This window comes from Puccinia triticina, chromosome 3A, assembly GCF_026914185.1.
Source record: "Puccinia triticina chromosome 3A, complete sequence".
Taxonomy (NCBI): Eukaryota; Fungi; Basidiomycota; class Pucciniomycetes; order Pucciniales; family Pucciniaceae; genus Puccinia; species Puccinia triticina.
The window spans coordinates 6,736,160-6,807,884 of record NC_070560.1 but is presented as its reverse complement, the minus strand read 5'-3'; the positions used below and the strand labels follow the sequence as shown (position 1 = coordinate 6,807,884).

General features: G+C 46.5%; 6 protein-coding genes across 6 annotated transcripts; 3 read left to right on the top strand and 3 right to left on the bottom strand.

Moving 5' to 3' along the window:
• Positions 1-39,134: 39,134 nt before the first annotated feature.
• On the top strand, positions 39,135-39,704 carry PtA15_3A730 (uncharacterized protein; the record flags this gene model as incomplete). The annotated part of the gene is made up of 3 exons (XM_053167727.1): positions 39,135-39,187; positions 39,261-39,416; positions 39,557-39,704. The coding sequence occupies 3 exons, from the start codon at positions 39,135-39,137 to the stop codon at positions 39,702-39,704; spliced, it is 357 nt and encodes a 118-aa protein (XP_053018915.1).
• A 1,278-nt stretch (positions 39,705-40,982) lies between these two features.
• On the bottom strand, positions 40,983-42,258 carry PtA15_3A729 (uncharacterized protein; the record flags this gene model as incomplete). Its single annotated transcript, XM_053167725.1, has 2 exons — positions 40,983-42,091; positions 42,159-42,258. The coding sequence occupies 2 exons, from the start codon at positions 42,256-42,258 to the stop codon at positions 40,983-40,985; spliced, it is 1,209 nt and encodes a 402-aa protein (XP_053018914.1).
• Positions 42,259-43,171: 913 nt separating this feature from the next.
• PtA15_3A728 (uncharacterized protein) lies at positions 43,172-45,535 on the top strand (the record flags this gene model as incomplete). The annotated part of the gene is made up of 3 exons (XM_053167724.1): positions 43,172-43,362; positions 43,459-43,694; positions 43,779-45,535. The coding sequence occupies 3 exons, from the start codon at positions 43,172-43,174 to the stop codon at positions 45,533-45,535; spliced, it is 2,184 nt and encodes a 727-aa protein (XP_053018913.1).
• Positions 45,536-49,475: 3,940 nt separating this feature from the next.
• Positions 49,476-51,066, bottom strand: PtA15_3A727 (uncharacterized protein; the record flags this gene model as incomplete). The annotated part of the gene is made up of 8 exons (XM_053167723.1): positions 49,476-49,506; positions 49,593-49,644; positions 49,817-49,867; positions 49,944-49,988; positions 50,054-50,141; positions 50,225-50,376; positions 50,466-50,968; positions 51,047-51,066. The coding sequence occupies 8 exons, from the start codon at positions 51,064-51,066 to the stop codon at positions 49,476-49,478; spliced, it is 942 nt and encodes a 313-aa protein (XP_053018912.1).
• A 1,368-nt stretch (positions 51,067-52,434) lies between these two features.
• PtA15_3A726 (uncharacterized protein) lies at positions 52,435-54,650 on the bottom strand (the record flags this gene model as incomplete). Its single annotated transcript, XM_053167722.1, has 5 exons — positions 52,435-53,012; positions 53,145-53,298; positions 53,428-53,971; positions 54,039-54,322; positions 54,408-54,650. 5 exons carry the CDS (start codon positions 54,648-54,650, stop codon positions 52,435-52,437), a joined length of 1,803 nt encoding a protein of 600 aa, XP_053018911.1.
• A 12,785-nt stretch (positions 54,651-67,435) lies between these two features.
• PtA15_3A725 (uncharacterized protein) lies at positions 67,436-68,784 on the top strand (the record flags this gene model as incomplete). Its single annotated transcript, XM_053167721.1, has 3 exons — positions 67,436-67,699; positions 67,782-68,524; positions 68,637-68,784. 3 exons carry the CDS (start codon positions 67,436-67,438, stop codon positions 68,782-68,784), a joined length of 1,155 nt encoding a protein of 384 aa, XP_053018910.1.
• Between the last annotated feature and the right edge of the window lie 2,941 nt (positions 68,785-71,725).

Here is a 71,725-nt window from a genome sequence, read left to right as displayed (position 1 = left end):
GCTTTTGACCCCTCTTGTTTTCTTTTCTTTTTTTTCTTTGTTATTTTTTGCTGTTGTTTCTCTTCAGCGCGCGTTGGATGGGAGTGTAGGAGATGGGTTGGTTTTGGTTTTAGCCTTTTGTTTGTTTTTTGAGCCTGTTTCCCTTGTTTTTTTTTTTTTTTTGTTGTGTGGTAGTGTTTCCTTCTGTTGTTGCGGTCCCCGTTTTTTGTTTCTTAGGTTGTAGCGCGCGCGCGGCGGGCACGAGGGCCTGTCTCGCAGCCTGTCGCATGATCTGTCACCAACCCCGAGTCTAAGTTCAGCCGAACTTAGAGGAGGGGTCGGCGTGGTACCTCTTTTGGATCCAAGAAAAGTATTGTCACGATTTGAGAGCTTATTTTCTGTCTGAGTTTTTGAGTACCAAATACTTCTGAGTCTATTGATCCTGTCTGAGTTTCTTTTTCCCCGACGCACCTCGCGCATAGTTCCAAGACCCCTTCCCGTATCTTTTCCACAGAGATCCTTCCGCCCCTTTCTTTTCCTCCCAAACCCCCAACACCGCCAAGGGGTATTCCATCCCCTCATCCTCTCAAAATCCCTACCCACCCGCTATCTGTCAGATTCTACGACTCACTTCCGGATCAACTCACAAGGGCAGCTTTTCTGCACCATCCCCTCAGCCCGCTGTCTACCGCGCACAGGTAGAAGCGCCATATTTGCTCCCCCGAGCCGGGATCAAACCAGCGACCTCAAGATTTACAGTCTCGCCTCAGGATTTTGAGACTACTGGTTCTTGGGCTCTCTCCTTTAGCTTCGTTTCAGGATCTTCGTTTCAGGAACAAGAACTCGAATTTTCTTTGTTTTTTCCCTGTTTTATTGTGTTACCAGCGGGGCACAGGAGTATTCAAGTAAGTCCCCTCCATAGTAGCACCTCCGGGCTTTTCTACACTCGTTGTTAGCATTACCCGCCACGCTGTGAGCCGCAAATCCGTCGTCTGCCTTTCTTTTATCTCAGGACGTTACACAATGGTCAAGATCAAGGCTCCAAACAAAAGGCTCTGTTTCGACGGTACCAAAGTCGAGAGGTTCATTGAGACCTACGAAATGGTAGCCAGTCTGGATGAAGCGACTGAGCTCGATATGGCGAAGCAAATCCTTCTCTTTCTAGCAAACAATGATCTTCTGGACGTTCTAGAGACTTTGGACGGCTTCAATCCTCCGGACTGGCCTAAGCTGAAGGCGGCAATGGTCGCCTACTGGGGAAAAGTGGATACCGCGAGGTTCACGACGCGTGATTTAAGATTTCTCGTCCAGAATTGGACGGCGAAAGGCGGAGTTGCCTCGGCGGCAGACTATCAGGTCTTCCGGCAGAGCTGGGAACCCATTCAGTCCTATCTTTTGTCTAAAGCGCATATTGATTCAGTCGAGGAGATCCGTAACTCGTATTATCAATCATTTGCCACTTCGGTTCAAGATGAGATTCAAAGAAAGTTGATCAGGGACGGGACAATGGTTACCACTCTTGATAATTGGTTTAAGTTACCCACTTTCAAAATTCTCAAGGAGGCAGCGGATGCTGTGATGAAGGAACAGACCGCGCTCACCTTCGAGGAGTCTAAGACCAGTCAACCGGTCATTTCGTCTCTGTTTCAAGAAGGGAACTCCGTGATGAAAAAGATGGGAGAAGCTCAGCGTCCCCAGGAAGTTGTTTCTGCAAACAAGCCCGCCCCAAGCATGGACGAGTTGTCCAGGTTGTTTGAGGCCTTCGAGAAAAAGATAGATCAGAAGCTCGCCGCGGTTCCGGGAAAAACGTCACAGAATCCGGGAGGACGCCCACCGATGGTCTGTTTCTACTGTCACCGTGAAGGACACGGCACCGCCAGATGTTTCGAGCTTCAAAAAGATAAGGACGACCATCTAGTCGAGCAGAAAGGTACAAATTTCTTTCTCCCAAATGGGGCGCTTATTCCCTGGGATTCTAGTCGACCAATTCGCCATGTAGTGGCGTCTTTTCAACCCGCTCGGACCCAACAGGCGACAGTGGAACCTGCAGCTGATTTTAAAGTCGGGTGTGGATCCCTTCATCCGTGGTATCCGCCCGCCGTCTCGTCTCAGTTCTTTTCAGGAGCTTATCAAGCAGATCCAGCGGGAAGAAAAAGGCACGAGGACCCTAAGCTCTATAAGGCCCCTTCGGTTCCCAGTAGCGCCGCAAAAAGGCCTATTCGTCGTTCCCCGTCCCCTAAGCCGCAAGAGGCACAGTCCATGGAGGAGGAACCGGAGCTCTTTGAACGAGGTGTTGGTGCGGAGGGCACTGCCGAACCGTCGGTGGTGTAGGAATACAGCAGAGGACCCGCAGCAACCAGCAAAAAAAGCTAGCCCGGCTAAGCCAAGACCCAGACCCAGTTGCAAAGAAAGGTAAGCCCTTTTGCAACCCAGACCAAGACCTAACCCAGGCACAGACAGCTAAAAGTATATCGCTCCGTCGATTACGCAAGCAGCACCAGCAAGAACCTTAACGGTCAAAGCCCAGCAAACAGAACAAACAAGACTCCAAACCTTGTACGTACCCGAGCTCAGGCGAAAGCAGATCTCATCCTGAGACTGACTGAACCTTCTTTCGTTAAAAGATCACTCGCGGAACGTCTTGGATCCAAGCCCAACCCAGACCTGCTCGACAGGATCACGGAAGCGACAGCTACGTGTAAGCCCAGTGGTTACTTCCACCAAACAGACAGCAAGCTGACTTAGACAAACCATGTCCGCTAAGCAGCTTTAGATCCAGCAAACTCATTTCGCCAAGACAAACTCAAGCTACTCAGATAGCCGGGACATACCCGTGAGTAGAAACAGATAGATAGATTAAAACAGAAAGAGGAAACGGCAGCTGAATCAGTGAGGACTGGTGCTGGTCATGCAGGCTCATCTCACGCCCTCCAACCACCGTGCAAACCATCCTCCCAAAGCCCGTCTCCCTTGTCCATCCAAGAACAACCCCACTCAGCCCCACAGCCCAGGCAGAACTTAATCTGCTTTCAGGTAAAATTAGTTCTGCGCTATTAATGTTTAGCTCTTAAGCATTTGTAGTTTCATTTCTAATAAGCAATAAATATTTCAGTTGTTCAAATTCTTTTAGGTGGGACACCCAGAAGTTTCGCCTCAAGCGGCCAATAAGCCGCCTTGTCCTAAGGTGCGCTTTGAACGCGATGTGGCGCGTGATTACCCGAATGCGGTCGATGGCGCTCTCAAGAAGATCTTTGACTTACCTGTACCTCACATGACGGTAGCCAAATTGCTTGCTCTCGCTCCTACTGTCGCTGAAGGCGTCAAGAAATGGGTGTCGCGCCGGCGCGTGGAGGTCGGGTCTGACATATTGGCGGAAGGAGACGAGAGGCGAGAGTTGGCAGGGGACCCTAACCTGTACTCCTGTCCTTTGGGGTACTTGTCTTGTCTCGTGGGCGAAGACAAAACGCCTGCGACTCCTCTCATAGATTCGGGATCTCAGCTTCATTTGATTTTGGACTCAATGGCGAACAAGTTCAACCTGAGCCAACGAGTTAATTTTCTATCAGCAGTCTACGGCATCAACAATCAAGCGTGTGAACTGATAGGTGTGGCGGAGGATGTCCCAATCCGCGTGGGGAAGACTGTCAATAAGACTTGTCATTTTTGGATTACTCGCAATGACGGACCGCTGATTCTGGGGCGCCCTTTCTTGATGGACGTCGCCGCTACTCTCTCCTTCAACCCGCAATCCGGCGAGAAGATCATCATTCCCGATGCAAACGGTCGGGATATTGAGCTGTCCCTATGTTCCACTGGATCTGGACGATGGGAGCGAGAATTCCCAGGTCAGGGGCCCAAGGCCGTGCTGACGCATGTGGCGCAACTCCCTGGCGAATCTGACGACAACCGTCTTTTTTTATGATCTCAGTTGGTTCGGTTTACGGCGGTGTTAATCTAGATCCTCGTGCTCGCGTCGTCGAATCAACTCAAAACCCAGAGGATTACTGGCCCGTTTTTCCTATTCCATTTTTTCCTATCAATCAGCAAAACAGAAAACCCAAAAAACATCTCAAGATAATCAAAAGCCTCAAAAATAAGATTTTGGCTCAGTTTCATTTCAGTTTTAAATGTCAAGTGTACAACAGAAGAGGCGCAGTGGAGGAGGAAACTGGAGTTCCGTGGAGGCAGCTAGAACTGAAAGTAAGTCCTCCCAGTTTATGCACCTCCAGGGTATCTACTACCGTTGTAAAAGCCCTACCTCGCGCCACTCTTGTGAGCCTCCATCCTTTGCCGGTCTTTATCGACAGATACCGGCAACTCTCAGCAACGAATCTTTGTCTCCGTAACGAGAATAAACTTCCCGAGCTCCACAATGTGGGTAAACTTGTGTTACTCCGCAAAGAGCCTAAACTAGTGTCACTCCGCAATGAGTATAAACTTCCTGTACCCTGTAGGGAGTCTGAATTGAACGGCCTCCGCAAAGAGGTTAAACTAGCTATTACTGAAGACATGGCATTTGGCGCGGTGCCCCGCAACGAGCTTAAACTATGTTCTCACCAAGTACGTGGAGAAAGGGGAATGGTATTCTTTGGGCCATTGTGGAGGGCATTTGGGGTAAAAGTAAGTTCCCACCAATATGCACCTCCAAGGCGTGATGCTCCCATTTTGTCAAAAACCCTGCCGTGTGCCACATACGTGAGCAAAGGACCCCCTTTTGGATTTTCCCTGGAAGACAAGTCGGCGTTTGAGGATCACGCAGAGCATCAGACGAGCCTTTTGTTGGAAAGCGGACTCGGAACCAGGGCGCAGAATGCGCTGTTGGACGCGTGGCGGTCAGGCGACTTTCTTGTTTTTGCTGCCAAGTATAAGCCGGTTGCCAAGAAGATCAAGCCGGTAAACCAGCCGATGCCTCAAGGATTGAACCCCCCTCTTTGTAGGCCCCCGCTGTCCCGGGACCCGTACCAAGGACTTTCGCACAAATTAGCCAGGGTTTTTGTGCCTAAGGGGCGCGTCACTGCTGAGCGTTTGGAAGTGGTGAATTTCGGGCCACCCAACTGGTTACTTCCAGATGAGCTGGATCTGATTAAGAACGTGCTGTCCAAAAGGAATATGGCAATTGCTTTTGATGGGAGCGAGCATGGGCTTCTGAAGGATTTGTACGGTCTGCCGTACATCATTCCAGTCGTGGAGCACAAACCCTGGCAAAAGAAGAAAATTCTGATCCCCGCCGCTAAACTTGATGAGTATACGCGCCTGATTAGAGATTGTGTCCGAGACGGGCTCTATGAGCAATCTATGTCCTCCTATTCAAGCCCTGTTTTCTGCGTTCTTAAAGGGAATGGGAAGCTAAGAGTAGTCCACAATCTCCAGCCACTAAACAAGATCACTATCAGGGACGCGGGAGTTCCGCCAGCCACTGAGGAATTCGTTGAATCCTTTTCTGGGCGCGCGTGCTACGGACTTGGGGACATCATGGGCGGCTACAATGAGCGCGCTTTGGACCCCATTTCCCGGCCGCTTACTACCTTTGAGACGCCCCTGGGAAGATTTCAATTAACGAGACTTCCTCAAGGAGCCACAAACTCTGTCGCCGTGTACCAGGCGCAGATGATGTGGATCCTTCAGGATGAAATCCCGGATCACGCTGGCATATTCATCGACGACGGTGGAATTAAGGGCCCCAAATCCGATTACAACAACGAGAGGTTGCCCTGGCATTCTGGCATTCGCAGGTTTATTTGGGAGTACGCCAAAACCCTAGAGCGCATTCTTTTCCGGATCAAGGAGTCAGGCCTGACAGTTTCAGCCTCCAAGCTCGCGGCTTGCGTGCCCGCGCTTGAGATTGTCGGTCACGTAGTCTGCAAGGAGGGCCGGAAGATGGCTCCCAGCAAAGTCAACAAAATCGTATCCTGGCCAACTCCAATCAAAGCAACGGAGGTGCGAGGTTTCCTGGGCGTTGTGGTTTACGTCCGGATTTTCATTCTGGCTCTCTCTCAGATCTGTTTGCCCCTCCGTCGACTGACTAGAAAGGATTTGGACTGGGAATGGACTGGCGAGTGCGAGAGAGCGTTTCAGGAGCTTAAGCAGATTGTCGGGAAAGATATCGTCTTAGTTAAGATTGACTACGGACCTGACGCGGGAAAAATCAAGCTTGCAGTAGACTCCAGCTTTCACGCGGCCGGTGCCGTTCTTACTCAGGTAGATGGTAACGGATTTGATTGACCCACCCTTTATGAGTCTCTTTTGTTCTCCGATGTTGAATCCCGATACTCTCAATCGAAACTCGAGTTATGTGGGGTCGCACGAATTCTGAAAAAGCTTCAGACGGTGTTGTGGGGGCAACATTTCAAGCTGCAGGTGGATGCGCAGTCTTTGATTCAAATGATCAATGCGCCGAGTTTGCCTAACGCGCCCATGACGCGCTGGGTGGCGTTCATTCAGTTATTCTCTTTCAACATTGTGCAGCGGCCTGGCAAGTCTTTTACTATGCCCAACGGTTTGTCCCGGCGTCCTCAAGGTGACAATGAGTCAGACCCCCCTTCAGAGTTTGATGAAGAAACACCCCATATACGTCCCGTGCGAGTTTTTTCGGCGCGTTCAGAGGACTACTCGGGCTATCAGGAAGGTTACTGGCGCGAGATGGAGCAGTTCCTGGCGACTCTGGAGAGGCCGAAGGACATGAATGTGAAAGACTTCAACGCTTTGAAGCGCTGATCGGTCGAATTCTTTCTGCAAGAAGGAAGGCTTATGAAGCGCGGTAGCCCTTTGCCCCGCATTGTTGTCACCATTCCCAAAAAACAGAATTCGATTCTCCAGCAGCTACATGAAGACCTAGGCCACAGGGGCGTTGCGGAGACTTATAGACGCATTGCAGAGCAATTCTGGTGGCCTTCTTTGAAGCAGGCGGTCACACAATGGTGTCAAAGCTGCGACGCGTGTCAACGTCGCGACTTACGGAGACCTCAGGAGTTGCGATACCCTACGGGAGAATCGACAGTGTTTAGACGCGTCGCGATGGATGTGTTACACCTGAACGCTAGCGGAGCCAAGTATCTCATTGTCGCGAGGGACGACTTTTCTGGTTGGGTGGAAGCAAAAATTCTCAACAATCTCACGTTGGAAGCAGTGGCCGCGTTCTTGCAGGAGAATTGGACGATGCGGTATGGCCTGGCTCAAGCTTACTCCACGGACGGAGGATCCGAGTTTGGTGGCGCTCTAGCCAACATGCTGAGGAAACTTCCCGGACAGCATCGCGTCTCTACTCCCTACTACCCTGAAGGTCAAGGCATGGTTGAACGGGGGCACGGCCCATTGAAGGCGGCTTTAGTTAAGCTGGCAGGGGAGAGTGGCAAGAATTGCCGTAAATTTCTCCCTCTAGTTCTGTTCGCGGATCAGATCTTGACGAAGCGAACCACGGGCTACTCCCCCTATGAGTTAGTGTTTGGTCAACGCGCGGTTTTGCCTTTGGACCTGGAAATAGAGTCCTATTTAGGTGTCAACTGGGACTTGGTCAAGACAACGACGGATTTGATAGCGGCATGGTCTATTCAGCTGGCGCGCAGCAAGGAGTCTCGTGGGATTGTGTATCGTAAGATGGTGGAATCTCGCGGTGATTCAGTCCGCTACTGGGAAGAAGAGCGTGCAGCACGTCTACGCGACTCACTCAAGCCTGGAGATATGGTTTTGGCGTATAACCGGTCCCTTGAGACCCAGTGGGGCCAACTTTTTGCTCATAAATGGAACGGCCCCTACCGCGTGGTCAAGCAGGTAGAAGGCGGGTCCTACGTGTTGTCCAAGCTGGACGGGACCAAACTCAAGAGGCGTTTCGCGGCCAATCAGGTGAAGAGATATCATTCCTGCGGAGGCATAGGAGAACAGAAGTAAGTCCTCCCATGTGTATGCACCTCCGGGTACTTGCTGCCACATTTTTGAAAACATTATATTCGCCACGTATGTGAGCCACGCAGAGGACCTTCCTTTCTTTCTTTTGCTTTAAACACAGGATGGTGCGCGGAAATGCGCAGACTAGGGACAGTCTGCAAATGGTGGGCGGATGTGGTGATCAAACTGGTGGAGGCCGTGAAAAGGCGCAAAATCAAGAAATCACCCCCTCTCAGATTGGCCGGCGTTCTTGGTTTTCTTTCCCCTCTCCCCATCTCTGGTCCTTCTTTTGTTTCTCATAAGGTTTCTATTCTTCTCAGCTTTTGACCCCTCTTGTTTTCTTTTCTTTTTTTTCTTTGTTATTTTTTGCTGTTGTTTCTCTTCAGCGCGCGTTGGATGGGAGTGTAGGAGATGGGTTGGTTTTGGTTTTAGCCTTTTGTTTGTTTTTTGAGCCTGTTTCCCTTGTTTTTTTTTTTTTGTTGTGTGGTAGTGTTTCCTTCTGTTGTGGCGGTCCCCGTTTTTCGTTTCTTAGGTTGTAGCGCGCGCGCGGCGGGCACGAGGGCCTGTCTCGCAGCCTGTCGCATGATCTGTCACCGATGGAAGGCAAGGTGAGATTAAAGATTTACCTCATAAGGGGGATATATTATTTTTTATCTGTCCAGTAAACCTTCAGGTGCACCGACTATGTGACAACTTCAATTATTATATCAGCCTGAAATTGAGCCTTAACTTATATATCTCTCATATACAACTTAAGGATTTTGTTTTGACCTCTAGAATAATAGTGATGGGCGATTAGTGCACTAAGTATGAAAACTTCACCGTTACATAGTATAAACAATTACTGAACACTCCTACTTCAATTATCTGAGTTACAGAATCATATTCGTCTCATATGTCATTTCTGTCATTACGTTCATAGACTTTGTCTACATATTTGTGTCACACTGATAGCCTTAAGCATTAGGGTCATAAGGATCTGTTTTCATTCTAATTGAAAGCCTATTAAGCCCCCATACATATTTTATCTATTCTACATAAAATATAAGAATGTCGTCCGTTTACGGAATTAACCTAACATCTTTTAATACGGACTTCAAACGACTATGTAACACCTGTCTTAGATTCTATTACATTCTACTCCCATCCTGTACTCCATTCAACTACTGTTGACTCTTTCCTTCTGGTTGTCTCATCTATTTCCTCTATATTCAAGCTTAAGTAAGATTCATCGTGGGTTATTGAATTAAATAGCATGACCCAAAGTTTGATCTACTAGGCCGCCTAGCTCTTTGTCTTTCGTTCTTTCGAATTTACTGAACATGCGGACCATTTTCGCGTTAGCTTCCTATAAGCTTTATTTATTTACTTTACCATGATCATTGTTGACGGAGTTGACTACCGGGGTATCTAATCCAGTTTGCGACCTACTCTCTCATCCCTCAGTGTCATATTATTGTAGTAAGATGCTTTTGCAATAGCACTCTGTACAAGATCATTAGATTTTATCCCTACTTTGCTCATAGTTCTTACCCCCCCCCCCCCCCCCCCTATAATACCTAGATCCATACCCTTATCGTATACTCATCCCTTCCACTTACTTTTGGCTTCCTTCCACTACCGCTTCTTACTCCACCACCTATTAAGTCTCTCAGAAATCATAACACTTTAAGAATACTCTATCCCCCACCTACAGATCCTTTACGCACATTTCCTGACTGAACGTTTGCTGTAGTCGTTTAACCGCGTAGCTGGCACGAACTTTATACACAACTTATTATTCTCCCCTATCTTAAGTTTAAAGGAAATTACAAAATAATATTTTACATCATCCTGCTCTATTTCACATGATCACTCTCTCACCTTTCACCTTTCTATTTTATCCTGGTATACTCGCTCTCTTGACAAGCATTGTCAATTATTCCCCACTGCTGAATAACAAAGTTATTTTAGTCCGTCTCAAAACTAAGGTGATCTTTAGACTCTCATCTTTGACTACGCCTCTCTCTCCCCTCTTTATATATACCTCCTTGTATATCTGTCCCATCTACCATTTTAGATATCCTATCCCACATATACAAAAAAAGCTAAAGAGCCTTCTACTTATAAGCTCTTACCTTACCACCAGGAAAAAAAAATAGTCACTTGATGGCAAGTGACATGATGCAGCTTTGGTTTCTGCTCCAGAGCTACTCCAGCGCTGCTCCAAGTCTGCTCCACCAGCACTTGTAGATCTTTCAGGACTGCACCAGAGCACTCAATGTGGCACAGTCAGCTGATCCTAATTTTTTCCCAGGAACAGCTGAGCAGTAGGCATTAACTGAGCCTGGGCAAAAGCTGAGCATTGGCTGAGCCTGGGCCACAGCTGAGCATTGGATATTCCAAGCCTGATACAAATCCAAGTGTCAGCTGGACCAAGAATATTCCAAATCTGAGCATCAGCTTGGCCAACAATGGTCCAAAGCTGAGCATCATCTTGGAAAAGGCTTGTGCAGAGCTTAGGATCAGCTGGGACAATACTGTTCCAAAGATTAACACCAGCTGGGCCAAAACTTTTCAAAAGCTGAGCATCAGCTGAGCCAATGCTGGTACAAAGCTGAGCATTGGCTGAGCCAAGGCTGTTCTAAAGCTGAGTATCAGATGTTTTGAGACTATTCAAAAGATTAATATCACCTGAGCCAAGGCTGTTTCACAGCTGAGCATCAGCTGAGCCAAGGCTGTTCCACAGCTGAGCATCAGCTGAGCCAAGGCTGGTCCACAGCTGAGCATCAGCTGAGCCAAGGCTGGTTCACAGCTGAGCATCAGCTGAGCCAAGGCTGGTCCACAGCTGAGCATCAGCTGAGCCAAGGCTGGTCCACAGCTGAGCATCAGCTGAGCCAAGGCTGGTCCACAGCTGAGCATTGTCTTAGCCAAGGTTGGTCCACAGCTGAGCATCAGCTGAGCCAAGGCTGGTCCACAGATGAGCATAAGCTGTTACAGGAGTGGTCAGACTTAGAATCTGAGCATTGGCTGGGCCAAGATTTATACAAAGCTGAAAATCAGCTGATCCAATACTGGTCCAAAGCTGAGCATTGGCTGGGCCAATTATAGTCCTAGTATGAGTCTAAGATGAGCCATGAGTGGAATAAAGCTGAAACGCAGCTGGGCCAGGACTGGTTCTGATCTGGGCAACAAAGCTGAGCATGAGCTGGGCAACAAAGCTGAGCATAAGCTTGGAGCTAAAGCTGAGTATCAGCTGACCAGAAATGGGGATCAGTGGTGCCCAGTGAAAACTGAGGATCTCCTGTGGAAATTCTGAAAGTGGTTAGATGGTAGGTAGATGGTGGGTAGATGATGGGTAGATGGTGGGTAGATGGTGGGTAGCCCGCTGGAGCTGGCATGATGTCACTTGTCATCAAGTGACTATTTTTTTTTTCCTGGTATACCTCTCTGACAAATAGAACCCATCCTAAATCAACACACCTCACCTCCTCCCACACTATATGTGGCTTTATGCTGATTTCTTGCTGCTTAGGCTAGGTGTCCTACTTTACTCACCTGTACGCAACTTAATCCTCATTAAGTCACTTGCATGTGTTTATATGAATAGAAAACGTTACAGCCTGGCCAGAGCTAAACCAGTTGGCAAGATATTACTCCTTTACCCATTTCTTCCCTATATTCTTATAAATGGGTTAAGTATTTCCTATTACTCCACCTTATTGATACATTCTAACACCTCACATACCACATCACTCTCATAACATTCTTAGCTCTTATCGCCTATCTTGTTCTTTAGTTCTTGGCACTCGCCCCTGTACAGCTTGATGTTGACTTATCCTTGAAAGTACACCCCTTATTATTAACTGATGCATTCTCACACTACACTCTATACTCCCCCCCTTATCTCGTTCACATGTCAATCTTATCCTATTATTAGGTTGCATCATTTATAATATCTTACACCCATTTATACCTGACCTACAATTCTAATAATTGTTTACTAACTCTGTCTTAGTATCTTATTATACCTCCCCCCCCCCAACCCTCCACTACTCCTATACCTGTCCTTATTATACTTGTTATCACTCATACCCCCCCCCCCCTACTGTTACCTACAACCTCGGAAACGGTGGTCTTTCTACCCTTCTGTCATACCTGTCACTCTTACCGTAATTGAGTAACTACCTAGCTCATAATTACTATCTGATTTGATTCCTTCTTGGATCTCAAGGATAGTAGGATTTGAACCCACAACCATCAGTGTTGAAGACCGTCACTCTCCCATTGAGCTATATCCTTAAGTTCAGCCAAACTTAGAGGAGGGGTCGGCATGGTACCTCTTTTGGATCCAAGAAAAGTATTGTCACAATTTGAGAGCTTATTTTCTGTCTGAGTTTTGAGTTTCTTTTTCCCCGACGCACCTTGCGCATAGTTCCAAGACCCCTTCCCGTATCTTTTCCACAGAGATCCTTCCGCCCCTTTCTTTTCCTCCCAAACCCTCAACACCGCCGAGGGGTATTCCATCCCCTCGTCCTCTCAAAATCCCTACCCACCCGCTATCTGTCAGATTCTACGACTCACTTCCGGATCAACTCACGAGGGCAGCTTTTCTGCACCATCCCCTCAGCCCGCTGTCTACCGCGCACAGGTAGAAGCGCCATACCGTCTTGAGAGGTTCCCGCTGATGACCCGCGCGCTTCTCCTCCCAGTAACGAACTGACTCTCCCCTCGAATCCATCATCTTCTGGTACGCCTTGCCACACGTTTCCTCGCTGCGCTCCAATTGAAGGGAGTGCGCCGCCAACAGATCGGTCTTATTCTTCACAGACTTCCAATCAACGCCTAGGAAACATTCCATCTACAAATCCAATGGAAGAACAGCCCGCTGGCCAAAAACAAGCTCATATGGAGAATAGCCGGTGGTCCGCTTGGTTGAGATTCTATTGGCAAAGAGCACCAAAGGAAGAAATTTACGGCAATTCTTGCCGCTTTTGCCAGCCAGTTTCACCAGTGCGGCTTTGAGTGGCCCGTGACCGCGCTCAACCATGCCCTGGCCTTCAGGGTAGTAAGCAGTAGAGACACAATGGTTTCCGGGAAGTGCACACAACATGTCGGCCAGCGCGCCCCCAAATTCCGATCCACCATCAGTCGAGTATGATTGCGCCAGACCGTAGCGCATCGTCCAATGTTCTTGCAGGAATGTAGCCACAGCCTCTGAGGTCAAATTATTGAGAATTTTGGCTTTTACCCAGCCAGAGAAGTCGTCCCGCGCAACAATGAGGTATTTGGCGCCACTAGCTTTCAAGTGAACTGCGTCCATCGAGACGCGGCCAAAGACCGTGGGCTCTCCAGTCAGGTAGTGAACCTCTTGAGGCCGGCGCAGATCCCTCTTTTGACATGTGTCACAACTCCGACACCATTTGACTACGGCTTGTTTGAGAGAAGGCCACCAAAAACGCTCCGCCACGCGACAATAAGTTTCCGTAGTGCCTCGGTGGCCCAGACCTTCATGGAACTGATTGAGGATCTTGTCCTACTTTGCAAGAATGGTCACAACAATCTTTGGCAAGGGGCGCCCAGACTGTAAGAAGAATTCCAATAATCTGTGCTTTAAAGCGCGAAACTCCTTAGCATTTAATCCAGAGGGCTTCACAAGATTAGCTAAAAAACTCTCCATCACGCGCCAATAGCCTTCCTGAAACCCCGTGTATTTTTCTTGCAAACCGGCCGTATGAGAGTATCGCGGTCGGATGAGTGGGTCCTCCTCGTTAAAATCAGACTCAGGGATGGATTCATCGACCTCCATAGGGCGCCGCGACAGACCATTGGGCATAGTGAAGGATTTACCAGGTCTGTGAATAATATCAAAAGAAAAGAGTTGAATGAATGCCACCCAACGCTTCATAGGGGCATTGGGCAAACTCAGGGAATTAATCATCTGGATGAGTGAATGCGCATCAACTTGAAGCTTGAAATGCTGCCCCCAGAGGACAGTCTGCAATTTCTTGAGAATCCGTGCTACGCCACACAGCTCGAGTTTGGGCTGGGAGTACCGCAATTTGACTTCGGAAAAGAGAAGGGATTTGTAAAGAGCTGGCCGTTCCAGTCCTTTTTTGTCTGCTTGGGTCAGAACAGCACCCGCGGCGTGGAAACTAGAATCTACCCCCAATTTGATCTTCTTGGCCTACGGTCCATATTGAATTTTGACCAAGACAATATTGTGGCCCACTATGATCTTGAGCTTCTGGAATGCAGCTTCACACTCCGCCGACCACACCCAGTCAGCATCTTTCCGCGTCAAACGTTGTAGGGGTAAACAGATTTTGGACAGAGAGGGAATGAATATCCTGACGTAGACCAGCACCCCTAGTAACCCGCGGACTTCTGTCACATTAGCTGGAGTGGGCCAAGAAAGGATTTTGTTGACCTTTGTTTTCGCCATATTCGGACCTTCTTTGCACACGGCGTGCCCCACAATCTCGAGGGCAGGAATGCAAGCTGCAAGTTTTGACGCAGAAACAGTGAGACCGCTCTCTTCAATCCAGGAAAGAATCCGCTCCAGTGTAGCCGCGTATTCCCAAAAAAAACAACAAATCCCAGAGTGCCACAAAAGAGCCTCATTATTGTAGTCAGAGACGGGTCCCTTGATACCGCCGTCATCAATAAAAATACCCGCATGATTCGGAATCTCCTCCTGGAGAATCCACATCATCTGGGCTTGATAAACAGCCACAGAGTTTGTGGCACCCTGAGGAAGACGCGTTAGTTGAAAGCGCCCAAGCGGCGTATCAAAGGTGGTCAAAGGCCTGGAGATAGGATCTAATGCGCGCTCATCGTAGCCGCCCATGATATCACCCAACCCATAACAAGCATGCCCGGCGAAAGACTCCACAAAATCCTCTGCCGCTGGCGGCACCCCTGCGTCTTTGATGGTAACCTTATTCAAAGGTTGGAGATCATGAACCACGCGTAGCTTTCTGTTGTTCTTGAGTGCACAGAACACCGGGGACAAGTAACTAGAAGTGGATTGCTCATAGAGACCTGTCTTAACACGCTCACAGATTAATTGGATGAACTTGTACAACTTAGCCGCGGGAATGGGAATCCTTTTCTTCTACCACGGCTTGTGCTCCACCATGGGAATAATGTAGGGGACACTACCAAGATGGATGAATTTGCGATGTCGTATATTGATCAATTTTTTTTTTAATTATTCCTCTTGATACCTTTGTCTGTTTTCCATGTCTCCTTGATACTATTCTATAATCTCTCTCCTTCTGCCTGTGTTAGCTTCAAGCCACAGGAAGTTTTTTTTCTTTTGCCTGATAACATTCATAAATTTCTACATACATCACTCAATTCTTCCTGAAAAAAAGACGTTGCAAGTTTTAGGATTAATCCAGGGTAGCTGAGGGGTCTCAAATTTTTTTTCTTTTTTTTTTTACTTGAACAGTTGATGTTATCAAAAGTCTCCAAATCGACTTTTTTTCAAAAGAGGAAAAACATTGACCCCTGACCTCTCTCATGATACCATCCTGCACACATTTTTAATTTGGTTGGTTGAACTTGCTCAAGATATTGCATATCATACTTGAAGTGCTACATGCATAGAAGGCCTTTTTGAAATTAGTTTACCATGGTTTAGCATATTTTTGTCAGGTTCTTTTTTTTATCTACTTTTGTTATCAACCACAGATTAATGAGGAATATTTTCACATAAAATTTCATCGGACATTTTTTCTGCATATAAAACCCAGAAATATTTTAAAATATAATTTATTTGGGGTCGCATCCATTATGCAGCAGCAACAATGTGATCAGTTCCCAAATATCACTAATTTGGTAGTTTCTGGCCCTTTCTGCCACTATATCTCAACACAGCGTGGGAGTTCTTCCATGATATTGGTATAAAAATGATCAATAGCCCGCAAGGATTCATTTTGTACGTTAAATTACCACATAACCCAAATGTAGCAGCTACAGTCTGATCAGTTGCCAAATGTCACTAATTTGGTAGTTTCTTGGTGTTGCTGCCACTATATCTCAACACGGCCGGGGAATTCTTCCACCATATTGCGATCCAAATGATTAATAGCCCCCAAGGATTTATTGTGTACCTTAAATGACCACGAAACCCCCTAATGTAGCCCCTACGATCTGATCAGTTGCCAAATATCACTGATTTGGTAGTTTCTTGGTGTTTCTGCCACTATATCTCAACACAGCCTGGGAGTTCTTCCATGATATTGGTATCATAATGATAAATAGCCACCAAGGATTCATTGTGTACCTTAAATGACCACAAAACCTCCAAATGTAGCAGCTACAATCTGACCAGTTGCGAAATCTCACTAATTTGGTAGTTTCTTGGTGTTTCTGCCACTATATCTCAGCGCAGCATGGGAGTTCTTCCATGATATTGGTACCAAGATGATCAAATGCCCTCAAAGATTGATTGAGTACCTCCAATGAGCACAAAAACCCAAATTGTAGCAGGCACAATGTGATCAGTTGCCAAATATCACTAATTTGGTAGTTTCTTGGTGTTTCTGCCACTATATCTCAGCGCAGCATGGGATTTCTTCCATGATATTGGTACCAAAATGATCAAATTCCCCTGAAGATTCATTGGGTACCTTGAATGACTACAAAACCCCCAAATGTAGCAGCCACAATGTGATCAGTTGACAAATATCACTAATTTGGTAGTTTCTTGGTGTTTCCGCCACTATATCTCAGCGCAGCATGTGAGTTATTCCATTATATTGGTACCAAAATGATCAAACACCCTCAAAAATTCATTGAGTACCTTGGATGACCACAAAACCCCCAAATGTTGCAGCCACAATGTGATCAGTTGCAAAATATCACTAATTTGGTAGTTTCTTGGTGTTTCTGCCACTATATCTCAGCGCAGCATGTGAGTTATTCCATTATATTGGTACCAAAATGATCAAACACCCTCAAACATTCATTGAGTACCTTGGATGACCACAAAACCCCCAAATGTTGCAGCCACAATGTGATCAGTTGCCAAATATCACTAATTTGGTAGTTTCTTGGTGTTTCTGCCACTATATCTCAGCACAGCATGGGAGTTATTCCAAGATATTGGTAACAAGATGATCAAATGCCCTCAAAGACTGATTGAGTACCTTGAATGACCACAAAAACCACAAGTGCAGCAGCCAAGATGTGGTCCGTTGCCAAATATCACTAATTTGGTAGTTTCTTGGTGTTTCTGCCACTATATCTCAGCGCAGCATGGGAGTTCTTCCATGATATTGGAACAAAAATTATCAAATTCCCCTGAAGATTCATTGTGTACCTTGAATGACCAAAATACCCCCAAATGTAGCAGCCACACTGTGATCAGTTGCAAGATATCACTAATTTGGTAGTTTCTTGGTGTTTCTGCCACTATATCTAATCACAGCATGGGATTTCTTCCATGATATTGATACCAAAATGATCACATGCCATCAAGAATTCCTTGAGTACCTTGTGTGACCACAACGCCCCCAAATGTAGCAGCCACAATGTGATCAGTTGCCAAATATCACTAATTTGGTGTTTCTGCCACTATATCTCAGCGCAGCATGGGAGTTCTTCCATGATATTGGTAAAAAAATGATCACATGCCCCATGAAGGTTCATTGTGTACCTTGAATGACCACAATACCCCCAAATGTAGCAGCCACACTGTGATCAGTTGCAAAATATCACTAATTTGGTAGTTCCTTGGTGTTTCTGCCACTATATCTCAGTGCAGCATGGGAGTTCTCCCATGATATTGGTACCAAAATGATCACATGCCCTCGAATTCATTGTGTACCTTGAATGACCACAAAAACCCCAAATGTAGCAGCTACAAAGTGATCAGTTGCCAAATATCACTAATTTGGTAGTTTCTTGGTGTTTCTACCACTTTATCTCAGCGCAGCGTGGGAGTCCTTTCATTATATTGGTACCAAAATGATCAAAAGCTCTCAAAGATTCATTGTGTACCTTGAATGACCACAAAACCCCCAAATGTAGCAGCTACAATGTGATCGGTTGCCAAATATCACTAATTTGGTAGTTTCTTGGTGTTTCTGCCACTATATCTCAGGCCATCATGGGAGCTCTTCCATGATATTTGTACCAAAATGATCACATACCCTCAGGCATTCATTGGGTACCTTGGATGACCACAAAACCCCCAAATGTAGCAGCCACAATGTGATCAGTTGCCAAATATCACTAATTTGGTAGTTTCTTGGTGTTTCCGCCACTATATCTCAGCACAGCGTGGGATTTCTTCCATGATATTGGTACCAAGATGATCAATCACCCCTGAAGATTCATTGTGTACCTTGAATGACCACAAAACCCCCAAACGTAGCAGCGACACCGTGATCAGTTTCCAAATATCACTAATTTGGTAGTTTCTTGATGCTTCTGCCACTATATCTCAGCACAGCCTGGGAGTTCTTCCATGATATTGGTACCAAGATGATCAATCACCCCTGAAGATTCATTGTGTACCTTGAATGACCACCAAACCCCCAAATGTATCAGCGACACCGTGATCAGTTTCCAAATATCACTAATTTGGTAGTTTCTTGATGCTTCTGCCACTATATCTCAACACAGCCTGGGAGTTCTTCCATGATACTGGTACCAACATGATCAAATGCCCTCAAAGATTCATCGTGTACCTTGGATGACCACAAAACCCCCAAATGTAGCAGCCACAATGTTGTCAGTTGCCAAATATCACTAATTTGGTAGTTTCTTGATGCTTCTGCCACTATATCTCACCACAGCGTGGGATTTCTTCCATGATACTGGTACCAAAATGATCAAATGCCCTCAAAGATTCATTGAGTACCTTGGATGACCACAAAACCCCCAAATGTAGCAGCAACACTGTGATCAGTTGCAAAATATCACTAATTTGGTAGTTTCTTGGTGTTTCTGCCACTATATCTCAGGCCAGCATGGGAGCTCTTCCATGATATTTGTACCAAAATGATCACATGCCCTCAGGCATTCATTCGGTACCTTGGATGACCACAAAACCCCCAAATGTAGCAGCCACAATGTGATCAGTTGCCAAATATCACTAATTTGGTACTTTCTTGGTGTTTCTGCCACTATATCTCAGGCCAGCATGGGAGTTCTTCCATGATATTGGTACCAAAATGATCAAATGGCCCTGAAGATTCATTGTGTACCTTGGATGACCACAAAACCCTCAAATGTAGCAGCCACAATGTGATCAGTTGCCAAATATCACTAATTTGGTAGTTTCTTGGTGTTTCTGCCACTATATCTCAGCTCCGCGTGGGAGTTCTTCCATGATGTTGGTACCAAAATGATCAAATTTCCCTGAAGATTCATTGTGTACCTTGAATGACCACAATACCCCCAAATGTAGCAGCCACACTGTGATCAGTTGCCAAATTAGTGATATTTGGCAACCATTCACATTGTAGCTGCTACATTTGGGGTTTTTGTGGTCATTCAAGGTACACAATTCATCTTTGAGGGCATTTAATCATTTTGGTACCAATATCATTGAAGAATTCCCACGCTGCGCTGAGATATAGTGGCAAAAACACCAAGAAACTACCAAATTGGTTATATTTGGAAACTGATCACATTGTGGCTGCTACATATGGGGGTTTTGTGGTCATTCCAGGTACTCAATGAATCTTTGAGGGAATTTGATCATTTTGATACCAATATTATGGAAGAAATCCCACGCTGCGCTGAGATATAGTGGCAGAAACACCAGAAACTACCAAATTAGTGATATTTTGCAACTGATCACATCCTAGCTGCTACATTTGGGGGTATTGTGGTCATTCAAGGTACACAATTAATCTTCAGGGGAATTTGATCATTTTGGTACCAATATCATGGAAGAACTCCCACGCTGTGCTGAGATATAGTGGCAGAAACACCAAGAAACTACCAAATTAGTGATATTTGGCAACTGATCACATTGTGGCTGCTACATTTGGGGGTTTTGTGTTCATTCAAGGTACACAATGAATCATCAGGGGCATCTGATCATTTTGGTACCAATATCATGGAAGAACTCCCACGCTGCGCTGAGATATAGTGTCAGAAACACCAAGAAACTACCAAATTAGTGAAATTTGGTAACTGATCACATTGTGGCTGCTTCATTTGGGGGTTTTGTGGTCATCAAAGGTACTCAATGAATGTTTGAGGGCATGTGATTATTTTGGTTCCAATATCATGGAAGAACTCCCAGGCTGCTTTGAGATATAGTGGCAGAAACACCAAGAAACTACCAAATTAGTAATATTTGGCAACTGATCAGGTCGTAGGGCTACATTAGGGATTTTCATGGTAATTTAAGGTACAAAATGAATCCTTGGGGACTATTGATCATTTTGAAACCAATATCATGGAAAAACTCCCAGGTTGTGTTGAGATATAGTGGCAGAAACACCAAGAACCTACCAAATTAGTGAGATTTGGCAACTGATGAGATTGTAGCTGCCACATTTGAGGGTTTTGTGGTCATTTAAGGTGTACAATGGATCCTTGGGGGCTACTGAACATTTTGACACCAATATCATGGAAGAACCCCCAGGCTGTGTTGATATATAGTGGCAGAAACACCAAGAAACTACCAAATTAGTGATATTTGGCAGCTCATCAGGTCGTAGGGGCTACATTAGGGAGTTTCGTGGTCATTTAAGGTACACAATGAATCCTTGGGGACTATTAATCATTTTGAAACCAATATCATGGAAGAACTCCTGGGCTGTGTTGAGATATAGTGGCAGAAACACCAAGAAACTACCAAATTAGTGATATTTGGCCACTGATCAGATTGTAGCAGCTACATTTGGGGATTTTGTGGTCATTCAAGGTACACAATGAATCTATGGGGGCTTTCAAAAATTTTGGTACCAATTTCATGGAAAAATTCCCAGGCTGTGTTGAGATATAGTTGCAGAAATACCAAGAAACTAACAAAGTAGTGAGATTTGGCAACTGATCAGATTGCAGCTGCTGCATAATGGATGTGACCCCAAAAACATTATTTCTGGGTTTTCTATTCAGAAAAATTGTCCAACAAAATTTTATGTGGAAATATCCCTCATTAATCTGTTGTTGATAACAAAAGTAGATAAAAAAAAGAACCTGACAAAAATATGCTAAACCATGGTAAACTAATTTCAAAAAGGCCTCCTATGCATGTAGCACTTCAAGTATGATATGCAATATCTTGAGCAAGTTCAACCAACCAAATTAAAAATGTGTGCAGGATGGTATCATGAGAGAGGTCAGGGGTCAATGTTTTTCCTTTTGTGAAAAAAAAGTCAATTTGCAGACTTCTGATGACAGATCAATTGTTGAAGTAAAAAAAAAAAGAAAAAAAAATTGAGACCCCTCAGCCACCCTGGATTAATCCTAAAACTTGCAATGTCTTTTTTTCAGGAAGAATTGAATGGTGTATGTAGAAATTTATGAATGTTATCAGGCAAAAAAAAAGATTCCTGTGGCTTGAAGCTAACACAAGGGGAAGGAGAGAGATTATAGAATGGTATTAAGGAGACATGGAAAACAGACAAAGGTATCAAGAAGAATAATAAAAAAAAATTGATCAATATAAATTGATCAATATACGACATCGCAAATTCATCCATCTTGGTAGTGGGAGACTGTATGAATCTTTCAATAGGCCGCACTCAACCTCGGTGAACGCTATTGCTAGGTTATGTTTGGCTAAGACATTTTTAATCAAATTCAACTTGTTGGGCCATAGCCAGCCTTCCGGACCAAAATTGACGACATCAAGCCTCTCCGCGCTGACGCGGCCACGCTGTTCAAAGGGTCCCGCCAGACTGCGGGGAAGAGGTCAATAAGGATCGCGGGATAGTGGTGGCCGACGAAGGGGAGGATTGAGACCCTGCGGCATGGCCTGATTGACAGGCTTGACCTTCTTCAAAACCGGCTTGTACTTTGCCGCAAACGTGAGAAACTTGCCGCATGTCCACGCATCCAACAGCGCGACCTGCTCTCAAAACTTCAAGCCGCGCTCCATCAACGTCCATGTGCGATGTTCGGCACAATCTTCAAAGGGTGCCTTATCTGCGAAAGAGAAGCGGGGCGAAGGTCCTTTGCTCACGATTGTGGCACGAGGTATAGTTTCAAAGGTTTGCACAGCATCACGCCTCAGAGGTGCACATTGGGAGGAACTTACTTCTATTCCCAATTCCCTCCACGGAACACCAAGTTCCACCACACCATCCTCACAATTCAGAGACAATCGTAGTTTACCCTCATTTTGGAGCAGCGCCGCAACCGTCGCGGCCGTTGTGTCAAAGCCTGGTGCCAGGGAAAGAAAGATTCCCAAATTTTCGCTCACATTTGTGGTACACAGTAGAGTTTTTGACACAAATAGAGCATCTAGCCCGGAGGTGCACAACTGGAGAGAACTTACTTCCTGTCTCCCAAACCTCCGCGGATTCCCTGTATCCTCCATTCCACCCTGCGCCATTAAACCATTGCCAAAAGAAAAAGCGCCAAGAGAACCGGAGAAAAGAGGTGAACTGAGATCTGATGATATGTTTTTGAGGGATTTAGCGTTTTCTTGATATTTTTTAGATTTGATATTTTGATCATTGAGTGAGAAAGAAAAATAAGACCGGTGAATCTCTTGATGATGAGTTGATCCAGCAGCGCGTGGGCGAGATCCTAGATTAACACGACCGCTTGACAGATCAACTTCACTCATAAAAAATGACGGCCCTCAACAGGGTCGTCGCGTGCCGTGCTTGAGCGCTTCAGGATCGCCTTCTTCCCCTTGCCAGGAAATTTGCGCTCCCATTGACACGAGTCCGTCCCGCAGAGGGAAACTTCAATGCGCCTTCCCGTCGAATCTGGGAGCAAAATCCTCTCCCCAACCTCTGCTGAAAAGCTGATGGTTGCGTTGAAATCCATGAGAAAGGGATGACCAAGGATCATGCACCAGGAAAAAACAATGATAACTTGCCTACAAGTGACATGAGAAAGTACAAAGGCCCCTTTTTACTTTGTTATGTCACTTACAGACAACTGATGATTATTTTTTCCTGGTGATGGGGCCGCCCATTTGAGTGATCCAAAAGTGGCAAGTGCCCACAATTGTCTTCCCAATGCAAAGGGAAACGTCCTCTGCAACCCCAACTAACTCGCAGGCCTGATTGCCGAGGAATTGAATAAAACTTCTTTAATTCCGAAAAGAGAGGCAGTTTCAATGATACAATCAGCAACGGTTGATCATCCACCAGGACCACAACAGCGTAAAAAAACTTAACTACGTCGTAGAGCCTATTGGGTTCTTGCACCTTCTGAATCCGCGGCTTGGCCAGCAGGTACACCTCATCAACACTGGGATGTGTGTTCTTCGGTGAGCACCTGCCCACCAGGAGGGATTTCACTATGGAGAAGTCCGTACCAGCTAGCTGAGAAAGGCTGCTTTTGGCGGACGGCAGGGAAGTGTATTGGCTGGCCGGACGACAGAAGGTGTCTTGGCTCGCCGGGACCAGGGGAGGTTGCTCCCCGGCAACCACCTGCACATGCATGCTTGCCGAGGATGATTCCTTCCCACCGGGCAGAATTCTCGACGCTTGTACATGCCTGCCAAGGAAACAGTCATCAAATGGAGTACATACTCCCTTCTCCACTTCATGACCGCTTACATCGGCGTCCATCGAGAGGGGTTCCTGAAACCCAAAGAGGCATTCTTGTGCCGGGCAGGCAAAATGTGGACTTTGAACACCTTTTGCAAGCTTCTTTGAAAGAGTAAGGCTGGGTGGGACAATCATTGCAAGATCAGCAATGTGTAGGTTCTCAGGCCATTTTTTTTTAGCAAATAAAGAAGTTTTATTTGGGGGTGCCTGATTGCCTACGCCATACACCGCCAAGCTAAAATTGACGCGCGGGCTAATGTTGAATTTGTTAGCCATTGCGTCAGAGATCAAATTCAATTGGGAACTGGAATCTACGCGAACTTAGTCAGTCCTTCCTTCTGAGTTGGCAGGCTGGCGCCCCTCGCGCGAAGCGCGAGCCTCCGAAGGAGGGACTTGGGAGTAAGCGGGGAAATTTGGCGTGAGCGCTGAGGACCGCCTCAACCCATTTGGCTGGTGTCAAACTTCAACACCACACCACCATAGCATCCTGTGAGCCAAATGGGCCGCCAAGGTGCCAAATTGAAGCCCTGCATCTGGCCTTCAAACCTACATAGGCCATATATTTTTATCTTGAACGGTCTTGAAGTTACAAAGCTTTTAAAATCATGCTTCCAAGATTCTGGCAATGATTGTACACTTCTGTATCTTTAGTAAGTGCATGGAAGCAGTATTTTCTGCTTGTAATTAAATGAAAATGCATATTTTTGAACAAGTTCAATTCTCAATTCATGATCAATGCATAATATTTATATTGATATGCTTGATGTACAGAAGTTGGAAAAAAACCTTGATTTGTTGGACCGAGCGCAGCAGTGATTTTGCAAGGATGCCCAGCGGCCAGCTGGGGGGATAAAAAGCTGATTCGTGGATGGCTGCCTGCGCAAGAAGCGAGCCTACAAGGCCGCACCACTCATGTCCCTATTGGGCAAAAAATGGGTGTGAGATCATGGATAAAAGGAAAAATGGGGGTTGGTTGGGCCCCAGGCTTGTCAGCTCTCATGCCAAAATCGGTGGCTTGGGGGCAAGCCTCTCTGTGAGACAGAGACCCTGCGGGGCTCTCCTCCAGAGAGGCTTGGTTAAGCTCGGAATCTACGAGGGGGGACGCGGTACTCTCCTCGTCTCCAACCAGACATGGCAAGTAACCCAGCGGGCACGAGTAGAGCCGCGTCTCGAATCCGCATGCCTTGAAATCCACGCCCTCAGCCAGAGTACCTGAGGAAACCTTCAGCTCCTCCGCTCCGACCTCGACACGCTTGCGCGATACCCATCGCTTCATGCCTTCTGCAACAGACGGCGCCACCGCTAAAAGCTCCGAAACTGACAAATCCGGAACCTTGAGACCGGATATCTTCTTGAGCACACCCTTGACGGCGTTTGGATGATCCTTAGAGATACCGCGCTCAAAGCGCACCTTAGGCGCAGCACTAGTCGGCTTGGCTGATTGCTCAGAAACAGACTGCTCGGGAGGGGAAAGGTCCACGACTGGAGAGGCAGGAACTCTCTCGAACAATTCAAATTAGGAGCACGCGCCGTAGACTTTTTAACCGGCTTCCGCGCCGCTGAAGGAGGAACTACGGGCGCCTTGTAAGGCTTCGGAGCCTCATGCTTCTTTCGCGCTGGGTCCGCCTCGCAGGAGTGGACTCGCCAGAAATCGAGACCCAACAGTTGTCGGCAATACCTCACCTTGCCCGTCAAGCCACACAAGTAGATGACCAGCTCCTGGTCATCCTTTTGATCCTCGGAGTCAAACGCCCGGTCATCCTATTGATGACCGGCCATGCATCAATCCCGGTCATTGATAGGATGACCGGTCATTATATTGACGCCGGACATTGGTCTCAATGCCCGCTCATTATATTGATGCCTGGTCATCGGCTTCAATCCCGGTCATTGGCTTCGATGACCGGTCCTGGGTATTGATGACCGGTCATCCTATTGATGACCGGTCCTGGGTATTGATAACCGGTCATGGTTATCAATGACTGGTGATGTTATTGATGACCGGTCATGGGTATCAACGACTGGTCATCCTATCAATGACCTGATGTGAGAATGGGCCGGTAGGTGATGTAGCGCGCGGTGTAGCATGCATGGGGTGCAATGGGCCCAAGAGGGCCAAGTGTTGGGTTGGAGCAGACTCGCCACAAGTGGAGGGCTGTGGCGAGTTGAGGCGAGTCGGATAGCGAGTCCGTTGGACGCCGAAAACTCGCCCGACTCGCTAAATTGTGGTCGCAAGTCCCGCTTTAGCGAGTCCGTTGGAGATGCTCTTAGAACACTGGTTGGCGGCGAAGCCGCCCCTCCCGCAGGGAGAGACTTGTGCACAAAGTCAAAAAATTTGGCTGAGAAAGAAATCACAAATGGCTGGAGGAAAAATACTCAGCATCACCCAGCCTCCCCCTCAGCTCCTGTGGACCTGCCCCAGAGCCAAATTGTTAAGATTTCAGCTCAAGAAGATGAGGCAGCGAAGGGGGAGGGACTATCTGGGGTATTGCTTGGTGCTCAGACTCGATGATTTTTATTTCATGTCCAAGGAGCGGACTTTAACCAAACAACTGGAGAGCCCCCCAGCAAGATCCAAAGGGGGGGCTAACAACAATAACAGGGGACAGGACAGGTGACGTGAACTAGTGACAGGGAACAGGAGACAAGTCATGGCCACTTGGCCATACAAACAACAATGCACCTATTACACTACGGTTAGCGTGTAATAGGCTAATTTAGAGGTGTTTTTAGCGCCGCTGCGCTAAAATTTAGTTTGGCACCAGCATATTACATTCAACGCTAACTGCTATCCAGAGAAAAATCCAAATTTTTTAATTGCTAGAAAGTAGCAATTTTTAGCATCTGATTGCTACGCTTCAGCTATATTTGGCAGCTCTGCACTAATATAGCAATATGTTAGCGTTCCTTATTGCTACGCTAATTTAATAAATAATTAGCGGTAATTATTGAATACTTGGCGGTAATTATTGAATAATTGGCGGTAATTATTGTATAATTGGCGGTAATTATTGTATAATTGGCGGTAATTATTGTATAATTGGCGGTAATTATCTAATCTGGGAAAAAACTAGACCTCCAGCTCCAGAATCTATAAGATATTGATGCCCTAATTTTTGGGCTAAGTTAAAGATTTAGCAGGATGCGCATTAGCCCCATTATTGATGCGCTAATTACTGCGCTAATGTGTGCTAATTTGAATATTTAGCGTTCATCCCACTAAACTGGCATGTAGCAATGTTTTAGCGGGTGTAGCCGCTTTGGCACTAAAACACAGCTATTTTTAGCGTTAGCGCCTTCAAAACACTAAAATACACGGAGGAGGGAAATGGTGCAGCAAGGGTGTCGCTACGCTACACGCTATATGTAGCGCCGGACCGCTACCGCTATTGCTAACTGCCCAGATTATTAGCGGCCAGCGCTACGCTATATTTTTAGCGCCTCTAATTACTTTTAGTGTAATAGTTGCATTGTTGATACAAATCAGGACAGGTGACAGGAACAGGGGACAGGAAAAGGAGGACCACTCGGTCAAACAGGACAGGACAAGAGTAGACCACTTGGTCAGACAGTTAAAGAGGACACTAGGCCAAACAGGAAGGAAATAAGAGAAAGTGAGCAGACAATGAAGCTCAAATTCTGACACAAATTACTTCTTGATCTCAGCTTTCAAATGGTGCTGGTATCATCTCCCCAATCCTTATCATTTTTGCTGTACTAATGTTTTAAAAATAAAATAAAACAAAAAAAATGTAAACTAAGGAATTACAACCATCATGCCTTGTGGATATTGGATTCACAAATCTGCAGATATCTGCAGATCCTACACCTGTACTGTAGCCATTCAATTGTTGCAGGTAGGATATTCAATTTTGCATATTATAAGAAAATCCAAAAATGGATCTTCAGTGCAATGGAATATCCTTCAGGATTCCTTTGACCTTCAAAACATATTCCTTCAATCAGTTTTGGAGTTTATGCCTCAAAAAACTTGGGTGAGGGTGCGCATCAAGACTGCCAATAGAACTAGAGATTGCCGGGTGGACCCGGGTACCCGCAACGGGTACGGGTACCTGCGGTCATTTTGGGCATATTTAGATACCCGGACTCGGAACCGGTGTGGAACTCCTACCGTGCCAGGCGGTAGGCAGAGCGTCGAGGGGAAAGGTGCTGTTGAGGCTGCCCTCGTGGTGGTCCGGATGAAGAGCAATGAGGATCAGAAAGTGATAGCGTTGGGGGGGGATTTTTGAGAGACGACGGGGATGGAATACCGTCGGCGGTGGTTGGTTTGTTAAGGATCAGATGATGATAAGGGATCAGGATCAGAGATAAAGGATCAAGAATAGTGCTGGGGATACTGCCAGCGGATCAGAAAAGGGTGATGGAATTTCTCTTGGATCAGAGCAAGTCCCATGCCGTCCCATCCTCCAAGTTTGAACTCAAACTTGGACTCTGGGGAGTGACATGTCACAGGACATGTCATCACATCCCTAACTACAAACATCAAACAGGAAAAGAGAAAAAAGAAGAAAGAGAAGAAAACACCACAACAATCAAAGATAAAGCAACACCAATGAGAATAAGGAAGAAAAGAAACACACAATCAAATAATAAAGAATCTAAAAAAAAGAAAACAAAACAAAACAAGACAAAAGAAACAAAATAAAACCCACATGACTCATGTGTTAGGACCAAGAAAGGAAAAGAAAGAATCTGGGAGGGATTTAGAATCTTGAGGAAGTGAGAAAGTGAGGGAGGGGATCATCTTGAGGATGAATCTTGAGGATCTTGAGGCTGAAGGGTCTTGAGAGGCTGGATAATTCTTCTCTTGAGGATTTTCTGATGAGTGATCTAAAATCTTGAAATCTTGATCTTGAGGCCCTGTACCAGTTTGACCACCACACCGGCACCGGTAGCAACGCTGAAACAAGTACAATACATGGTAGGATGGCCAAAAACAAAAAATAGGACATGTAGGTCTCCATCTTCAATGAAAAATGTTTACCATATACGCTCCATGTATTGTACTTGTTTCAGCGTTGCCTGTAGGGCAGGTACTGGCGGTACCCATGGCGGTTATCACGGGTACCACCTACAATTCAACCCTCTAGCTGGTCTTGTTGAGTTGTCTGTTAGTCTGCTACCATGATGTATCACCACAGTATGGAGGGCTGTTGAATTGACCCATGACCACTACCAACCAACCACCCAGCTGGCAGCCACAAAGCGTCTGTAGCCTAGTTGGTAAAGGCAGCACTCTAGTATGTGTCTCAGCATAGCTGAGGTCGTGATTTTGACTCTCACCAGACACATCTTCATTTTACAGTCTCTACAGGTCTATGCCGGCTTCAAGGGTGGTGTAAACTCTTGATGACCGGCACAGACCTGTCATCAAGGGTGTATATACCCTCTCAATGCCCGACCTTGGCAGGGTATTGAGAGGGTGTATGTATACCCTCTTGATGTCCAGTCTGTGCTGGACACCAAGAGGGCATACAGTCTTGATGACTGGCACAGACCGGACATTGAGAGGGTGTGTGCATACTCTCTCAATTCCTGGTCTGTGCCAGTCATCAAGAGTTTCTACCACCCTCAAAGTGGGCATAGACCGTCATGAAGGGTGTATATACCCTCTTGATGCCTGGTCTGGGCCGGATATTGAGAGGGTATGTATGTGTGTGAATTTTTATACCCTCCCAATGTCCGCTCTGTGCCGGAGATGGAGAGGGTGTGTGTATACCCTCCCAATTATGTCTGCTCTGTGCCAGAAATCAAGAGTGTATGCCCTCTTGGTGTCCAGGATATACCGGACATCAAGAGGGCATAAAAACACCCTCTCAATGTGCGGTCTGTGCCGTAAATCAAGAGTGTATGTACTCTCAGTGTCCAGCAGGTGCTGGACACCAAGAGGGCATCTGGTACAGACCGGAAATCAAGACGGGTTATAATCCCTTAATGGTGAGCGCACTTGGCGGGTACATGAGCAGGTACCCACTCCTTTTTCTCCCAAATTTGGACACACAGACCCAAACACAGCACCTGTGGGCGGTTAACCACCCATGGATACCGGGTACCGCCCACAGGTACTTGCGGGCAATCTCTAAATAGAAATGTCTACTCAGATTTCTCTTTACATGTGTTGTTGATTTTTAAATTCTCCTTTTGTGTTTTTGGGGCTGAAAATCCTTCCTTTGTCTGCCAGCTGTCAGAAATTATGCATAAGCCTCTCCTACACCACTGCTTGAAAAATTTTCAATCAGCGCGTGGGCTTGGCTGCGGGGTCAGGATTCAGGAACATGTTTGGCATGACCTCTCCGCCTTTCTTTTCACAACGGAGACAGTTTGACGCTGGCAATGGGTCAGAGATACATTGTTCTGACCCATCTGACCAGCATGTCAAGCCAACACCGCCAACACAGTGTGTCGGCATGACAGCTGGGGGGTCATGGATTGCCCAGCCCTGGCAAGCAGGCCAACGGTGTCATTGGGTTGCACATGCCCAATTGAATCCGTTGGCTTGATTGTCTGTCAAATCCAATTCCAACAGGACTCAGCAGTGGACAAAGGCTTGTCTAATTGATCAAGCCAAAGCCTCCAGCTGGTTGGAACTGCGTCAAGCCTCAGTCATGATTGGCTTGCTGTCCGGGTTCGCTAAACAATTGGTTGGGCTTCTTTTTTTCTTTTTATCAAGTCACCTGGATGTGCCTCTTTTGCTGTAAGAAAAAAAAATCTACCGAACTCAACAAGAATACTGCAAGGCACATGCTTTGCTTTGCATATACAACAATCAGTGAGGTCTGGTACAAGGCGATTTGGCATAGTGGTCAGTGGTGGGACTACTATTTGGCCAAGGGTCGCCATTGATGTTTGAGTCTCAAGACTCAAGCTTTTTTATGGATAAGCTCATTGACCAGCCAACAACCACCCTTCCGTGGGGCTGCTGTTGGAAGATACGCTGATAGCTGCCACTTTGTAGACCTGCTGTTGGAAGATCAGCCAATGGCTGCCCTTCTGTAGGCCCGCTGCCGGAAGATATGTATGCCGACAGCTTCCACTGCGTTGTGAGAATAAAGGCTGGTATGTTGGTGGAAATGTCCGCTAGCCGCCCTCTTCAAGAATATTTGTGTCCGGGCTGTGTGATTATTGGTGTCTTCATCTTGGCTCCGCACTGCTACTATCCGCTAGCCTTCAGCGCTCCTCTCTGAGCCTGATCTATAGCGTAAAAATCCACAAGTGAATAAAAGCTCCACACTCCGCAAGCACAGAATCCGCAAGTAACTCTGAAAGTAAAGATTGTTGAGCTAGAGTATGCTTATACCTTAGTTTCTCTATGCTTCTACTAAAACACTGTCAGTCATGTATATAGTCTACACATGATTGCCTCAGGAGTTTTCTTCTCTAGTGAATCAGAACCAACTTCTCACTCCCTTAAGTGTCACAGTCTTGTCATCCGGTGAACTTCTGGTTTTTCCCCCTCGTCTCCCTCAACAAAGATAATTAGGTCGCATATAACTCTCCTAATCCTCTAGCAACGGTGGGTAGTTACGGTATGGTTATTGGTAACATACTGATATTGTAACGGTTTTTCTCTTGTTACCGTTACCGTTAACCGTAACGGAAGTGCGTTACAATATCAGACACCCAGGATGTTTGAAATTTGACATCCGTTATGATATCTGCCCACACGGAGGGGCAGATATTGGACTGAATATAATCCAGAGGGGGCCATTTACCCCTCTTTATCTTGTTAACCGGTGGTTAACGCGTTACGCTACTAGTAACGCGAGTAACGCACCAAAAAAATTGGGCCCGGGGTTACAACTAGTCATTACTATTAGCGCTAACGCCTGAGTGCAGTAACGGCAAGCGTTCAGTTGTAGCGTATCATAACTACCCACCACTGCCTCTAGTATGTCCGTAAGTGTAAGTACAATAATGAGTAATCTGTAAGATGATAGGATAATAGGATAAGGAAAGAGAAGAGAAATCCATTAGCCTTTTCCCGTCCTTCCCTCCACGCACGTCACTGTTCCCACCCGATCCCGCAGATCTGAAACTTTCCCGCACTAGTCCTTCAGCTCCACCTGCTTTCCGCACGTCATTCTCCCAGACTCCGCTCATCTCCAACGCTTGACCTCCCACTGTCCTCTGTCTAGCCCCCGCCAGTCAGTCTCTCACCACCGCCTCCACCCGCTTTGGCTGACGCGCCGCTGCTACCAGTCCACGTGTGTAGTCCGCCGCAGTCCAGCCCTGTCTTTCTGCTCTGGTCTGAATACCCAATCCAAAATTTGTGCATTCCAGTCTGCGCGTGACTTTCTGTAAGCTTTCCTAGCGTGCTTTTCTGACATCATCCTCAGTGCTTATGTCACTGGAATGCACTCTGCCTGAGCCGCTCTGTGCATTCCCCCCTGCGCTATCCCCGAGTGGACATTCTACCACACATGCCTATATAAATCACCACAGCGTACACAGCGGGACTTGAATTGGAACCGCAACAAGGATGCAACAGTAGCTGTGGTGTCATATGACACAATAGGACACACCTGTGACTGCAAGTACTTGTGTTGCACCTTTGCCACTGACTGGGATGCGCCCGGTCACTAGCCTGGCTCCCCTATGCACCTGTGACCCAAAAAGGACTTTAGTGTCCTCCCCATGTCATTGATTGTGTCAGAACAACAGTATTACTCTGTCATAAGACAGTCAAACCAGGCTGTGCCACCGCCAACACCCAGCGGTAGTGTAGCCCCTTCCCTGGGGGCCCAGCCCCGGCTTGCACCCACAGGTTTGACTTCAACAGCTGTTTTCAAGCAGTGGAGCTCTTTATGACGGGCTCCAGGTTTGTTTGAGTTTTAAGACAAGTGTGATTCACCCTTGCTGGTCACTTGCCCATTATCTTCCAACCCAGGACCTGATCTCCCCACCGCTGAGGGCCAGACCTCAACTCCTCACCCAGACTTCTGTTGACCTTACTCTCCAGCAGCAACAACTGACTTTGCTGTGATGATATGATAAACAATCATGCCTCCCCGCTCACCTCACAACCACCCTCCCCCATTCTATGAATGCCCATCCAGCCTCTCCTATCAATTCCAAACAGCAAGCCACCACAGCCGGCCCCACCAACCGCTTCCTGCACTGTCTACGCCCCAAGGTCTCCCCTCGCTTCAGTTTCTCCTCCATCTCATCCAGTCACAAATGCACCCGGAACTCTCACCTCCACCACCAGCAGCCTGCCTCCTATTTTTTCCTGTGCAATCTCCTATGTACCTCCAGATCCGATGATGTCACCCAGACCCCCATCTGTGTATTCTTCCCCTTTTGCTGTAACTTGACCCAAGAAAAATTGTATTACTTGGTCCATCCCGCCAAAAGCCTGCCCTCCCCCCCCCCCCCCCTTATCCCAAAAAAGAATATCTGGCAAGTTTCTCACAGGTCAGTTTCCGGACCCCATTTGAGTCATGTGACCGGATAACATGACCCACATGATCCCACCGGATAATCTTTCAGTCCACAATCCGGTGGGATGAGCTTGGGTCCTACATTCAGAAGTGCGTTCCGGGGACCTGCTTTCCCCATTGTGCCACCCATCCAGGACCCTCACGGGTTGCGTCCCCGATGCATGGGATCTGACTACCTTGACCGCGACACAGCCCAAGGTGTCCCTGTTGCGGGGTCGCGGCGACCATCCGGGTGCGTCCCTGAATGGTTGCTGTGGGCCCGCTGTGTAGACCCGCTGTCGGAAGACGCAAAACCCCGATACATCCCTATAAGATGCCACTATGTGGTATGGCAAATGGGAGCTGGACAAAACAGTCCCGTCGCTGGTCAGCAGTTGGCACTGGTCAATCCCGGTCTCCAAATCTCGGTATAGATTGCATCATGATTGTAAAGTTTACTCACCTGGACAAAACAGTCCCGTCACTGTGTTGGAATCCGGAGAAGACAAGGAGGTAAACTTTAACTATCGGAGTTTATCTTAGGCTATGCTTGTACCAAATCATGTATATACAAGCATAGCTGCGGCACAGTCTATTGTACCTAGTCTACTTCTACACGCACGGTACCGGTTCCTCTCTTTCCTCACCGAGATTGGACCCGATACCGTGTGTGCTAGAGCTCACCTGTGATGCCTTTCTTATCGTCAGGTGAGTAGTAATCAACACCGAGATTGGACCCAATACCGTGTGTGCTAGAGCTCACCCATGACGCCTTTCTTATCGTCAGATTGGCATTCACCCATCCCTGGGTGTCTTATAGGTTAAAAGCCGTGCTCTAAGAAACGTTTTCGGGATTCGCGGACAGCTCTCGGGAGACCAAAAACACTGAATGGTCGGAAGAGGAGGAAAATTGAAAGAAATAAAAGAGAAAGCGATCAGAGAAACAGTAGAAAAACAGAGAGAAAGACGAGCACTTGAAGAAGAAGAGAGAATCGAGACAATCAGAAAGATCGAAGAAGAAAGAAAGAACTCATACGCGCAATCCAACACGCTGATAGCCTCCTCATCCAACGACATTGAAATGGCGAACGGACCCACAGCGGACAATTTTTTTCACCTCAAAGCTGAGTTCGAACGACTCAAAGAACTGGTCAACAACCCGGCGATCCCAGCCCAAGCCAATGGAGGTAACAGTGTGCTGAACAGCTTCCATAAGAAGCCACTCGACCTCCACTACATGCATAACCCAAAGAAAACACGCCTAGCAAAAGGAAAGGCAAACTTCAAAGTGTGGGATCAAGAAATCAATCAAACCCTCAAGTATGTATTCGAGAACGCCAATACTTTCACCTCTATAGAAGCCAACTTCAAGAGAAGGCCAGCAAAAGATCAAGCAGCCATAGCTTGTCTCCTGCGTTCCACGATTGAGACATCTCTGCTCGACATCGTTGACGGAACAAATTCTGATGACCCGTGGACCATCTTCACCAGCCTGAAAAGTCAATGCAATTGATCCGATTGACAGCACAAACTCAACCTTGTTAGCCAGTTTGCTGATTTGATGGCAAACAGATCAATCCCCGGCACCGACGTCGATCTTGCAAAGTGGAGTAAGATATGGGCAGAGATGACGCAGTTGAAAATCTTGTTTGAAGAAATGGGCGGGCTATGTTTGCAGAGCAGTTTCTCGGCACCAGTTGGGATCGACGCGAAGACCTTTGAATTCGTGGTTCTCGACCGCTGTCAGCATGAATGATGTCATGACAGTAATTCAATCGGCTACTGGAAAATCTCAGCAGAAGACAGCAGCAACCATTGAAGACCCGTACGTGCCAATGGACCTCGACACCGTCCAAGCCATGCGGAATGCGCCAGGCAGATATGCACCGCCACACCGCAGGCAAGCGCAGCCACCTCACCAGCCACAGTCGACCAGGCAAAATATTCCAACCTCGACTGCCCAGAAGCCACAATTGTCCATCAAAAAGGCCTCGGCATATCGAGGATATCCGCTCAACAATCACCTTGTTCAAACCTATGGCCCTCAATGCCATTACTGCAAAGTATTGGGCCATTGGTATAACAATTGCAGCCTGTTCTGGGAGGACGTCAAGGCGGGGATCATTGGTCAACCCCCTGAAGACCATGGATTGCCTCACTCAAAGTACGTGCCACCCAATCAACCGTTTGGCCAAAATAACCGCCTCAGACAACTAGATGTACCTGAAATCAGTGATGGAAAAATCTTGCTTGACTCTGGAGCGTCAAACCACGTGAGTGGTTCCCTCAATCTCTACACATCAACAGAAAAGCTAGTACAACCTAGAAAGATCCTCCTTGTAGTTGCTGACTGCTCCGTCGATGTCAGTCTCAAGGGAACAATTACGATCCCAACAAAGCAGGGAGCGGTAACCGTTGAGGATGTATACTGAGTAGATGGGATCATACTTTCAGTTGGGAGGTTGACTAGTGTTGGTTGGAGTCTGTATTTCCAGGATCAAGATGCTTTCTTAACTAGCCCCTCAAACGTAGTATTTAAGACCCTGTACAAGAATTATTGCTGGTTCCTTAGCAATTTAAACCAATCTTTAACGCTCAATAAAGTGACTCAGAAACCGTCGTTTGACCCGTTTCTATGGCATCGGCGTCTGGGACATGTATCAGAGGAAGTGGTGCGGAAATACCTTGATCAACACTATCCAGAGGAGATACAAGGAAAAGCATGGGCATTGTTCTTCTGTCAGCAATGTGCAACCTCAAAGAGCATTGACAAAAAGTCGCCCGGTGGCAACTCTCTTATACCCCGAGACAAACCACTAGACTTTCTGGTTTTGGACGTTGCCGGCCCATTCTCCTACAACATGTTGGGAAAGAGATACATTCTGATTATGTGGGATCATGCGTCCACATACATCTGGTGTGATGTAATGACCAAACGGAGTGAGGTACCAACGAAGATCATTTCATGGCTCAATCACTTGAAGAATACATTTGGGCGATACCCAAAGAACCTTTGATGCGACAATGCCCCAGAGTACACTGCTTCGCTCAAGAAACTTCTAGTTCCCATAGGTGTTTTGCTGGCCCCGGTACCGCTGTATAGTCCAGAACATAACGGAGAAGCTGAACGAGTCAACCGTATGCTAGGGGACATGGCAAGGACGATGTTGCATGAATCAAAAATGCCGCGCCCATACTGGAGTTACGCATATCGTATGGCGGCACACATTCACAACAGGATTCCCAACAAGAAAGTCAAGACATGCCCGCTGACAGCTCTTTATGGAATCAACATCAACCCTAATGTTTTATATCCTTTTGGAGCAGATGCCATTGTTCACATACCGTCAGAGAAGCGCGATAAGCTTTCAAAGAGAGCTCACGTTGGAAAACTCATTGGTTACCCTGCAACGGGAGGTGGATGGCTAGTTTGTTCTTCTTACGACAGACGGATACTTCACTCAACATCAGTGATATTCCCAGAATTTCAAAATCTACTGATTAAGAAGAAAGAAGCTACAAAAGGCGATCTGGATTTCATTCTAAACCAAATCGTACTGAAGCTCGGCGAAGAGGCGACAGAAGTGAATGCAAAGGCAGAAGAGCAAGTGATGACAATTCTCCCGGTAAATGAAGACCGCCAATTGCCGCTAAACATACGAGCAGCACTAAAAACAATCAATTCTAAGGATTGGTTTGATGCGGCGAACTATGAAATAGATAAGTTTTTGAGCTCAATGTTTGGGAACCACTAGAACCGTTCCCAGGAGTGAAAGCACTTGGGTGTTAATGGGTGTTCGCGATAAAAGAAGGAGTCAACAAAGGTGACCCGGAGATCTTCCGAGCACGCTATGTCGCAAAAGGATTCAACCAGGTCATGGGACGTGACTGCAATGAAACTTACGCACCAACAGCTTCACTCGTCACATTGAGGCTACTAATTTCTCTGGCGATCAAATATCACTATCCAATTGCTACCTTTGATGTAAGCTCAGCATACTTGTACAGCCCAATTGAGGAAGAAGTTTATGTTCAACCTCCAGTGGAAATTTGACCTGACTTAAAAGGAAAGATTATGAAGCTGAAGAAAGCTATGTATGGGAAGAAACAAGCAGCAAGGTGCTGGTGGAAATTCTTCAAAGGGAAAATGGAGGACATCCGTTTTGTGGCGTCTGAACTTGAACAATCACTATACATCTACAGGCGCGGAAATGAATTCATCATCATCTGGCTCCACGTAGACAATGGATTTGCCATGGCTTCCAATGATAACCTAATGTCAGAACTCCGAACAGCAATGGAGAAGGAGATGAAGATAAAATGGTCTGACAAGGTGGCGAAATTAGTGGGAATCAACATCAAATTGAAAGCAGATGCGGTAGAGCTTGATCAAGAGAAGCTTGCAACACAAATTGTAAACGACTACGCTAGGCAAATTTTCCCTCAGAGAAGTACACTACCAGATGCGAGCCTGGAGATTCACGCAGGCAAACCTGTAGATCAGACAGAATACCAATAAATCCTTGGATCATTGATGTACCTTGCAGCTGGGACCAGACCAGACTTGTTGTACGGCGTCAATCTTCTAGCAAGGTACAGCCAGAATCCATCTCAAGCACACTGGAAGGCGCTAGACTTCCTAATTGGTTATTTAAAGAGGTCAAAGTCGGTAAAGCTGGTACTGAAGGGAAAAGGGGACTCGTTGGATTTATGGTCAGACGCGAACTGGGGAGGAAAGCATGAGAGGTCGACTTTGGGTTTTGTCATCAAGCACATGGGCGATGCCATTGCATGGGGAGCAAAACGGCAGGCGGTGGTGGCTTTGTCGACTTGTGCGGCCGAATACATAGCGCTATCAGAAGGTGCTCAACACCTGGTGGGTATATCAATTCTCCTTGAAGACATGAAGCATCAGTTGAACATGAACATATTCTGCGACAATGAGGCTGCCATATTGATTGCTGGAGACAATGTGTCAAAAAAGAAGACACGGTATCTGATTTGTGCATTTTATTTCATCAATGACTTTGTGCGCGAGAACAAGATCAAGATACAATGGACCAGTACTCAAGACCAACATGCAGACATCTTCACCAAAAGACTTGGCCCCAACAAAATGGACACGGCTCTGATGAATTTGGGATTGGCAGGGTAAAGTTTACCACCTTGGGAGGGGGTGTTGGAATCCGGAGAAGACAAGGAGGTAAACTTTAACTATCGGAGTTTATCTTAGGCTATGCTTGTACCAAATCATGTATATACAAGCATAGCTGCGGCACAGTCTATTGTACCTAGTCTACTTCTACACGCACGGTACCGGTTCCTCTCTTTCCTCACCGAGATTGGACCCGATACCGTGTGTGCTAGAGCTCACCCGTGATGCCTTTCTTATCGTCAGGTGAGTAGTAATCAACACCGAGATTGGACCCAATACCGTGTGTGCTAGAGCTCACCCGTGACGCCTTTCTTATCGTCAGATTGGCATTCACCCATCCCTGGGTGTCTTATACACTGGTCAGCAGTTGGCACTGGTTGATCCCGGTCTCCAAATCTCGGTGAGGAAAAGATTTGGAGCCGGGGTGCGGGAATGTCCAGGCTAAGTAGTGGCTACAACCCTAACCACGGGAAAGAACCCCTGGGGATAAGGTTAAACTAAGTACATGGTTATGGCTATATAGATTTTGTAATCTTGATTTTGAAGATCCCACCGGCCCTACTCCAACAATCCCGCTATGAGACATCAGGTTGGTCACACAAATTTCTGGGTGGGGTCAGGGGATTGGGCCGACGCAATTCATCACGTCGGCACCCATTTGACCGCAACCCGTGGTGTACGGATAGCCCACCGGGCGGGGTCCCCCGGACCCTCCGTTCAAGAGGCTTAGTTAAGCTAGGGGCAACCCATTGACAGGCCCTCCCGATTTCCATCCCTGTAGGAGTGTGCCAACGTTACAGGAATGCAAGATCAATAAATATCCGCGGATATCCGGGTAGCCGGCCATATCCGCAGGTTTGGTCGACTTGGATCTGGCCTGATCCGCGACCCCCAGCCAGATATCCCGGACTGTATACCGGATATCCCGCAGGGGTTATCTGGCTCAGGGTTGAAGTGTTGAACCTCAACTGGACGTGTCGAGCACCACGAAACATGAGGCTGAACGTCACAAATACGTACCACTATATCAAGCTTGGAGTTACAAGGTAAGCCCTGTGCGCGCACTCTGTTTAACGCTTCCAGACAGCCTGAAATTGATTGTCATCTCTTGGTTTTTAGTGGCTCGGTTGATGAGGCCAACGACCTGAATCTCTATCGTATACTGAAGGATTCGATGAAGGATTGGTTTGGTGAGATCGGTGGTTTGGACCCTTCAAACTTGACGACGATCTGGTCAAAAGACCACCGTGAAGTGGTCATCAAGGCCCCAGCAGAGTCCGTTTCAAATTCTTGAAGTCCAGCTCGGTTCCCTGCTTCTATCGAACTGATTCTCTTGTATAATTGTCTTGTGTACATTTTTTCTTCTATTTCGTTTCGTCAAATTCTCCTTTCGGCCTGTCTTTCCTTTCAAAAAGTCAAGCACACAAGGTTTTGAACACGATCTCCATGCACTCTTCTTCTAGCTTTAACCCGGAACCAAGCAGTCATCCACTCAGCTTACAGATTCTATCACATTCACACTGTTTGGTAAATTTATCCCGGAATGATCGCTTAGGAATCTAGATCAAATCAGCCTTGCTATCGTTGAAGAATAAGAACCAAGAGCGGGTAGAGGGAGACGGTGGCCGAAGCCATTGCCTTTTAAGGTAGGAGTCAGGGCGATTCCCTTAGACGGAATGGGGAAGCTTCACAACAGCGACAGTGGAGGACTTCTAAAATCCCGTCGCAATGTGGGAGCGATCTGGGAGGCTCCCAGAGTCCCAAAGCTTACCAAATTGCTAAAGCCCCCGGGGGTCGCACATCATAATTAATTCACCCATTTATGACTTGTAAAAACCCCAGGGGAGAAAGCTGAAAGCCAACTACAAGAGCGTAGCGGGCTACTGCTCTCCCCCGCAGAAGTATAACACCAGGCTATAACAATATTGTCTTTTGAATAATGCTCGGATGTTTTCTCAATTTTTTAGCATAATATATGTGAAGTTGGTAGGCTAGGTGATTTTTTCATTGAAAGTTCTGTATAATGACATGTTGGTGTAAGCTGCACAATTGAAATTTCACCAGCCCCACTTGGTGGAAGAAAGACTCAAGGAAATACCAGATGGACAAAAGAGGCAAAAAAATGTTAGATGTTGGCAGAAGTGGAGCAAGATGAGCAGGAAACCTTGAAAGAGAGGCTAGGGTTGAAACAACAGAGAGTAGACTACGGATAACAGCAACGTAACAGCTTCCTGCCTGTTACAGTTAGTATTACTTGTAACGGTGGTGCGTTACATACTATATCACATGAATGTAACAGCATTTTTTTATCCTAGTTACGTCATCCAGATAACAAGCAAAATTGGGGGTAATAACAACTTTTTTTTGGTTGTTATTGCATCCAGGAGATAATGCCAGTAACAGCCTCAAAAAATGAGGCCCCTTACATTACACGCAATGCCAAAAAACACCCCGTTAACTACTAATGTAATGTGCCGCAGCGCGTAACGAGGATATTTATGTAACACAAATCATGTGGATAATGTAGCAAAACATAAATACACTTTGATGGTTGAAATCTTTCTTAGCTGATGGGACATGAAGTCAATTTTGCTAGTTGAAAGAAACAGCTCAGACTCAATGATGTGTTGATGATGATGCAAGAGGACTTTAGAATTGTGTGTATCTGTCACACTTGTGACACACAAAGACAACTGCATATATAAATGAGGACAACATTGTAGGGCTACAAGTCTTGCATAAATGTTGTCATAGAGGAAGACGCCTAAAATTGAAAGACTACAGTTGTAAGAGATGTTTTGGCGAGGAAATGAGACTGAGAGAAAACTGGAATTCTAGAGATTACATGGTGAGCATGTAAGCCTCTTGCAGGTCATCGGTGGCCAATCGGTACGCGCTGTTAAATTGATAAAACCAGCCTTTGTAATACATCTTATGAGAAGGTTGGTCTGCCTGAGGGGCGACAGGAATAAAAAAGTGGTCGATCATGAACAAGATCGTTTTTGGGGCATTTTGAAGATGAGCTATTGAGCCTTGGACCGTGAGGAAATTTTCGAACTGATCTGCGCCATTATCCCCCCGGCCAAGACCGTCGACAAGCTTCTCTATCTTTGCAGAAAGCAGGTTATTCATTCCAGCAAATATATCGAGCTCCCTAGAATTCAGATGCGTGGCCATTTTGAAGTTTCGTTTGTCGGTCGACATCTGTAATAGTTTTGCAAAAAACATTCTGGCTAATTTGATGACTGCGATCACCGACGATTTGGTACGAGGTTGATCACTCAGTGGAGCTGGATAGGGTCGATTGATGAATTTCGTAAACTTCTTGAGCGCGTCATTGATCGACTCTATGAGCACTCGCCATGCGTCTTGAATGAAATCTAACTCGGATTTATTCATGAAGTCGAGTGCCCTGTCGATAGAGTCCAAGCAAGTGTCCGTGAGCTCGCGTACTTCGGCTCTCTTGTGAGGGTGATCGACGGCGAATGTGTAGCCCGAGTCTTCCATAAAATGACGAGAGGAATGAAGCAAGTCGCAAACATGCCCGGTCACCAAGTTTGTGATTAGATCGAGACGGCAGCATATCACTTGTCTCGCTTTATTGAAGTCCTGGTCATGCCTCACTTCTTGTGGGTCTATGCCTGGGTTGATGCAAGCTATGGCGAACTTGATTTTATCCAAGGTGACATCCAGTTTTGTCAAAATTTTGAGGATCAGTTTGAGTTTCGAAACTGGATCGTTCTGGGGATCGGTCCGGCTGATGAGCGCATTCGAAAGGGCAATGACATGGCGTCTCAGGCTAGGGAAACGTTTTGATTGGAGTTGCTCTAAGAGCTCCGTTCTGATTTCAACTTGGTTAAATAGTACGACTGGGTCTGGGCGATTGACGATGCCATCGGTCAGTGAGTAGTATGCATTGTTGACACGGGCTAACTCATTCACTACCAAAACTAGAGGTGTGCCGAAACGAATCAGCCAGTCTTCCTAATTCTGCGAGACACGGTACACCCTACGTACGCTCGTAGTTTTCGATCTGCGCTCTGGTACCACCGTGATTTCCTAGGCGGCTGAAGGCGTCGATCAGCGCAGATGCCCCGTGTATTCCAGGTCTGACCATGTTGTTGAGGTGTAAGGTTGGCTGCGAACGGTGGGGGGAAACTGGGGTGGGCAATTGAGGGTCCTCTGGCTGGTAGGAAACCATACACATGTACTCACATGTAGTACGTCCGTTGCCCGGCCTAAGTAAAACGTGTTAAGCCGGAACAGGGGATACGTCCCGCAGGGTGTCTCGGCGGCGTCTGGCTCGGTATCCTGTACAACAAGTGAGTAATATTATCGCGGATAGCGAAGGACAGCAGCAAGGACTTGGTAGCCAAGCGGTCAGCGCGCGCTCGTCAGATTTTCTCAGCCTCAAGACAACAGGTTTTGCAGAAGCAAATTTAGCCAGTCTTCCCATCTGTGCAAGATATGATACAGATCACATATCCTGAAAGTGTTTGATCTTCGCTAGACTAACACGACCTCCCCCAAGTGAGCCCATGTAAAACACACCCCTCTCAGTCATCGAGAAGGGTGTAATAAGATAACTCCAACTGGTCTGCTCGGGTCATAGAGAGGAGGAAACACTCCTCTCGATGACCGGGATTGCTCCGGCCATCGAGATACATGCGTCCCAATGACCAGAACGCTCCAGTCATCGAGTTACTCCACTTGATGACCGGAACAAGGCTTGCAGAGGGTGGTGGTGCTGGAGGAGGGATCTGTCAGGCGGCTTGAACTGCCGGCTGTCCATAAAATTCGAGCGGAGCCGCAACTGCTGTGAGCGTTCGCGGGCCGGGGAGCACAGGCCAGCTGCCCCCCGGACCGAGATGTTGTAAGTCCCTCCTGCGGGGGGCCAGGAGGGACTTCGATAAGTTTGCTGATGTCGCCTGGCTCCCCCACACAAATATCCTCCGGCAGGCTCTACCGTGTACAATACGTCAATATCTATTCAAACAAACATCAAGCTGCCATCTAGTCAATCCTCGAGAATGGCATCTCATCAAGCACCCCTGTTCATCAAGATCAAGCACGCCGACTCGACCCGGAAAGTCCAGGTGCCTAACCAGCCTGCGCCAGTCTGGTCGAAACTTTCGGCAGCTATCGTCGAGAGGTTTGGGATCCCAAAGGAACAGCCGATCGGATTGGAATACGTCGACCCTGAGGGCGACATTATTACCATGTCAGTCTGGCCTCCAACCATCTATGTAGTCTCTCTCTCAATATCGCAAAGTGAAAGACCATCTGCTGACTTCAAGTTCCTTGTGAAAATCCACAGCTCCTCTCAAGTCGAGTTTGACGAACTTTGGGATGAGATCACTCTTGCTGCTCAATCCACCCGCAAAGGCGGTGTCGAACAAAGAACCCTCACTCTACTGCTCGTCCTCATCGGTCGTCAATCACCTCAACCCACACAGCCTAGTGACCGTGCTCAAGGTCATCCGATAGTGGCTGGATCAGCTACGGCAGCAGCGCCCACTGCTAACGTTGATGATTCAGGCGTTGATGCTTCAAGTGAGCTCAATCATCCTGACCCTGCTAAAATCGAGGGTAATACTCCGATCAAGCGAAAAACTGACTCGATCTCTTCTATTCAAGCATCCGACCCACCCGAATACCCGATCAACACATCGCCCTCCCCCATCAGTCAACCCCCTCTGGCAGACCCGAGCCTTGGTCTGTCTGCCTTGATTACCGCGATCGATACGATCGCCCCCAAGCTACAAGACACTCTTGGTGGCTATGCACAGATGATTGTCCAAGTGGCCGATCAGCTCAGCGATACCTGCCAGGTCATTGCCAGCCGTTTACAACAGGAGCCTTCCGTCCAAACGGGCCCGATCCCTCGAGCAAAGCATTCCGAAGATATACTTGCTCGGGCTCGCTCAACTGACATGTTCGCTCCGCCTCCAAATCCGCCTCACCCGCCTTTCGGCTTTGCACCACACCCAGCCCGGAACGAAAACGGCCCTAGTGGTCTCTCGGCGGCCACGGCCTTGCCGTGCAACTCGCCTCTCGACCACCTTTGGTTTACGAGAGCGGCGGCACGCAATAATTACCCAGTGCCCGATTCACACAATCATGCAAGCTTCCGACCAAACGAATTTGTCCCGCCCTTCGCACCCGTCACCCCAAGACTGCCCAGAAAGAGTCCTTTCGAAGAGGCCAGTTTCGGATGTCTACAGGGAAAAGACCGACATAACCCCCCGACCTTCTTCCCCGAAGACCCTACCCATGAAATCTACGAGGGTTACAGACCCTACAGACCCAATTGGCTCCTGTCCGAGTCGGCCAGAAACTCTCCCAATTTGCCTGACAAGGCCCACAACGGATTGGGAGGCTTTGGAGACGTCCGCGGACAAGGTCGAAGCAGCCCCGCCTCGCACTTCGCAAATGAATGTCCTGCTCAGAAGAGCAACATCAGATTCGGTGGCGCGGGTATCGAGAAGTCACGAGACGAAGAGTGCTCCAGCTTCAGACCGATGTTCAACCCCGCCTCACATTTCGCACATGCCTGTCCTGCTCCGAATAGCAACATCGGATTCGGATTTGGAGGCGCAGGTATCGAGAAGTCACAAGCAAAAGAGTGCCCCAGCTTTAAACCGATGTTCCGAAATCTCAACGTTTCCAGCCTCGCCGATAAGCATAACCATCCAAGCAAGAATCCCTTCGGGGATGCGAATTTCGGAAGCAACCCCTCGGTCTTCTTCCCTTGCGATTTTGAGAAGATACACCCCAACAGTTCCTACGGAGGTATAATTCCTGCTGGAGTATTCGGCCCGCACCCGATCTTGGCCAAAAACGCCACAAACGTGCCTGGCAAAACCCACCTTGGGAAGAGCAAGAGCAAACTTGAAAGTGCAGATATCGAGAAGTCGCCGGAGGCGGAGCTAAAAGATCGTAGCACTTCCATTCTAGCCAACCAGGACATCTTGGGTGGCCTCGGTCGGGATAACGCGGCAAGACGATCACCTGCTCCTTCATTGACCCTTCCCAACTCATGTGATCACCCTAAGAAGAAACACTCTGTCGCTTCTTCGGATGATGATGACAACTGCAGCTGGCCCGAGCGCGCTGAAGTAAACCTTGCGCGTCCAAAATGGATGGTTGAGCCAGCCACCGGGACCAGTGCTCGTAGGAGCGGCAATGGAGGAGCAGAGAAAAAGAAGGGACTAGTTAGTTGGGCCGATTCCAATCAGCTTCGCAAGACCCAGGCCCATGGTCTTAATTTCTCTAAGCCTAGAAATACGTTCACTCGAAAACTTCCGACGAGCTTTGCGGAGTCAGAGGAGAACAGTGATAACGAGTCTCAAAACAACGACGCGTGGGGCCAGGGGTGGGGGCCGTCTCGATAGAGCAATTGGCAATGATTTGGTGGCTGGAAAGTCTCGGCGCTTGTTAAGCTCTTTCGCCTCAAGCTACTTTCTCCCTTTTCCAATCGATAATCACCACTAACTATTACCCTGTCTTGTATTTCTGACAGTGCCTCCCAACCTGTTCTCCTTCCTCGATCCATCGGGCGGGAGGATCCCTCCAGATTTTCATCCGTCCATATATCTTGTATGCTCTTGATTTTTGTACTGTACTCGTTCGGTTTATCAGGCTTCCAAGAAAAGACAAAAAGCAAAAAAATAGGCAAAACAACAAAAGAATGAAAAAAACAAGATGAAGAAGATACGTGTACTGCGCTTCCCTACATTTGGTTTATGTATCACCCCTTCTCATAAATGGCTTCCCAAACACGATACGAGTTGACCAAGTTATAACCTCTCATTGTATGCCTTCCTGCTTTCATCTCTATTCCATCGTTATCCTGTCTCACAAGCATATATAGCTACTGGCGAGACTCTCGCCATTAGCCCTACGGCTTCCCCTTTCTCGCGGTCTTGCTCATTGGTTTGTGGATGCGTCCGAGTTTTCTGGCTATCCGGAATTCATATAGTCACTCACCTCGGTCCAGCCCTCTCCAAAATGTCTTGTGGGGAAAATCGTCGTTATTCTAGCTGAAACTTCGTCGGTCCCTCCCTAAATTGACGTAAGCCTGCCCTGGTACAAGGGTAGAAGGCTCGCTGTGTAGCACTGGCCTGGCGGCAAAGGTGCCCCTTCCGTGGGGAGGGACTGGCGCACAAGGGCAAATCCCTTGAAATCTTCAGATACGGGATTCATAATTGCCCGTGCCGGCAGGAAAATATTCAGTTGCCTCCAGAAAATGGATGGGGAGACCCTTCCGCAAAAAAGTGGTTTGCTATAACTCTGTATGGGAAGGGCAATCAATGAGTTGGCCTCCCCCAGGCTCCCCCCCCCCCAGAGCCCAAGGGAAATGCTGGACCTGTGACCACTCAATCTTTACATGTTCTTGCAAAAAAAAAATTGTCACAGTTGAAAATCCTCAAAAAAAAAGGGGGTTGAGAAATCGACTCCCTCAAATTACAAAATCGACTCCCAAATGCAGTTTACATTGCGCGGACCACTTCGGGACGTCTTCCCCGGGTCCTCGTGGCCGCATTTTGACCCGGGGGCGTTTTGGGAGTCGGAATTGTAATTCCGCGATCAGTCGGGATTTTCATTTTACAAAAAATCCCAGAAAATAGAGACATATTTATATCTCCTCACTGGAGTCCCCAAACGCTCCCAAAATTTCACAGCAATCTAGATACACTGTCTAGAAAATATGCTGAGCTTCACGGCATTAGCACACCTCAGGGACACCTTGTGTAGCCGGGGGCTGATTTGGCGGATTTCCTACTAAGGCAAACCACCAAAACCTTGACTATGGTGCTCCAAATTCCCCCAGATTTTTTCTGCAATAGGAATACCCTCTCTAGAAAATATGTTGAGCTCCAAGGAGGTATTACACATCAGGAACACCTTGTGTAGCCGGGGGTTGTTTGGCGGATTTCCTACTAAGGAAATCCCACAAAACCCCAAATGACCCCAAATTTTTTCTGCCATAAGAATACACTCTTTAAAACATATGTTGATTTTCACGGCATTAGGACACCTCAGGGACACCTTGTGTAGCCGGGGGCTGATTTGGCGGATTTCCTACTATGGAAATCCCGCAAAACCTTATCTAAGGTGCTCCAAATGGCCCCAATTTTTTTTTGCAATAAGGATAGACTCTTTAAAGCATATTTCGAGCTTCACAGCATTAGAAAACCTCAGGGACACCTTGTGTAGCCGGGGGCTGATTTGGCGGATTCCCTACAAAGGCAATCTGCCAAATCCTTAGCTACGGTGCTCCAAACACCCCCAGATTTTTTCTACCATATGAATCCACTCTCTAGAAAAGATGTTGAGCCCCAAGGAGGTATTACACATCAGGAACGCCTTCTATAAAGCCCTGTGGATAAGGATTTGGTGCAGTTCCTTAGTAGGAAATCAAATTAGCCCCCCACTTATAGAAGGTTTTCCTGATGTGTAATACCTCCTTGGGGCTCATAATATCTTTTAGAGAGTGTATTTATATTGCAGAAAAAATCTGGGGGTTTTTGGAGCACCGTAGCTAAGGATTTGGCAGATTGCCTTTGTAGGAAATCAGCCAAATCAGCCCCCGGCTACACAAGGTGTCCCTGAGGTTTTCTAATGCCGTGAAGCTCAAAATATTTTTTCAAGAGTCTATTCTCATTGCAGGAAAAATTTGGGGCCATTTGGAGCACCTTAGATAGGGTTTCGCAGGATTTCCTTAGTAGGAAATCCGCCAAATCAGCCCCTGGCTACACAAGGTGTCCCTGATGTGTGTTAATGCCGTGAAGCTCAAAATATGTTTTAAAGAGTGTATTCTTATTTCAGAAAAAAATTGGGGCCATTTGGAGCACCTTAGATAAGGTTTGGTGGGATTTCCTTAGTAGGAAATCTGCCAAATTAACCCCCCTGTTCCGCGCTGCCTTCCTGATTGTTTCTACTTCTGTAAATCTCAACATATTAGGGGGGTTCATAATAGGATAAAAATAAAACTTTAGAGCTAATTTTAAGGCCTTTATGAACAACTTTTTCAAAAATAAAGACATTGCTCTGATTCTCAGGGGATACCCAGTCCTGTACACCTTGCCAGATTTTAAAAAATTTGTTGATAAAGACCTTAAAATTGACTCTAAAATTTTACTTTTATCCTATTGTGAACCCCCCTATTGTCTAGACAGTGTATCTAGATTGCCTTAAAAATTTTGGACTGTTTGGGTCCTCCAGTGAGGAGATATGAATGTTTCTTTATTTTTTGGGGTTTTTGGTAAAATTAAAATCCCAACTCCCATTTGGGATTGCGGAATTATAATTCCAACTCCCAAAGCAACCCCGGGTCAAACTTTGGTCATGAGGACCCGGGGGAGACGTTGCGACCCGGTTTGTGCAACATAAACTGCATTTGGGAGTCAATTTTTTAATTTATGGGAGTCAATTTCTCAACCCCCCAAAAAAATCCAAATTTGGGTACTCAGAGGAATGGAATGTCCCTCAGGATTCCTTTCTTTGAGCTTCAAAACTTGTTACATCACCCCAATTCTGTTGTTTGACCTCAAACAATTCAGTTTGGGTGTGTGTTGAGACAGCTGATCAGATTTTTTGTGTCATTGGGATTGAAAATCATCCTTTCTCTCTGTGGGACTGTGAGCTTGCCAGAGGTGCTGTTAATCTCAATGAGGAAACCTATTCAGCTGGAACACACATAATTCTGGTTGGATTGGATCTTCTCTATATTTTCTTCAATTGATTTCTTCTATTTTTTAGCTGGGATAATCATGTATTGATACAAAGAAGAAGATAGCCATAAGAGAAGAGTGAAAGACAAGACTGTCACAGGGATATACTTCTAGCTTGATCATCAACTCTAAATCTATGATTTATTGGGGAAATGGTACCAAAATGACTTCCTGGCCTCCTTTAAATATTTCATTAACAAAAATGAAAACAGAAAAAAATCACACAAGCAAAACACTTCCTATCCTGGCTTTTAATTCTTTTATTTCTATTTTTACATAAGCCAGGTAGAATGAATCTGTTTGTTACTTCATTGTTATTATTATCAAAAGAAGACTCTTGATTCATAATAGTCAATTCTGAAGCAACCAAGACCATATGAGAATTCCCATTGACACTGCTACCAGACCCGGAATTCCCTAATAATCCATTTTTTTATCAATACTCAAATCACACAATCCATGTATGAGAGTATTCACACTTACAGTCTGCATCTGCCTGCTTGCACCCGAGTCTTTTGGTGGTGGAGGTGGAGGTGGAGGTGGGGATGGCTTGGGTGAAGGTGAAGGAGTGGGTGGTTTGATGGCAGGACTGGGCTTGTCAGAAGAAGGACTTGTGATTGTGGGAGGTGCTGAGGTAGTTTTGAATCATTGTAAAGTACCTCAAAGTTAGCTTTCCTTTTACTTTGCCTTATAGAATTTTATTCAGGGTACTCACGGGAGGGTGTCTTTGGTTTTTCCGGAGGAGGACTGATGCCAGTAGAGTTGGGCTTGTCAGGCAAAAGACTGGGGCCAGTGGAGTTTGACTTGACTGGAGGAGGACTGAGGCTAGGAGGTTTGTCTAATCAAATGGAAAATGTATTCCAGGTGCAACACCATTTCTATCAGTACTCATGCACCTAGAGATACTCATCTGAAACAGGTAAAATAAAGCCAGCCCACCTCCACCTTTCCCGGATGAAATCTCTGGAATTGGTTTTGGTTTGTTGGGTTCTTTTTATTTTACAAAACAATCATAGTATTCATTCAGTTATGCATTTCTGAGAGGAGGGTAACAAAACCTGCCTACCTCCGCCTTTCCCGGATGAAATCTCTGGAATTGGTTCGTCGGGTGCTGTTAATTTTAGCAAGCATTGATAAGCCTTAATCTGAGTATCACACTGATTTTTTGGTACCAACTTTTTTTCTTGGGGGGCGGGGAATCAGTTGCCTCCTTCAGTTTGTCTTCTGTGCAGGTCTTACAGCAAGTGCTACATCCACCAGACACCTTTTTTGACATTCACATTGAATTTTTCATGAAACAAATCAGGTGACAAGCAGATAGTAAAACCAATCATCCAAAGCACATACCACTTCTATTTTGATTACAGTGGGTCCTGAAATCTCTAATTGGGAGTCATCTGTGCTCTTCTCTGGTGGGTTTTTATTGATCTTCTTCTTTTTGTCGCAGTCTTTACCACCCCCAATGCGGATTGTTTTTGTTTCAACATTCCCACTTATTTCTGGGATTCCCGGATTCAGCATCAGGATAGTCAGCTTTCCAGATACCGCGATGCCTGAGCATCAAATCTCAGTTACAATCGAAGCTCACCTGAACTTTCAGAGCCTAATAAGGGCCCAGGTTTGGGCAGGGGGCCTAACTTGGATGGCGGGCCTGACTTGGGTGGGCCAGGTTTAGGCAGGGGGGCACCTAGATCAAGTGGCTTGCCGGAATCTTTGCCTGGGGATCCAGACTTGGGTGGGGGGCCTTTGTCTTTATCACCCGAGAGGCCGAGGTCTAAGTCGCCCGAGGGAAGAGATCCTTTGGGAGGCAAGCCGTCTTTGAGGGGACTATCAGGCTTGGGTCCAGGAGTATCAGGCTTGGGTCCAAAAGTCCTCTTTGTGAGCCTTCGATTTGCTGCGATAGGCATGCGTGTCTCAGGCACCATTGAGCGCAACTGAAGCCGCGTATTTGTCTGAGAGTTTTTTGTTCGGAAAGTGAAGACTGAATTGGATACGATGAGAAAGAAGAAGGCTAGGAAAAGGAAATTCCGACTTGAAACGGTGTGCCGTGTATTCATCCTGAGAAAGAGAGTCCGATTTTTGAATTGAAAACTGTGCAATCAACAGATAATTATGAGCCTTCCACTATTTGCCCTTCAATTCTCAGAAAAACTGCATTAATGCACATACTGAGGAAAAATGATCGACATTTCCCCAAAAGACAAATTGGTTGCCTATATACAATTTTTGCCCGAGTTATGTCTGTGGGGATTTACACTATTTACAATTGTGCTTGACAGCACTTTTTTTCTAGGCTTGCGCCCGTTGACTAGGAATGAAGAGTGCATCAGATCGGTGGGCACAGTTATAAAAGTTGAAACAATTGGGACATACCCTGGATATTGGTCGCGAATCGTTGTGCGTTTTGCGTGAACTGTCTGTGCAGAAGTAGGAACAGATATCTCGGGTCACAATCAGAACAAGATTTTCGTCGCCGTCAGTTGACGCCAAGGGATAATTGAACAATCTCTTCCTTCTCGGGTCTTGAAGAAAGCGTTCCTTGATACCGACGTCAGGAAGCAGGTTCTTTCTTGCTTACTGCGACCTTCCAACCAAACCTTAATGTAGTCTGTTCCCGAGAGCAACAATAGAACATGACGAGCTTGATCACATCAACTTGGATGGTCGTTTGGTATCGGGTACCGAGATGTGAATCATCAAGGAAACCCTGCAGCAGGTTCTGTTGGGCTCGGCTGACAGTGATTGGTGCGTCAACCGTGAAATGTTACTGCTGTCGCAAGGTTTCGAGTGTCCCGTAAGACACAGAAGCCAGACAACCACCATTTTTCACCTGGGTGTCTTAGGAGCCATTGCCCAGTTATGGCATAACGATGGAAGTTTCGGAAGCCCTGGAAGCACATTAAAATTGCCCCGCGACGTGGATTCACTCAAGTCTCAGTCCGTTGCCGTGTGTGATCTAGCTGGTTACGGCACAGTCAACTTGCGAGATCCGGGCCCCACTTTCCTTCGATTTAGAGGGGAGTTGCTTATCAATAAATCACGAGAACGGAGCCCATGGGCTATGGTTTGTTCCCTGTACTGCAACGCGGAGATAGTCCTCCGTCCTCGGGTGAAGTCCGCGTTGTGAATATGGTCGTAATGGAGGATTAATGTCGAAGAGAGGAAACATACAAAAATATATTTTCCTTATATATATCTATGACCTGTGACATGTGTAATTATGCCACAGTAATATTTTTGTGAAGATCGGAGCTAGTAAGCATTTCAAGAGTTGGGGAAGTTGGCTGCCCTAGATTTCCGCTGCAATACATAATTGGATGAACTACAGCCAACTGCATCAGATTTTTTTTTTTTTTTCAAAATTTGATTTGGGTATCTACTATCATAATTTTGATTACTTTTTCCACAAACAAAAATTTACATACAAAAGGAGAATGAGAGATCTAAAAGATTCAAAGCAGGATAGAGGTTCGGGAAGCAAAGTATTTTTGTCTGTGATTCTTGGAGTTGCATGTATATCCTACCGATTACTTCGGCTTCTTTAGAGAGGATTGGCTCTAATTGGTTTCCTCTTTTTTACCAGAATCCTGATCTTGACTTTGGTTGGAGTCGGTTGGAGGTTGTTGATTGGCAGATTGGATGTTGAATTTTTGCTGATACATTTCGACCAATTTAGAGTGACTTTCAGACGAAAGCTTTTTGATATCTTCGGGCGTTTGAACGGGAGGATGGCCGTCGCCAACTTTTGGATTCTTGGCTTTGGATTTGGCGCCAAGAGGAGAGTCGCCAGACTTGAAAGAGGCTAGCACCTCGGCTAACGATCGCGGTTTGGGGTGCACTCGGTTGTTGTTTAATCTCCGGCCTGCGTTACCTTCGTCGTCTCCTCGTAAATCTCTTAGTAAGGCGCCAAGTGATTCTTTTAGAGCTTTGGCAATCTCTTCTAATTCATTTGACTCCTCGTTAGCATTAGACGATTTTTTCCCTGCGGTTTTCGAATCTGACTTGGTGCCTTGAGGTTTGCCGTCTGCTGTCGGGGATGAAGTACGACCACGAGCCTCTTCAGCAGCCGGCTTATCCACATACATCTTTCCGGTATCAGCGTCAAAATAAACGGTGATTGGGTCGATCTCCAGCTCTGCTGGCTTGTCATTTTTGGTCTTTGCCTTTTGGCTACTTTCTTTGTCATTTTTGCTATCGGATGTTTGGGATTCGGTTCCCTCGGTGGTTCGGTCAGTGCTTTCGCTCAACACCGTTTGATCTGGTGTACTGCTGGGTGCCGGTTCCTCGTTATCTGAAGGTTCATCTGGTTTCCCTTCGTGCGAAGAGGCGCTAGAGTCTTGGTTTTCGGTAGATTCTCCTGGGGGGCTGGGACCCTTGGCACCATCGGGAGAGGTTGCTTCGGTTTTTGTATTTTCCTCCGGCTTCCCGTCGAGTGATTGTGATTTTTTTAGTTTTTCTTCTTCTTCTTTCTTCTTTCGTGCTTCTTCATTTGCCTTCCACTTTTCAATTTCCTCGTTCGTCAGTACCGGCCGGCATCCAATGTTAGCAACCATATCTCCAGCCCCAACACCTTTTTGAGAGCCACCGTCCCGGAACAACGGTTCAGAGCATAATCTAGGGGTGTGGATAACCAAGAGATATTCGCAGATACTAGTCTCCCGAAGTAAAGCAATATGATCGGAACCGAGAGTCGAACAGTGAAATTGAACTTCTACGGAGCGAGGCTTGCCAGTCATGTCACAAGTCGTACCACCATCCCAACGTTGAACTAGGTAACGCTTCTGCTGAAATTCTTCTTCTTCCTTTTCGACAGAGGTTTTGATGACTGACTCATCCCGCAATACATCGGAAATACTGCCAAGGATAGATCCGCCTCCAGAAGCGAAGCGATTGCGGCCTAGCGAAGTCAGCTCTCCCTCGCCGGCAGATACCGACTGGGCAGGTAAGGTTCCCTCTAGCCTCGCTTGGTGATGGGGGTTTTGGGGGTGATCGAGATGGAAACCGAGTACGTATACATCTTGATTGGGATCTTCTTGTGGATAATTGTATCCTGGAACCATTATCGCGTGGAATTGCCTGATCTCCCCTTTACCGCTAAAACGTGGGAGTAGTAAGCACCTGCCTATTGTGAGCACAACAACATGGGTGAAAATTTACTCACTAGCAAAACGAATAAGTGAACCATCCAAGCCTAGTGTATATGCAGCGGTCTTTCAAGGAGGAAATCAACTTCAACCCGTTTTTGAGACCTTCTTCCTCGATTTTTTCACGTTGCTTCTTCCTTTCTAGATCTTCTGTTTCAGCGCTCGGGAGGTCGGGCACTTTACTTTGGGATGGTGCCGCGTTTTTGGGAAAAGCTGATGAGGGGATAGGCGGGAGTGCACAAAGAAATGCTTGGCCAGAGGCTGTCCGCATCAGCGTATGCCTCAGGTCGGCCTGATCGTTCTTCAACCAACAAAACAATTCAGACGCAGAATGTTAGCCCAAGACCAGCAAAAAATCACAGCGGAAATATTCCATAAATGCGTACCTGAGAGATCGAGTTGTAGTTCAAGAGGCTGACAGCATCTTCCTTCGATTCGGATTGAAGATTATTGAGGATAGCAGTCGCCGTGTGGTTGTTGATGGCATCATCCCATCCAGTGAGACTGACAGAGTACTTGGGATAGGCAAGTGGATCGGGGGGAGAATGAGAGGACAGAGATGATGTGTGCTGGAAGAGATGGAGGATGAGGAGGAGAGTGTTTGGGGTGAAGATGGTTATGAGGGCCATCCCATCAACCAGTTTGAATTACCAGCAATGCCTTCTTTCCGCAGGTTCTGCTAAAAATATCTACTTTCGTTCCGTTGGCCGTGGTGAATGATGGTGGGTTGCGGCCCGGATGAGCTGGAAGGGCAATCCGAGTATGTCACAGGCCACACCTGTCACTTGCAATCCATCACATGCTCCGGTCTTCATGACGCCCACACAATCATTAACAACAACAGTTCTAATTATTTATATACAACGCAAGACAAGACCATTTCTGAGCCAAATTATGAACTAAATGGAATGTATGGCCTCCCGTTACCTTTTTGAAACATAAGCATACTTGAAATTCACCTTGGTTGGGGTGATGGATTTCAAAACCCGGCACCAGCTTAATCGGGTACATTCTTCCAATCTCTTATTTGATAATCGTTAACAGCTAACTTACACGGCGGACGCAAAACTCCAAAGTATCTCCGAAAGTATTTCGGAGAGCCTCCAAAGTACCCGCCAGCAGCAGCGGACGGTCGGCACTTGGTCAAAATATCTGATGAAGTTCCTCCGAAGTAAGATTTCAATGGAACTTCGAATGTCCTTCGGAGATCCTTCGGAGGAAAACCTTCCTCCGAAGACTCTCCAAAGGACATTCGAAGATCCTTCGGCAGGCCTTCGGAAAAACTTCGAAGAATTGCTACTTCGAAGCCCCTTCGAATGGCGACTTCGAAGAGGCTTCGAATGCATTTGAACTGGCCTTCGAAGGCACTCGGAAGATTCTTCGAAGGCCATTTGAAGTGTGCGTCCTGTCGGGCTCCCCAGATCGGACCCCCCGATCGGGCCCCCCTATCGGGCTCCTCTGATTGGGCACCTCTGATCGGGCTCCCCCGATCGGGCTTGATTGGACAGAATGCTCCGGGATCGGGCGGGCCCTTGGGCCCGCCCCTCACAAGCGCTTGGGATATCGCTGCGTGTATTTCTCATTCGGCTAATATTTCATTGTACGTACAGAGGAGAGACAGAAGGGGGGGAGAGAGACAGAAGGGGGAAAGAGAAAGGGGGAAAAAGAGAGAAGGGGGAAAAAGAGAGAAGGGGGAAAGAGAGAGAAGGGGGAAAGAGAGAGAAGGGGGAAAGAGAGAGAAGGGGGAAAGGGATAGGGCTTTAGTTGGGAGGTAATACAACTTCTGGGGGGGGTGGATTTTCAGCAATGGAGGCCACGCGCTCCATGATTTGTTCTTTGGAAGGGGGCTCTTGGTTCTTGGCCGGGTTGTCGTCGACATCGCGGACGGTCTTCTTACCGTCCCAGAGTTGTTGGTTGAGGTCAAGGATGAGCTTAGAGTACGCCACGCCGTATGCGGGCGACTTTTTCCTGATTCTGACTAGGTCCTCATCGATATTGTCCCAGAAGGAGATTTGCTTCCGGGTCAATTGTTGATGTTGGGTGATTTGGTTACGGTTGGCCATGAAGCGCAGGTAGCACAAGCGGATCTTGGCGCCGGCGGCAACTTTCTTATGAATGAATTCGTCGTTTGCCTTTTTGAAATCGGGGTGGAAAGTCGAGTAAACGTGCGCAATGAGGGAATAGAGGTTGGGTACCTTGGAGGGTGTCCCCCCCCGTGAGACCGACCTTGATGAGCAGAGCCAGGGCGGTTTTTTCTTGCTTCACGTACTTGGTAACAAGAGCTTTCAATTCGGGGCCATCGTGACCCAAAGGCGGTAAGTGCACGGCGCGGAATTCTGCCGACGCACTCTCGATTGCACCCTGTTGAGAGATAGGTGAGCAAATTTCCTGTGATACACAGAGGGACACTAGATAGACTTACAATGGCTTTAGAGACCGGGGTCTCATTGACACGCAACCGAGTGGCGGCGCGGCTGCCGTAAGATCAAAGGTCCTCACGGAGTAACACTCGTCGGACGGTCTCGCGGAGATGGGTCTTGAAGAGGTTGCTGAACTCAAAGGGGGAAGCGGTTTTGTCCGGAATAGTGATCAAGCCAACGGATGTCAAGCGCGGATTGAGGCCATTATGGAGGGCCATGTTGCGGGCTTCTGGCGTCATCTGCAAATCTGGGAGGCTTCAACACACTACCTGACCCAAGTAAGAAGGTCGATCACTCACCTGAAATAGGGGCTGGGCCCGTTCCTCAGCTCTGGACTGAGGGAAAAGGTGCCCTCAATGGCTTGTAGGGCCACCTGCATCTCCTCAAGGTCTTCGGGCGAAAGGGCCGAAGACCGTCCGGCACTCGATTGCAAGGATCGACTCAGTTGCCTCGAGTTGGCGCTGCTTGGCGACCACGCTTGATGGGGTTTGGGTGGTAACGGATTCATGGCGTAAGGGGACGCCGGCGCGCCAGTTCGGGCCACTGTGGGCGTGCGTTGGGGTCCTGCCTTGCTCGGTCGGTTGTGCACGTCTGGGGGGTTGGAACCTGACAGGCTTTCAGCTGAAGGGGAGGGGGTTGGAGATGAGATGGGGGAAGGAGTGAGTGAGTGGAAGAATACTCACCAGGAGGATGATTGGGCCCTCTGAGGGCAAGGGAGTTGTTTCCAAAGGAGGAGGCGGGGTTGCTTCCAAATGGGGGGCCTGGGTGTCCGGAGAGGTTGTTACCAGGGATGAGGCGTGGGTCATGTCCGGGGGTTAAGCTGTAGTCTTGATGGGTGCCCAAAGGGTCGTAATTACCTTGAAACTTGTCCCAGGATTGCTGCCCACCAAGGGGCTGCGACACTGGTGTTGCCTGCAACATCGAAAGCGGTTCCGCCATTGAGTTGGGCTGCGCCAAACCGCTTGGGTGGGGCATTGGATTGGGTTTGGTTGTGGCGCCATCGGATTTGGTTGCGCCATCTGTTGCGCCATCTGTTGCGCCATCAGATTCGGTTGCGCCATCGGGAAGACTAGTGTGGGCGAGGCCCAAGGGTCTGGGATGGTGTCGGTGCCATGGAGTCCGAGGGGCGTTGTGGAGTCCGATCGAGTTCGAGTGGCGGTGATGGGTCCCCTGGTGACGTGGCAGTGTTTGGACTCCTTGAGTCCGATGGAGTCGGGGTTTCATGGCGGCGCTGCGCTGCGGACTGCGCGGCTAAGAGGGGCGGATTGTGCATCAACTGAAGTCCAGGGGCTTCCCTTTCTTATAAAAGCAAGCTCTGTCTGAATTATGATAATGATAAAATAAAATTTTCAAAGCACACTTTCATAAAATAAAGGCACACAAAACACATTCAAAAACACAGTCAAAATAAAGGCATTCATTCCTCCCATTTCCCCAAAGAAATACCGTATAACATTTGCCCCATTTCCGCTATCAAATTTGCATATAAGTAAAGCTTGCTTGGGAATATCCTAGTTCTGTTTTTGCCATGCTACCACAAAGTCCCTGGGGTCGTCCCACAGCCCCCCCAAACATTCACACTGGTAAGCAGGGTTGGGTCTGATTGCACCAATTGGGTGAACTTGCTGATATTTTCTGGTTTATGATCAGGTTTTGAGCATCACATGTATCCTGATGGTACATACAGATACCGATGCATTATGTGTAAATCAAAATGGGCCAAGGAGGAAAATATTCCATTACATCTTAAAGCCTCCACACATATAAGAAAGTTCAATGAAGTACAGGCTTTCCGTAATCAGATGGCACATTCTTCACAAATTTCACAACAACCTGCCTCATCAATACCGCACACTTGGACCCAGGACCCCCCCGAGCTGCATGTTGAAATTGGTCCAGAGTTTCTGCCTCCACCTCTGCCTGAGGGCTCTCCACCTGGCCATTCCCAAAGGGTGGAGGTGGATATGGATAATTCAGATGCTTTTGGTTTTGGATCGGATGCAAGACATGAAGTTGTTTGTGGACCCCAAGAAATGGAACGCTGGGTCAACAATGCATTGGCGGCTGGATTGATGGATGAAGAGGTTTTATTCCCTAGTCAAGATGCACCTCTCCCTGATCAACAATTTGCAGAAGCATGCAAAAATTCCCCTTGGTTCCCTTTCAGATCCAAGGAGGTAAGCTGTCCATTTCACAGCTATGTCTCATCATCATCAATAGATTCAATAGATAATGGCTGATTTTTTGCTTGGCATGGCCATATATATCAATACATTTCACCAGTATGCAGTCTCTGCTCTCATGCTTGGGCACCTTCATAATCAATTGTCACGGACAATGTACAATCAGATACGTATCATATTGACTGTGTGTGGCATAGAACTCCCACACTGGGATAGCATCAAGAGAAACCGGGAATTGATTAGGAAAGCGTTAGATGTTCAATTAAAACAGCATGTGTCAGTGTTCAATAACACCTGCTATTATCTGAGTCTGAGGGATATTATTGGACACGTGGGCCTCTTTTGATTTATTACTGTTGACTGTTGATGAGTTCTGAAATAGTGACCTAGTGCTGACCTGCCTTGTCTCATCTTCCAGGAATTGGCTAATCCAATAGTACACCCACATTTACAATTCTACCCACATGACACCAATGGTAAGAACATCAGAGCATTGTACCAAAGTGCAAAATGGCGTGAACACCTCCCCTGACAACACCGTGTGCAGATGGCTGCAGTAGGAAACCAACACTACTATATTTTTGAGCCCATCACATTGATTGGATCACCAGATAGTTACATTTTGGTGCCAATATTTTTCTACCAGAAGGTCACTGAGGAGGTAGAAAATGATTTATACGCAAAGTGTATTAGGCCCAAATTCACTCATCCAGATGAAGAAGGAAAATTCCATTGCTACATACGGCCAGAAATCGGGTATCATGACCAAGATTTACAGGAGATACCTGTCAGATTATTCAACAAGACTTACCAGGAGATCTTTCATATTGATGGAGAATTGTTGATGTACAAGTGTGGCAATGTGATATGGGGTAAGCTGCCTTTCACATATCATGCTTCACATGGTTGTTCATGTTCACTAATCACCTCATTTGAATCTGTATCTAATGACAGAACATGGAATGCCAACTTATTCCAAACCAATCCCAGTTCCCAATGAATGGAGAAATAGGGCTGACAACAGGGTCATCCGCCATGTTCCCATCACCCTATATTTGGATGACACCTCAGGTAACCAGTCCAAATGATGGAACAAGCATGTTTCATACTACTTCACATTAGGTGGCCTGCCTCCAGAAATGACCAATATGGAGTATAATTGTCATTTTGTTGCCACCTCTAATGTTGCATCAGCCTTGGAAATTGGGGAGCCAATTGTAGCAGAAATAAAGTAAGTCCAATATATGTTGAAATGTTGAAGGCTTTTCAGGAAGGACATCTGAATCTGAAATTATACCAAATGCACATAGCACATTGGCAAATGCAGGTGGCATTGCATATGACGCCGGTATGAAACAGGAGGTGATGTATATGATTGTCCCTCTGGCATTCCTGGCGGACTCACCAATGGCAGCTGAAATTACCAGCACACCCAATCCTGGCCAAGCAAATAATCCTTGCAGAATGTGCCATCTGAGCGTGCAATCCAAAAGCCAGAGGTGCACATTGGAATTTCTACGATCTTTCTTTGGCCTCCCAGAATTACCAGTTTCCAGACAGTGGAATGAAACTAGATCTCGATCTCATGATCTTTGGGAAACATATTATACAAAGACCAAGAATGAATTCCTAACCAAAACTGCACAGTATGGGTTGAAAGACCAAATCAACCATAGATTGATTGAATTGCACACACAGAAGGTACATGAAAGGATAAGAATCAATGAACTTGCAACAAATGCATGACCACGAATATTCAATTCATACCTAGAACTTGCCTCCTTTGATGGTTGTAATGACACACCAGTGGAAATACTACATGTAGTCCTACTTGGTTGTGTGAAATACCTTTTGGCAGACTTCATGAAAAATCGGCTAAGCAAGAGGCACCTCAAAGAAGTGGAAGCCAGATTACGATCATTCAATACTGATGCACTCAATTTCCCACCTCTTCAGGCCACTTACATGATGGCTCACCATGCATCCTTCATTGGGAAAGATTTTTGAATAATATTGCAGGTGGCCTCATTTGTCTTTTTCCCATATATGACAGAAGACATGAAGGATCTATGGTTCTCAATGTGCTACATAGCAAGTATGGTGTTTCCAAGGGTGGGCAGTTATCCAGATGAAAATCTGGCTGCAACTGACTGTAAAAAGCTGTAGAGATTTGCAATAGAGTTTTTATTGTATCTTTGTGTTGCTTGATAGTCCTCCTAACATATATTCATTGTATTTACATATTGGCTCACTGGCTGATTTTTAATCATTAAATCTAGGTCAAAAATTCAGTTATCCGTAACTATTTGGTTGGATAACTAATTTCAGGTTTTTTTTTGGGGATAATTTTTTGCAGAGGTAAAGCCTGTGTCTCCAAAGTTGAAAAAATGATTCATTATAACCACATAAAGCTTTGTTTTATTTGAATTGCCAATAAACCAAGATATAGGCCACCAAAATCTAACTTACAAATGAAATTAATGGATAACTTGATAACGTAACTGCCCACCCTTGGTGTTTCAGACCACCATCCAAGATATGGAAGATTATTTACAAGAACTGACAGCTGTTATTCGGCAGTTTATGTATCACATATCTAAAATGTCAGGCAGATGGTCAAATAAACCAAAGATTCACATGCTACTACACCTCCCTCAATCAATCAGGCGATTTGGACCACCAATACTGTTTGCCACAAAGAAATTTGAGAGTTACAATGGCATAGTCCGCACTGCGTCTATTCATTCCAACAGACAAGCTCCCAGTCATGATCTGGCTCTCACATTCAGCAATTATCATGTAGAGAGGCTCTTATTCTCTGGTGCCTATCTTTATGATTGTCAAACAGGAGAATACTTCCAAGCATCATTGGAAATTACAAACATATTTGCACAGAGTGAACATATTCAACGCTCTTTTTGTTACAACTCAAAATCAGTGAACCCCATGATTTCATACCCTTACTTACACAATCCCAAAGTGAATCCATATGATGAAGAGCAAATCCCATCCGCACTGAGGTTAAACTTCCCAAACAGTAGAACTAGGCAAGTTTCTTCAATCAAACTTAATTCAAAGGAAACCATTTACAAGGGAATGTTTTATTTGGTGAGCAAAGATGCAAAACACTCATAAAATACTACCACTGATAACCAGTAATAACAACACTATCCATTTTATGTGGCTAATAGGAGCAAGGATCCCAAAATAGCCATGTGATAGCGTGTGTTCAATCAGTTTGGGAGGTCACTCCAGGGAATCGATTCTATTTGCGTCGAGTGGAATGCACACGTGGGCAGATAAATCATCATACACAAATGTGGACGCTGGCCAAAAGTTCCACATCAACCATTTTACCTGTCCCTGTAAGTCCCTCTGATATAAAAAACACATGAGGATCCACTGAAAATAATCAAGAAGTTCAAGAGAAAGCTGATTCCTGACAATTACGAACAGATGGTCAAGTGTTGTCTCAATGTACAGCATAACTGCTTTGATGGAGGCTGCAATATGTTTGAAGGCGCAGTGCCAGTCAACAAGCGACAGGAGGGAACATCTGTGTGTCATCACATCCAACACACAAACTATAACAGTTATCTGCTGAATTCCTTTGCACATCATGAGGGTCAGATCCACCGCCATGAATCTTCTTTGCAACCACAATACATTCCTGAATCACTCATGATGAACGCATTACATGAGGGACTCCAGAAGTGGCGCGGAGAAAATGAGCCTGATGATCTCAGTGATTAAAATGTCTTTGTTTATTTGAATGGATGTTCCTCTACTATGTAGAATTTTTCACCCCATCCATTTCATACAAGGGACCCCAACCATTTCATCCAAAGGATGTAGCTGTTCACCACATACATTTCATTAATGGGTGTAGCATGTTTTATGTCAATCATTATTTATGAAGCTAGCTTGGGAATTTCTCTCCATCATTGTTGTGCAAGCAAGTCTGCATGCTTGTTGAGTTATGTGCAGTATAGCCCAATTGAACTTAGTTTTTTTGGTTGACTTCTTTATTTTTCATCAGAGGTAATTTGGATAAGTATTCTTGAGAGGGAAATTGTATAAGCATGATATTCCCATCAGAGTAAATCACAAGAAAACAATAAATAAGACAAAGGCATTGTTGAGGGACACCAGGGACTGAAACTGAGGGGCTACCGGTGCTCACGGGCAGGGGGGTTGACAGTGAAGATAAGGATTGGATTCAGTGAGTAAAAGTCTCAATAGTGAGGAACCGGTAGACTGTAGTAATGGGCTGCTTGGTAGAAGCATATCTATGTACAAGCATACAAGAACTACATACGGGCTTCACCATCTCAACAGACATTGCATCAGCTTGCAGGAGATTGCAGGTCAAACCAAGAGTGAGCAGGATTGGTAGGGGCATGAGCTTATGGGACCAAAGAGGAATTGCAGGGGGTGGGTCACAGGGGTAGGGGTAACAGGCCAATTTAAACAAGCAAGTGAGGAGTGGGGGAGGTGGCAGGTGCGGGAGGGAACACGTCAGGTCTGGTTGAGTCGTTTCATGGCCTCGGGGACACTGTCTGTAAGCAAAACCGCAGGCCCGTAGCGCATCCCGAGGTCGCAGAGGGTCTTGACAGAGGTGGTCTTGAAGATAGACCAGTGGTAGAGCAAATGATTCTTGATCACAGCTCGAGTCACCTTGTCCTTGGCCTTGATGTGGCACAATTTGAGATACTGGTCCATTGACAGGTCGCGTGGTGAGGTTGGAGGGGTTGGGGTTGCAGGTTTGGGTTGACTGTCGGTCTTCACTCGCTTCGGTGTTGGGGGAGATTGAGTCAAATGAGCCGACAAACCGGACGAAGCTAGTTGATCAACCCGTGACAACCGCTCCTCCTTTGGCGAGTGGGCGTTGTTGTCACCAAAGTCGCCGGAGAAGAACTTGTCCGTCTGTTTGACGAACGTCTCCAAGAATGACTTGCGTTTTGGTGGCCGGGGGGGGGGGGGGTTGGGGTTGTCTTCTTGCAACGCCACACCGTCTTGTTGGGGGCCGATAGGCGGCGACCTGTTGCAGGACTCCTTGCGAGCCTATCGGGTCAAATCATGTGGTCAATGTGTGTTCTTTCTTGTCAGCAAGGAGGGAAGAAAAAACTACCCGCTTACCGTTGGGTGGGTGCCCTCCTGCTGAGACGACATCGGTGGCTTTGTTGGCGGAGGGGAGCTGGTGGGGGATGTCGAGGAGACTGGTCCAGGTGAGCGATGCCCTTTGCCATGGATGTTGGCACCACTCGCCTCCATTGAACGGGTTGACATTCAAAGGGCCTCCGGAGGTCCTCCAAAGAATATTGGGAGGGGAGGGCTCCGCCTCCGAAGATCCTTTGAAGTCACAGGCATTTGAAGGGCCTCCGGAGGTCCTCCAAAGAATATTGGGAGGGGAGGGCTCCACCTCTGAAGATCCTTCGAAGTCACAGGCATTCAAAGGTCCTCCGAAGAATATTGGGAGGGGAGGGTCCTTCCTCCCAATGGACTTCGGAGTAGAGTGAGATGTCAAAAAATAAGGTTTTATCCGGTCCAACCCGGTGGTCGGACGGATATTTCTGTCACCTTTGAATGTCATTCAAAGTTTTTGCCCCACCTTTGGAAAATCTTCGGATTTTCTTCAAAGATCATCCAAAGGACGGCGACTTCGGAGGTCCTCCAAGTGAGAACCCTCACTTCAAAGGTTTTTCGGCAAAAAACCTTAAAAGTGCGTCCGCCGTGTAAATAAGCCCCTCTATGTGTGGAGTGGGGAAGCCGTCCCACAGTGACCCTCCAAAAGAGGGACTTATGCACCAAGTCGACCCTGTGGCCTGAGAGAATTTCAAAACAGAATTTTTCAGCTTGTCATAGCAGCACCATTCCTCATTGGGTGATTAGGCAATAGGGAGACAAAAGATGCACAAGATCATGGAGAATCTTGCTAAATATTTTTTTTAACTTAGTTGGGGCCTTGAGAGGCGCTCAACTTCCTTTTTTGTGACACCATAGGGTGTGCTTCATCCTGCATTACACATCTTGCACTGTGCACAATCCAAAAATATGATGTTTCAAAGGATATTGCAGATTAAGTAGAAGGGTTAGGAGCAGATGAGGATAGTTAATAGATCAGTTCAGCTTAGGTAGTCCCAGAAATGAAAACTAGAATGAAAAGCGTCCAAGGATAGTGTGTGAGGTTGATTATGAAAAACTACCCACCAAAAGTTGAAATGCTCTCAGGCCACAGGGTTGAAATAGCACCCAAGTACCTTCTTCAGATTTTGCTTTGCTCTCCCAATGATGGAATTATCTAAGTTAGCCTTAAAGGCTTGATTTAGAAGGCAGCTCTAAGCCTTGTTTTATAGTGAAAAATTGGTTTCAATCAATTTTAAACCACAAGTAAGATTTAGTCCTTCCTTCCATTCCTGTTAAATATAAAATTTTAGACCACAAGGATTCCTCCACTCAACATAAACTTCATCTGTAAGCCTAACATAAGTTTTTCTGTGCTTGCGGGGACAAGTAATAGCCACAAGAAACAATAATCAAGACCCTCCACAATCACAATCACACAGAAAAGAGTAAGAATACGTAAATTAATCCAAGAGTCCGTATAAGAATAGCATAATGAGATGAGAATCTGCAGGAAGTAACACCCCCCCTGTATATAGACAAATCTCCACCACTCCCCTGTAGATAATAAACCAAGGTAAAGATCCACCAAATGTCATAACCCCAATAGAAATCCTCCTCCCATCCCACGCACACCGCCTGCCTCCGCCCCCACGTTGTCATCTGCACCTCCACCACTTGCCGTAGACAGCCGCCAAACTCCTGATCATCCATCATCCATGCCCCTATCTAGCCTCTGGTGTTGGGATCCCACTTGCCACCTCTGCCCCAGCTACGTCCGCAGATGTTGCCTGCTTCATCTCCCACGGCTTCCCCCAATCATTGTGCCGCTCTAGATAGTCTGTGCTGGACTGCCTGAACTCAGCAAGTCCACTCCGCTCCGCACGCCGCAGCTCCGCCGCCTTTGACCGCACGCTCTGCGCCCAGCATATGCGTTCCACCTCTCCGCCTCCACCGTTTGAAGATCCTGCGCCGCCCTTGTGCCCTGCAGCACCGCGCGCCCGGAAACTCTTTTGGAAACTTAGGCGCCTTGCGCCAGACTTGACCACCGCAACGGAATGAAAGTTATTTAAAACCATTTTCAAACATTCTTGGTTAAAAATGGTTTACACCATCTTTGGCCTGTTTTCAATCCATTTTAATGGGTAATTCTGGGTAATTTCTAGCAAACACTGCAAATATTAACTGCTGGGACTACCTTGTCCAAGAAGTTGTTGCGATGAATAGTCCTGGAACAGCAGATATGAAGATGATGGTTGTGGAAGGATGAGGAAAAATCATTTCCACATCTGCTACTCCAGGTGACTACACAACTGAGATGTCACAGGAGGTGAAATGGATTAGACATGGTTTGAACTTTGAGGCAGACACACGAGACCAACCATTTTGCTCTGCCCCGGCTGCAGAACTTGTTGGACAAACTACACAAACACTTTGTCCGAGCAGCTACAGTGAAATTGTTTGCAAAATATTTGATGGCAACTGCACCACCAACGCTGTCTGCAACCGAAGTCAATGTTGGTGAAGAGGGCCCACCAATAGAAACAGCTACTCCAAAACAAGCAGCACCCTTCTCGTGTGATTATTTCTATTGATTGATTTGGTGAGTCTTTTACACCACGGGGCGGGTTTCTGGGAAACCGCCCCATCCAATGGACGCTTTTGCCCTGGAAGCGTCCAGAGGATGCTCCCAGAGCATCCGATGGACGCTACGGGGCAAAAGAATCACTTGGACGGTTTCAAAAAGCGTCCAAGTGCCGCTTTGCTGGCCAAAGCGTCATTTGGACGCCCGAAAAATAGCATCCATCGGACACTCTCCTCCAGAAGTGTCCAATGGACGCTTTTCACGCAAGCGTGCGCTCCAACAATCGGACACTCCAGCCGGAGTGTCCGATGGACACCAAACAAGTTGCCCAGCGGACACTCTCGGTTGAGTGTCCAATGATCGCAAGAAACAATGTGCATCGCCCTCCATTCATGAGGGTGTCCAATGGACACCAATTAAAAAAACCCTTGGACACCCTTGATCAAGACTGTGCAATTGATCTGAGTGTCCAATAGACTGTTGGACGGCGAAGGGGTATCGTTGGCTGTAGTCTATGTGTGATGAAGGTGGGGCTACTGCAAGGTGCTGTCGACATGGCGTAGCCGGGAGATTCATGGTCCTGAGGTCAACTGTTCCACAGGCCGCATGTTCGACACCCCTTGCGAGCAACGATGTGCGTTGGCTAGCCGGGCCAATCATTTTTTGATGCCCGCTGGAGTGTGGAGCCATCCAGCGGATGGTCCTTCAATCATCCGCTGAACGTTCCCTGGTCACATGGGATGGTTTGTCCGAACCATCCGACGCGAGGCAAGTACAATGTCCGTCCAAAGGATGGACTCCCCCGCGCAAGAGCCGGACAGCCGCAGGTGCGACCATCGGTCCAACCAATGAATGTCCTGGATGGCCCGTGGTGTAGGTTAATGATTGGATGTGGAATAGGGTGGAATGGATGTGGATACAATGATGTGCCTCCCAATCAAGTGCCATAGACGATAGAGTAGATGTTGGGTTTAGTTGGGGAAAGTTTGAGTTTTGGTGGTTGGCATTGAAAGTCAGATGATCTGCATCCGCTAGATATAGACAGCCCAGCTCACACCCACCCACCCCACGACCCCATCTGACCATATCGGCACACATCCCAAATGTTTCCATCAGACCCATCTCCATCTGTGCAGTCCCCAAGAACCAAGCCACCGCCACCAAGCAGCTTAAGAACACCCCCAGCGCCCACCAGAACAACACGCCAGCCACCATCGCCATCCTCAGCAGGCATCCAGACTGATCACTGCCATGTCCAACCCGCCTTGGTCAGCTTGTCACCCACCTTCTTTCAACCCCCTATCCCAGACGTATATCCTTCGAATGACAATAAACCTGTCCAGGTTATCCTGGTGGTCTACGATCTTGTGAGTCGGCACGACGTAAATTCTTGGCCAGCTATCGAAAAAAAAAGCTAACTTTTTTTTTGTGGTTTATAAATGCGCGTAGCTTCCATCCGGGAAGTTATCAGACTTGGCTTGGCTCTTTGGCGTTGGCTTGTATCACACAGCCGTCAAGATACCCGCTCTCGGCAGAGAGATAGCCTTTGGAGGGCACGCACATCCGCAGACCTCCGGAATATTCTCGCTGCCGATCCGAGACGATGGACAGCCGAGCATGCCAGGCCTACGATGGATATGCGAGATCGATATGGGATACGTCAAGCCTGGTCTCCAGCCGACAGCCGGCGACAGCTGCCAGCTTCGATCCCAAGCCTCATTTGCATCTTCCATCCACTTCCCTCACGAAGATGAAGAATCTAGAAGGCTCATTCGGCCTCCCCCCTCAGCTGCCAAACTCATCAACAAGTACCACTCCCCACCATCGCCCGCCTATCCCCCAACATCGATGCCCGAGATCCCAACGAGTCCACCCTACGCTATGGACCGAAACTATCGCTCATATGCCTCTTCATCAACCAGCTCGGATTCCCACAAGTCGTCCCCTCCCGCCCCGCTTCCTCCTTCCACCCCCTCTTACTCGCCGCCCACTCAGCTCGAGACTCTCGCGTTTATCTTAGACCAGTTGGATCGCTCTCCCGATTGGCATGGCACCTCTTACGATCTTCTCAAGAGAAATTGTAACACTTTTAGCAATGAACTCTGCATGCTGTTGACCGGTAAAGGCGCGCCCAAATGGATCAATCGTGCCGCTAGCGTCGGATCTTCTTTGCCCTGCTTGGTCCCCGCGGAGTACGTCATCCTATCCTCCAAGTTCTCATGATTCCATCGGCCTTCTTGTTGGTGCTGACGTTCTTTCATCGCGATGTTTTCAAAAAAAAAAAAAATGACATTTTTCCCAAAGATGGATTGAACCACCGACCGCACCTACGCCAACCGATGAAGTAGTCAGCTATGAAGACGAAGAAGAGGAAACTGTTCATCGTCAACAAGGTTCATCTCATATCAGCCCGACGAAGACCCAAGCCAAGATCTCATCGCCTGCTCTGTAATCTCTACCTACCATTGCCGTCGCTCCTTACTTTCCACCATCATCATTGGCCATCATTGTGTTCAAATGATCGAAAAATACGCGATCGGTGCTATGCTTTTTGGTTCCAGCTGGTTTTCTTTGTTTAAATTTTGTGCGGTCTTCATTGGATATCCCTTCTTTAAAGATAGACACTCGACTATTCCATATGCATGTCAAGAAACTGTAGTAGAACTTGGTACAGATTCATATCTTCCTCATCAGTATTTATAGTCATCCTCTACTTCAGTCATCAGTCAAGCAGGTCAAATCTTTCCTTCAACTCATTCATCTTCACAACCTGTATTCGGGTTTCCCCTGTCGTTGTTGGTAGTTATTGTTCCTGATAGCCTCTTCCACTTGTTTTATGTATACTAGCCTTAAGTCAATAGATTCCCAGTGATGTTTCATTTTTATCGGTTATTTTCATTCATATATGTATGTATGGTTGTATATCCCTGTAATTCTCCTCATCTATCTTTACATATCAGAGATGGAAGAAAAAAATGTCCACACATATGCATAGAGTGAAGAGATTGGACTTTTCGGTTGTTATAGATAATTGACCTTGCTTAACATACCTTTGATAGATAATCATGAATGTTAGAGACTCGTTGGACGAGCCGATGCACGCATCGTTCCCCTGGCTATCCGCTTGACAGTACACTGAAACTGTGAAAGACAATTGACTTCCAAGATGCATAACAAATTTTTCAACAGATTTTCTCTGGAGCGGACAAACAGATGGAAGCAAATGACAATGTTGGAGATTTGAAGGAACATATGGATAGCCGGAGACAAAAGAGTGCAAAACACAAGAATGAATATTGAAAATAGGTAAAGAAAGCTTTGAGGAGTCTTCAAAACTGCTGCCATTTCAGAGTAACTTTAAATGGAAAAAGAATAATAATATATGATTCTAATGAAGATATTCTTTTTCCCTTTGGTTTCTGATTTTCTTGTCTACTTTTTTTATCTTCTTCTTGTCTTTTTTGATTTTTTGAAAGAGATGATGTTGCAGCACAAAACCAGATAATTCCCATGTTTGATAAGGAAAAAAATATAGATGGACACAAATAATCACCAGAAATATATTCAATGTGTAACAGGAGGATAATAAGGTAAGAAGAAGCTAGGAATGTTGTTCATTCCTTTAGGCCTTTGCTACAGACATGAATATTACTTCAAACCCTTTTCTGAATATAGATTTTTATTCTACTGTGAAGATTTCTGCAACAAATTGCTAGAACTCTCACTTTTTTTTATTGATAAGCTCACGCAGAGATTTTCTTCTTTTTATATCAGGGTAGATTGAATGAATTCCATCACTTTTAGTCTTCACAGTTTGAAACATTGAGGGTTCAATCAAAAGTTTCACTGGTTCTAGCCATCCATTGAGTACTTTGGGCTGTGGATCTGACAGGATATTCAGAATAGAATGAATCCCATTCAAGTTGCTTTGGAAATCATCTAATTCTTTGTATAAATCATGAGAATCATTTTTTAGTTTCCTGTAATGTTTGGCTTCTTCTGTAACAGATGGTTCTTTAAAGTCACTGATCCAACTTAAATCTTGAAGATAGACAGCTCGATCATTGTGTGAAAACCACCACTGCTTCACCAAAGACCTGTTCAGAGTTGCTTGCATTTTCAGGAGTTTTTCAGTCAAGTTATGTTGGATCAGGAAACTTTTATCCACAATGGATAAATCTATTGTGTTTGCATTGTAGGTGCGCATAAAGTGGGTAATCCAGAAGTTTGACAAAAAATCATTTTTGTTGGACATGCATGCAAGGCTCAAAACAAAAGATAAATGACCCTTGAGAAATCTTGTTTGCACCTCAGAGCCTGAGTGAGAGCCCTTCCATTGGAATACATGATACAACTCATCATGAAGGAGGTTTGCTGAGATGTAGTTCTGAATTTTACCGCCAATGCCAGGTACCATTTCTGCATAAAATGTTTGCATTGATCTATAAAGAATTTTTCCTTCAGTAGGTCTGTCAAGCACTGATACACAGGAATAGGATAAAAATGTGAAAAACAGATGTTTATCAGCCATCTGATTCTTAATATGGTCATATCCACTGCTCACTTTTTAGCCACCAATGCATGTTTCTTGTTTCAAAATTATGCTTCAAGAAATCCATGTCAGGCACAAAGACTACATAATCTGTCATGTTAGGGGATCTCCCATAGATGTAAACCAGGTGCTTTCCCACCAATTTTATTGCTTCTTCAGCTTTGAAAAATTGGACTACTTGCTCTTGGGTGATCAAGCCTTGTTTGTGCAGGATAAAAAGTGCATGCAGAGCTGCCCCAACTAAGCTGTACTCTGCCTGTGCAAACAGCTCTCCATGATTCTCTGATGCAATTTTGAGGCATTGTCTCAATGTTTGAAGACAAGCTGCTCCTTTGGCAAACTGTGCTGCTTCTTCTCCATAAATATCAATGAGCAGGTGGGAACGTTTTTCTACACTTTCTGCACAAACAACTGACATAAGCTCATCTACATAAAGCTTATACAACATTGAAATTGATTGTTCCATGCCATTACCAGGTGGGTGGAATGGTGGAGAAATGTCTAAAAGTTGTGACTTTAAATCATTTGCTGTTCGCATGGTCATTGTGATTCTCCACTGTTTTTCTTCATCATGATTTACTAAATACACAAAATATTATTAGCAGCTATTCTTCTTGCAAATTGCCTATGTCTGTTACATCAATTCACAAAATGAAAACTTACAACGGCCAAGATGACCAAATAATTCATCTGAATTGGGATATAAAGGAGCAAAATTGAGCTTGAAATTTCACAATTGACAGTGGTTTATTAAGGATAATCAAGCCATGAAACAGAGAAACACTAACTTGGAAATCCTTCACTATTCAAATAATCACCTAGCGAGTGAATTTGTATGTCT